The sequence below is a fragment of the Phalacrocorax aristotelis genome, chromosome 3 (genome assembly GCF_949628215.1).
Source record: "Phalacrocorax aristotelis chromosome 3, bGulAri2.1, whole genome shotgun sequence".
NCBI classification, from domain to species: Eukaryota; Metazoa; Chordata; class Aves; order Suliformes; family Phalacrocoracidae; genus Phalacrocorax; species Phalacrocorax aristotelis.
Genome location: NC_134278.1, coordinates 81,784,563 through 81,856,329, shown reverse-complemented (window position 1 = coordinate 81,856,329; position 71,767 = coordinate 81,784,563). Strand labels below are relative to the sequence as shown.

Here is a 71,767-nt window from a genome sequence, read left to right as displayed (position 1 = left end):
GGTTCCTCTGAAGATGATCCAGAGCTAGAGCCCCCAGTCCTCCACTGATGATAAAGTGAGCACAGGGACCTGAGATAAGCACCTGAGAGGCAGGGGATGCGCCCTTTTTAGGTCCAGGCTGAAAGCAAGCAATTTGTATTGGGTCTATTCCAAACTGAAATTCATTATACCACCTTTTGACAATATTTCTTTGTTTTCTAACTGATTCAGGCTTTTTAGACTGATCTCTCAATACAGAGTCTAAACAGACAGAAACGTAATCAAATGCTTGCTTTTTCAGCAGGGGGGAAAAAAATCATGAACATTGCGCTGTCTCACGCTGTAGCTTTCCTGTGCTGCTCCTGTCTTTATTTATTGTTCTTCCTTCACACCATGGGTTCTTGGATAGCAAAGAAAAACAGTCCCTGTCTTTAAGAACAAAGGTTGGCAGGGAAATCAAATTAAAAATGGCAACCACATTTGCAGCAATGTAGTCAGCTAAAATAATCAACTTTGTTATTTATACTGTGGCTTCACTTCAGGTATCAAGTAGCTCAGAGCCCTGTTATGCCAGCACCCTGTGAATGGAAAGTAAACAGCTATCACAAGCATATAGAAAGCATACCTGACCAGTACCTTCAGGTGCTGAAGCTTTAAGCATATGCACTGATTCCTTTATTACCAGCTGCTTTTAATCACCTGCCAAAAGCAGGTGCTTATATAATTCCCTGAATAACAGCTGTACTATGTGTTTCATGAATCAGGGTGCAAGAGTCAAGATGTGACAGGCAGATGGGCCAGCTTGGTGGACAAGGGAGAGAGGAAGAGAAGACAAAGTTCAAAGTCATAGGAAGATCTAGTATAAACTTGTCACGTGCAAGACTCCAGCAGATGGTTCTCAGTAGCGGCAAATCCAAACCATGACACATTTGGACATCAGTTTTCAGCAAGGGAAGTATTCCAGTCTGCACAACCTGAGCAAAGGCATTGGTATAGTCAAAACAAGAATGTGCAGCAACCTTGGTTCAAGTTTGTTCTCTGCCACAAGCTTTCATATCACTTGGGTCCAGTCACTTAGCCTCTGCCTGCTTCAGCCCCACAAAGGCAAAACCATGCTATGCTGACCTCTTGCTCACAGGCTTCCGCCAGTAAAGGCAGCGTGGATAGTACTCAGGTCACCTAGCATCTGAGGCTGTATAGCTTCCTTAGATGTAACTGGCTATCCTCACCCATCTCTAGGAAAGAGGATAATTACTCCAAAATAACATTAAAGCCTCTTCTCTGATCTGTGAGCTTTTCACTGCTTCTAGCTGAGGCACTTCAGGCCAGTCCCACAGAGCCAGGTATGCACCAAGCCCTTACACTTGGTTTAAAGAAAGATATCCTGCTTCCTATTATCCACATCATTCACATTGAAGAACCTGTGGAAGTTTTTCCACTCATTCAATAACATACAGCTCCATCACACTGGTCCTGGCTTAGGTACCTGCTCTATAATCAAATCTTGCACTTCTAGTGAAATAAAACAGAAATGCAGATTAAGAGGGCAGTAATGACGTGCGAGCTTAGCGGCCCAATTCTGGTTTCACATACAGTATTAGCAAAAGCCAGTGAGTCAGTGGATATCGCTTCAGAACAGCCGCTCCTCCCATCCATGCTTTCCTCATATACAAGGGTTTGGCTGTGCAGAAGGGAGCAAGACAACTTCAGGTGACACAAGGACCCTCCAGACAACAAGAACAGTCTTCCAGAAAGGCTTTACCCATCCTCTTCACCTGGACAAACAGTGCCTGCAGTTTGTAACTACAGAAAGGGCTTAGAAAGGGGAGCAGGGAAACTGCTGCAGCTCAGTCATTGACGTAGGTAAACCCACCACCCCTGCTGACAGAAAGAACCATTTCAGGGGCTCCTTTCCACAATATTGGGAATTCCTGCAAAACTCCCATTTCTGACGTGCTGTTTTTATGTGAAATATCCGCACTGTTTGCAAAGAAGTGATTATGAATGACTAACCAGCCATGCATATATTTCAAGTAAACTTGGAAACAACCTTGTTATTTTTGGAAACACATACACTTGTTCAGGGCAAGCTGGCAAGGAAGAATTACTGTGGAAAGTTACCTACAGAACAGAGAGTCTGTAGTGCCACCTACTGCTTTGCTCTGGATTTTAACTTGTGATTTCAAAAAAACCTCAGAGACAAAAAGTGCCAGCCCAGAGTAGACCCAAGCTCAGACAAGTCACCCAGATCTGACAACCAACCACACCAGATTCTCCACCAGAAGGTGGACGTAAGAGCTAATCCCACCTGTGAGCTTTGCAGCCCAAAGCATGACAGCCCTTCAAAAAGCACTGTTACTTTTTGTTATAATCATGCTGGGTATTCTTGTTATGCACATGAATACCAAAGCTGATTTGGACTCTTAATACCTCCTCGACTTCACCACAGATTAGCAGTAGTATGTTCCAAAGATGCTCCAAAAGATATTCCAAAGGTACATTGCATGAAAGTATGGTTCATTTATATTTCTTTTCATAATTTAACCTTTTCATGTAATTATAAGCCTTCTTGCTACACAAGACAGAGAACAATTTCCTGGCCTCCAGTCTGCTGGTCAGTCATTACTGTATAGTCTTTCACTAGGTTCACAGCTTCTCAGCGCCATTTACACAAAATTAAAAAAAAAAAATCCCAAAGTAAAGTCCAAAGTCCTTTTGTGTTTATTCTGAATTTCCCAGTCAAATATATGATGGTTCCTTGAATACGTTTCCATTTTCCTAATGACAAATTCATAAAACATGTATGATTCCACAAAGAAAACAGATACTCCTTTCGAATTATGGACCAGGAAACAACATGTGCAAAAATGCAAGTGGAAGGTTGCTTCTCTCCCTCAGCTAACACAGTATCAAAGAACCATAAATAGAATTTGCTACTCAATACAATGTGTTATCAAAATCACCAAAGAACATATCAATTTTTTCATAAATGTGGTCTGGATTATACAGGCATTGTAGTTGCTTGGTTGTACGGTGTCTGGTCTGTTTTGTGTTTGGTTTGGAATCCATTCACTTAGTCCTTAATTTGCCATTAAGGCACTGATATAGCAAGTGTGCACATTAAACATTTAAACACAGGTGACTAGAGGCATACGTAGTTAAACAACTGCAAGTGGCTTTCACTGGAAGTTTAAGCGAGTGACTTTCCTTCCCCTACAAAGATTAGGTTAAAGGTTGGACTAGGCAACCTCCGGAGATCCCTTCCAACCTAAATTGTTGTACAATTCAAGCACATGCAAGTGCAGGAATAAAAAATGGACAAGTAGGTGAAATGTAGAGTATAATGCTCTGGAACATCACTTCTCATTTATACTGGGACTGGACAGAGTTTATACTAAGACTGGTTCATACATACAGATCTTGGGAGACTTCAGTCCACAGCTTCAAAAGTATTTAGGGGAGAAACTGCCACTGGCATTCATAGGACTGGAGCTCCTACGTACCTGGGGGGAGGCAGGACCCAGGGTCTTGTACAAGCTTCCAGATTACAGACCTATTGACAAAGCTCAGAGACACCAAGTTCACCACAGTCTCAGTGTCATGAATTTAAAGAGTTATCAGTCATCTGGAGCATCAAACAACACAAACAACATAACCCTGAGATGTCTGAAAAGCCTTCCACTGCCACAGTATACTATTCACTGAAGAAGGGTTAAATCCATTGGAGGGGATTTTAATAGCTACTTTATAGAAACTCACTAGTTATGTTTGGTTATATTGTATCTATACCCTGTAAAAATTGACCTGAATCCCTCTTGCTCCAAATGCAAAAGTCCTTCTACACAGAATAAAGGGATTTAATTCCATGGCCAATAAGTTTTCCCCATTTATCTTAGCTAAAAGAAATTCTGCAGGGATCTTAATAAATGTTGAATACTATCACACTACTCAGAGTGACATTTTGGTGGAATATAGCAGTAGGAAAATATATCACCTTTTGTAGTCTGTCCTTCCAGAAACTCCTACAATTTGGCCTGTGTTAAAAAAAAGAAAAAAGAAAAAAAACCCTGCTTCAGCAATGCCAAACTTTTAACAGCACCCCAAAGTAATGCAGCTTAGAACAGAAAGTGAAGAACATAAAAGCCATACAAGAGGAGAGTTGGGACAAAAGACCTTAACTGTAATGGAAGGAAGACAGCACAAAAGGATCAAGAACATTTCCCCTCCACTCAGCACTGGTGAGGCCACATCTGGAGTATGTGCCCAGCTCTGGGCTCCCCAGTACACAAAAAACATGGGTTTACTGCTGCAAGTCCAATGAAGTGTCACAAAGATGATTAAGGGACTGGAGCATCTTTCACGTGAAAGGAGCCAGAGAGAACTGGGACTGTTCAGCCTAGAAAAGAGAACGTTTAAGGAGATCTTATCACCTGGTATAAATATCTGATGGGAGGGAATGAAGAAGGAGCCAGACTCTTCCCACTGGTGCCCACTGACAGGACAAGAGGCAACAGGCAAAAACTGAAACACAGGAAACTTCACCTAACCATAGGAAAAATACTTTTTTTACTGTGAGAGTGGTCAAACACTGACCAGGTTGCCCACAGAGGTTGTGGAGTCTCCATTCTTGAAACCAGAATTCCCAGTACTCCTCAGTTTTCCTTGGTTCTTTTTAAAAAGTGCTGATAGAGATAAAACTCTACTCAATTAGGTCATGTCAGAATCACTGAACTGCAATAAAGATCAACAAAAATTAAAAACTCCAGACCAGATGTAATACATGATGAAGTACCACGACTCTTTGTCTACTGAAGGCTGTTCTCTACCTGATCCCTTCGTACATATAGGAAAAACTTTAAGAAGAGGGGTATTCAGACTGAATAATCCCCAACTAAAAAGTTATTGCATAAACTGGACTTATTCACCCACTTCAATGGCAGGCTAAAAAGACTTGGACTTTTTAGACTAAAAAGACTTCATGGACTAAAAAGACTTGCTTTTACCTCTGTTTCTGAATCAGAAGGAATGACAACTGGTTTTTGCTTCTGAGTAGTATTGAATTTAAGGTTTAGAAATGGGTCTGATCAAATACAGATTCAAAAGAACCTGCAGATGAAAGAAACATCAAATACTGACATGAACTCCTCAGTTTAATTCCATTTGTACCAGTCTTTTGTGCAAAATGCCTAATTTAATAACAAAGCTTCCAGAATAGAACACATAAGTAAAAGTGTCTTGCTTCTACACAGGAACTAGATCTGATCCTGCATCTATTTAAGAAATTGGCAGGATATATTAATTATGTCCCCAAGAACAAGGTTTGACCAACTATCTTTAGTGCCTCTGTGTAACTCAGCTTTAAATAAGTCTGCAGTATGTAGGCAACAGCGTGCAGAAGTTGGCAAGTGGCACTTAAAAAGCACAGCATCAATTTGCAGTACTTAGCAAACATCCATGGTTTCTGTGGCGGTTATAAGGAATTTGCCTTTGAATCTGCATTAAATAGCCAAATTTTCTACATCCTGTTCAATGCATTTAGAAAACATCTGTTTTGATTAACTTGAAATCAGTGCAGCACGTTAACATCTCAGAGGAAATTAGGTTCATTTAATACAGATTTTAAGGCTGTGTTCCCCTTGCTGTAGTGATATCGGAAGGGACTTTATGTTTAGGAGTTGTGCTTCTGCAACACCTAGCAATGATGGAAACAGCACCCTCAGAATAGAGTAAGATATGTTGAGCCAAAATATGCCTTGATTTACTTCCCTGGGTGGTGGGTAATAATTCAAGGGAGAAACTGGCCAGATGAGAGTTAAATCCTGTGTGATCCAGATTCTAAATGGGATCCTAAGTGGTGTAGCTTCCCCTTTCCTGGTTTCCCTTATAAAGGCAGACAACAGCAGGAACCTTCACAAGCTGATCTTCTCATCTTCAGGCACCCAAGGAAAGGGGCAACACCAGACAATTCTGAGAAGAAAAGGAAACAAACTGAATCAAGCTGCCACCATCTTGTGGGTAAGAATCACTCCCAGAGTAAAACAGCTTACCAAATGTGTCTCTTGGGGTGCAACAAGATGAAAGACGGGCTTTCTCCACAGAAAAGGTAATTTTATTCTGGAGAAGAGAAAAAAAAAAAACCAAAGCCACCAGTAAACCCATTTGGAAATGCCACTCCTGTATGTTGTGTTGTAATTCAGTTGCCTCACATTCCAATACTCCTCTATAGGCAGCTATCACTGGTTTGATGAAAGCCCTCAGTATGTACCGCTGTCTGCTCCCAAACAAAGGAACAGCACAGGCATCTTGGGAATCTTCAAGTGTAGGTCACTGTGCACACCTGGTTAGGCAAGCCTGCTCAGTGGGACCACACAGGCACTGAAACAGGCTTTTGAGCCTACTTTATTAAGCAGGTTAGTAAAATCAAAATAATACAGAAGTACCAGTGTTAGCATCTATGGAAAACCTTCAGAAGGCTGTGACTAAAATATAATGAAAATACAGTGTTAAGAGTATTGCAGGCACAGCTTGGAAGGTAGGGTCTAAAGCAAATGCCTGAAGATGTCCATTTCTAGCTAAAGTACATTTTGATCCCCCATTTTTTCAGACCACTCTTGCTCATGTTTATCTATTGGATGTTAACAGACTCCTGCAGCTAAGATTTTCAAAGCAGCTTAAAATTATGAATGAGTTTCAATGAAGTTTGGGTAACAAAGCTCCATCAAGCTGACTTGAAAAGCTCTCCTCTGCCTGTTCAGCCTTCTGAGATGAGGACTAATCTATTGTGTATTTCCTCATATAGGGTCCAGCTCAGCAACGAAGGCTTCGACTGGGAGGCTCTACGTGTTGCTGCAGTAATGACGGCTAGTCTGAGTTCTCTGATGAAGCTTAGCAGTTGGTGAAGTTTCCAGGGTTTAAACTTCCTTACTATGGCAATCACAGTAAGGCAAATTTGCAGACCTTAGTTTCATATTTCCCCTCTCTTTTCAAAAAACCGTCTAGTTTTCAACACAGCTCTAACAAAACTGTGTGGGTTTGCTTTGTAGATTATTTAAGTATTTTGTCTCAAGTTGTTCCACAGTTCTACTGTGTCAGCTCCAAACAAATCAAAGAAATCTCACAGCAAAAGCTGTTTGAAACTGGTAATATTCTTCTGGATTCTCAGTGAAACCATGAATTTTGCCTGATGAGGTTCACTCGAGTTCTTGATTGACTTAAGCAAATCTTTCAACATGCATGGTAGGAGTTTAAAGTTTCTAATGAACCATGAAGCCAGACAAGTTTCATAGGAGCTTTTTGAGAATGCTTTTCTTAATTCTACCTCCACATCACCTAACAATTTTGCCACCAACCTCATGATGCACAAGACCCATGGGAGAGTTGTACAGGCTGTTGAAGAAAGCTATGACAACCATATTAGAATATATGGCAGGCCCAGGGAGGCCAGAAGTTATTCACTATCTTGTAAACCAGAGCTCCAAGGGCCCATCAGAGAGCAAGATAAGTACTGTTCAGAGCAATATTAATCTCCTGTTAACAAATAAGAACTATTTTTTTTTCTTTTTAAACAGGGTTTTGTCGTAAAATGCTGATTCATCAATACTATCAATGATGTACTTAGAGCCAGGATATGATTTCTGTATGGAAAGAGGGACTCCGAATTGCCATGTATTCCCTGGCATGTTCCTGAAGCGTCTTTTAAGCTTTTTTTTTTTTTTAGAAGATTAAAAGCTACAGAAAACAATTCAGCCACTGAAATCCAGGATCAGCGTTTTGCATTGTCACAGTGTTCCTACACTGTTAGTTTCTCTGTGCTCTACCTCATCATTTTCCAAGCAACTGAGACTTCCTACCTTATGGAAGTCATGTACTGATAGAAGCTTTGAAGACTTTCCGGTGTTTAGCTGTAACATAAAGTATTCATATTCCTGGTTCTTGTACCTTACCAAGAAGGTATAAAATTCAGAGTGAGTCTCAGCAACGCTATCAAAACATGCTACTGGCCACTGGTCAACACAGGCATTTTGAGTGAAGTTGGAGGCTTGACCACGTTGAAGCCAGGTTTTAGCTTTTGCCTATGCTAAGCATAAAAAGAGTGATTAATAGTTTTATGTTCCTTTTGAAATACAGAAAAAAAAATGCGTCAGCATATGGCACTTATCTCCAAGCAGTGAAAGAACAATCATTTTTATTTCTAACTGAAGAATTCACATGCAGATTCTTCCACAACAGAGCTTGGAGAGGTCTGTTTAGCAGCAGACCTGCTGAAGATCTGCTACTCAGTCACAACTGATATGGTTTAGTGGTGGACTGGCAGTGATAACTTAGCTGTTGGACTCAATGATCTTAAGGGTCTTTTCCAACCTTAACAATTCTATGATTCTATGACTGCCCTGTGTTCAAATACAAATTTGATGCAGCTCCTAACAGCAACTGCATTTATCCTTTTGATTACAGAAGTGGCAGCTCTACCAAATTCCAGTTCCTCTTCCCTAGCCAACTCTGGACCAATCTTACACTCCCTTTTACTTCAGTTTAAACATTGTAATCTGTATTTTCTTTACTTGTTTCTCAAAATTCTTCTGTATCCATATAAGAAAAGATACATGAAGAAGAGAAGCTTTATGTTCTTTTTAACATATTAACATACAGAACAGAGATTAGAAACCTCTTGGTGACACAGACTGGAGCTAATTACAACAAAATATTCCATGTGCATACTAGCTGCAGATATTGCCTTGAGGAGAGTATGTAATGCAAACCACGTTAAGCAGCTATGTCTAGCCTGATTTCTGTCCAGCTACCACGGATTCTGACTGAATTTCACCAGACAGAAATGTGCAATTTTTTTGTCATTAGAGCGCACCCAGGGAAGTAGCACAACAAAATGCTTCCTGCTGCTGTTAAATGCAGGAGGCTGTGATTTCTGCTCAGTCATCTGCTCTCACGTTGAGTAATCCACAAATATTTGAGCATTCTGGCAGCATAAACCCCCCCACAGTAGCAGAGTCTTTTTCTCTAAATGGTCTGAGACATTTCCATGTTTGCCTTCCCAGGCTATTGACAGTAAACTGCTTAATAGGAGAGGGCATCTGTGATGCTTTTCCTGATTATTGATAACATCTAGAAGGCTTAAACATAGCCTTTCCTGCTTCAGTTTTTAAAGCAGGTTAATTGAGATCAGATACTTAAAGCTGAACTTAATAGCAACAGAGTAAGTGCACAGTCTGGACTATGGAGAAAAACATGTTAAAAAATATTTGGAATAGTTAAATGTATCCAGATCCACCACACATAATAACTTCAGAGCACTTATGCAGCTAAAGGAAGGACCCTGAACCATTCCTGTTTATCCATAGAGTACTCACTGAAGACATGTATGGAACTCCAGGAGACCAGAAAGCATAATTTTACTGATTTTTAAGAGACAGGGAACAGTTTGGGAACATTTAGCCCAGTCTATATACCTGATTACAACCCCTACCACACAAATAAGACTGTAAGAAATACCTTGTATACATGCAACAGAACAAATGAAAATGTCACCCTTTACAAGATAACTGGCCTAAAGTACATAAAGAGGTTATTCAGAAGCAAGCAAGGCTTTGAGTATAGCCCTCACAACACAGCTCCTCGAAGAAAAGAGGGAAAAAACATGGTCTTTGTGAAATGATTATAAAGTGGCAAAACAAGTGGTTGAAAAGTTGCATTCAAGTGAGTCAGGGAGACTGAGAGAATGTATTCGCTAGGGTCTTCATCCTACATAGCTGTCATTGTGCAATAGTACTCAGAAGTCTTTAGAGTGCTTTTGAGAGAGACTCTTTTTATTTAAAAAAAAAAAAACACAAACCCAAAAACAACACTGGATGATACCAAGCCAGGAAGGAGTGCAAGTACTTTGGAGGACAAAATCAGAATTTGAAGTTATATTGGTCAGCTGGAGAAAAAAAAGTTCAGAGACCTGTTAGACACCTTTGGAAAACAGTAAATCAACAGATGTAACAGCCAATTTTAGCAAATCAGAAGATTCAGAGAGTAGGGAGAAGGAAAAGAAGGGGACATCTTTCAGGACACCAAATCTGGCAGGGGAAGTCAGTTATTTGTTGTCTTTCTCCCCCATGGACAGGACAAGAGTAAAGGGCTTGAGAGGTCAAAATGATTTTTAAAAGTTAAGTAATAGTTACTTGGAGAGATTGTGATATCACCTGTCACAGATTTCTAGAACATGTCAGGGTGGTTTAGGCTGTTTACTTGATTACAGGCATACCTTCCAGCCCGCAGTACCTCCCTCCTGTCCCAGCACCTCCTCTTGCCTCTCCTTGTCCCTGACACCCCATTTCATTTCTCCTTGTCTCACAATCTCTTCCTTGCACCACTTCCCCCAGGGATCGGGAGAGGGGCCAGGGTGGGGGGTGGAAATCAGTCTTTAAAGAATTCTGCCTCATATGACTAATGAATTAAGTTAGAATTAGTGTCATTAATGAGAACATTTTTCAGCATTTATTAGACCAGTGGCTACAGTGACCTCTTATGCTAGCTCTGAGCTCTTGTTCTGTGGCTTCCGTTCCAGCATCCCTAATTTCACAAATCATGAATAACTTAAAAATGCATACATTTTGGCTGAAATTTTCTAGGCATGAGGTAGATTTCGTAGGGACATCAATGGCTCCTGCATTATGCAGTTTCCAAGCTTTTTCCAGTTTGGAAAAAAATATTGTGTCACTGGAGAAATAACCCATGATCCTATAGTTAAAGTCTGTATGATAATAATGCATGTGTACAAGGCAGCAGAATTATGACCATACACTCGCCATGGCATTTCTTACCTCTGAGAGCTTAACTGTGTACCTTTAATGTTGTATTACCATCAGCTCTTTCTATGGGATCTATTTTACAATGAACTTACAAATGGCATGTGTAACAAATGATATCTATTGCATTTTATTATTCATCTTTTTCCACATATTGACATTTGAGATGTAACCAGGGACTTTGCACAGAATATGTCTGGCAGAAGTGGTGCGTACTGATTAATGTCCTTTCAGTGCTGATATGAAACACATGGGTTATATTAGTAAAGCGATGTATGAAACGATACATTGGAAATTACTTACCTATTCCATGAACATGACTTACCAAAGTCAGGAATGTTCTAGCGATTAACTCTTACGAATGCATGTGAATAAAACTACTGCTTTCTGGAAAAAGGGTAGCATTATCAACTACCAATAGGCTGCAAAGGGTCAACCCTAAAATATTCTGAAGTAAATGGCTCTGACAGTACAGTAGCAAAATTGTTTATTCAGACAACAAGTAAATTAAAACAAACAGCTATTACTATTTCTGTTCACTTTGACAATTTGAAGTTACTTCAAGTTTAGGCCACGGCTGAAAAAAGAATCCCTGTAGAAGTCCTTAGGCATATGCTTAACTCCTATTAAAATCAATATCCCACTGAAATTGTTAAAGTTGAGCATGTGCTTAAATATTTTCCTCAATCTGGCCAGTGGGTACTTACTTGCCAAATTTTTATTTTCTTTATTGATATAATATTAACTCCAAAATACTGTGGATGCATAAATATTAGCCAAAATTATTAACTTTTTCTGGATTTCTTAGCCTTTCAAAAAAAAAAAAAATCTGGTCTGGCTAGAAGACTGCCTTATCATTAAACCAACATATTAAATTTCTCTGACAGTAAAATCTATCTATAGACATACAGTAACAACAAATTAACCTCAATCTGACATGAATGAAAACAGTTTCTAAGTGGTTATAGTTCCTAAAACAGAATCTATATGCAATAAATACAATTATTTCACTGAAATTGTTAGCACATGTTTTTCTTTTGCAACAGACATGTTCGCCGTACCATCTTTGTTGTATTGATATGTTCTTTAGTAGCCCGTTCTGTGCCTTCATCCTTGATTTAAATTTATCGTGACACATTTTTAAACAATAGCAGGAAACCTCACTTATGACTTTAATTATAAAATGGTGTTATAAAATTATATCCACATTTTACTTTTGGCAGTTGGCAATCCTCATTTAACATAAATAACCCTTCTTGGCCTCAGCATTTCTCTTTGGTTGATTTCAATGCTTACTGTATGTAATTGATATAAAAACACAAGGTTTAGGAAGCAGTTATTGGAACTTGTTAAAAGAAGTAGTCAAGTTCATAAACTCAGTCATTTTGCTATGTTACATGCCAAGAGAATTAATAATGTACGTTTGGGAATAAGGGAGAAATTCTGGCTTTTTAAAGAAAGACTGATGTAACTACAGTATTCCACTCCTATGTTAATTGTTTGGCCCGCAAACCCATGGCTTTGTTTCTCTTCCACCCACAGCTGCTTCCAATAATCTTCTAAAAACTGACACATACATACACACACATCCACACTATATGCAGAGATCCATTTTTAACTACACATATGCACTAGTACCAAAATAATTCTGTTGCTCTATATTAAAGAATAAGAGTAAATATGTATAAATAAAAGGAAAAGGCAATCACATCAGAAGAGGCTGTTCTCAGAAGACTGAGCTTTAGCAATACTAGAGACGAAGCTACTTCAAGTCACTTCCCAAAGCAAATTCCCAAGCAGTTCACACCAAGGGGCCGATTTTCAAGTGAAGACCCCCAAATTTGCACAAAGTCACCTTTGCCTGTGTCACTTTTGCATACTGACAGCACTGGTACATGAACATGCAAGAAAGTTACTTGTCTCCACGAGCAATTAAGTAACTCCAAAACTGTATCCTCAGATGCACAAAGGTCACACAAGCATATGGAAAGTAACCTGTACCTGATGCAGAAATAGACCGTCATTTGAAAAACTGAAGCATAATATCAAAATGCAACACCTTCTTAACTTGTGTTTGACCATCACAGAGCATTACTCACAGGATTAAAGATGTGTGCTTAAAAGAGTTTGACAAACTGGAGACAAAAACCAGCCCAGTTCTCGACAGTGCTGGGCCCTCCAAAATCTTCACTGAGCTGATGGGAGCTACTAGTTGTCCTTCGCTTTTGAAAACAAAGCACTCAGGTTAGGGCCCACTTGAAGTTTTTCTATCTGCCATTTTAAGGACCCAGCTTCAAAAATTTCGACTTACTAATGCTAATTTATGAGAAAAAATTCAAAAACATTGAGAATGTTATTTTTAAGCTTCCTTTTGGCTGGTTTTTTCTCATACCTCAAATAAAAATCAGTTTAAGACACAAGAAGGGGGACTTTGTGCTTTTTGCATCAGGATCCACCACCTCTGATCATGAGAGGGATGTGTCCCACAAGCCAAGTCACACAACGGGATGCAGCCATAGCACAGGACTGTGTTTGTGGGCAGCCGGAGATGTGTGATGCCATAGATTGTCACTAACAAATGCCAGATGTGAATGGTTGGAAGCAGAGGCAGCTGGGGAATTCAGAGGAAAGCTGAGATGCTTAAAACGTACGTGCTGTCAGTAGTATGATGGGAGACCAGGACAGAGGGGCCAGATGTGTGAGCCTCACACAGAAAGAAAGACACTAGACAAGCCTGCAAGAAAAACCTAAATAAAATTATTAAGCAAATGAATGTTCCAATTATGGGCTATTACCTTGGGATAAAGGCTCAGCTTTAGGAACATGGACGGGACAAATACTTTTCCTGCCTCCTCTGACATATCCACCCCAGCTGTTTATATACATCCAAAATATGACACCATTGATATTTGCTTAGTTGAGGGTGTAAGTACCTGTCAGTCATATATAAACCAGTCTCCTAAGCTCGATCAGGTGCCAACGTGCCTCCTGTCCCTTTCCAGTGGGATAATAGGGAGAACACACCAATGCCAGCAAAAAGAAATGTCTCTCATCTGTAACTTGCCACTTTCAACCAGTGCTGGAAGCAAGAGCCAGCCTGTGCATTTGAGCACTCATTAAATCACTCATCCAGGAAAGCTCAAGGACACTGGGATTTCAAAAACTTCTTGTATTTTCCATTCTTAACCATGCAAGGATGGACATGACAGAGTCTCTGGGACATAATAAAAGTTCATTAAGTAAATCAATCTTAGGAGTTTTAATCCTTCTCCATCACTGAACTATAACATCCATTCCAACTTCTCAAAACTCATCCCTAACCAGCTGAGACCTACTGATTTTAACTGGGGCTCTGCCCAAGAGAGAGGGTGCCACATCAGCCCTGCTACCTGTGGACCTGTAGAACAGGTCCCAAAGCCAGTGGCTCCCACCCTACAACCAGCACAACAGCTGCCAGCTCTTTGGTTTAAGTAGTCTAGACTGCCCTCTTTCTTCCTTGGGCATTGCCAGGTTTGTGCAAGTGTTAAAAGCAAACTTGATAAAACAGCGTGAGGGAACACGTCGCTTTTTTCCCCAACTGCCAGGCCCTGAGGTTCAGCTGAGGAGGCCACGCATACTAGCATGTCTTTCTCTCTCCTACAGATGTTACACTGTTTCTGAATAAATAGGAAGCGGATTGTACCTAGCAGTGGAAGAAATTACTTCAGAGAACACTGAGACTCATGGGACTTTCACATTTCCTAACATAAACTTTGATTTTGCTATTTTTATTGAAAAGGGGGTGTTCAGCAAAGGAGGTAGTGCTTCCTCTTCACACTTCCTATTGCTATATGCAATAGTAATACTTTAACCTTATAATTAGAGATGCTCAGATTTTGTGGAACCTGAGGTTTTGCAGACCTCTTGAACTTCAGGGTGGGGGGGGTAGTAGGAAAGGGAAGCTACAAAGAATGAAGCTCACCACATCTTTCCTTACAAGCCTGTGATTTTCTTTTCCCCTGTGAAAGGAGATACAGCTTTTTTCTTTTTAGCTGTCATATTTTTCTGCTTAAAGACCTCTCTCCAACACTTGGCCTAGATATACTTTTGAGGCCAAGCCCTAAACTGCTGCAAACTGTCAGCATCCCTGATATCAGTGCTGCCAGTCTATACCAACAATCAGCCCCAGTGTGCCTGCCTCCGTGCTTGGCAGGATAAGAGGAAGATCAGTCTGCACTGATGAATTCACCCATCATTCTGCAGAGATCAACTACTACATCTTCAAAAAAAAAAAAAAAGAAAATTTAAAAAAAAGCAAACAATTGGCTTTGGCAGCATTCAGGAGGCATCTGGCCACGAAATCCCAAAAGAGAACTAATCCATCAGAACAGCAACATTCAGTCAGTTACACTCCTTATTTAAAAGCAGATTCCATGCAAATAAAAAAAAAAAAAAAGCATCACAGCTGAGAAACCTAGGTTTCCTGACTTAACCAACAACTGAAATCAAAACCCAAAGCCACATCCTCAGCTAATATAAATATGGTGCAACTGAAGCTGATAGAGCAAGGCCTGTCACACACATCCCAGTCGCGCCATAATCCTTTTTAACAGTGTTGAGGCAGAATAACTTTCCTAACGCACAAGAGAAGGGAACAGTATTGCCCTGTTTGCATGCTTGGGACAGGAGGCCAGGGTTTGGGGTTTGCAGTGGCATCAGGGCTTTTTCATTCAAGTACTCATTAGAAACAAAGTAATGGACGATGGTAGGCATTAGAAGTGCTGAAGGAGAAGCAGGACAAAGAATATGTTCATTGGCTCACTATCAAAGAGCTGGATCCTCCCTGTTGGCCCAACAGTCTCAGAAGTCAAAAAACATTTCAGCTGAAGTCAGTCAGCTTAAAACCTTCCCTCCCATCTTAACTTTAAAACTTAATAGTGAATTAAAGGATTGTTCTACTATCATGAACAACAAATATTTTTTATGCATCAAGTATTTAGCTTTCACACTACTTTTATTTAGCAAATAATTTGACAAAATTAAGGTGAATTCTCAAAAAAAATCTAAATCTCTATTTTAACCCTCAGAAGAGGGTGGGATTTTTTTCAGTTGGATTGTTTGGTTTTGGCAAACAAGATATTTATACTCTTCAAGAGTCCTCTAATTATGGGGCCCGCCTCCTACAGAAGACACTTGGCTGGACACATGCTTTCAGTTCAGGGTATGGCTAATTACACATAAACAAGGACTGATTTCCAGGTTCATCAACACCTCAGAGCACCTACCCTGTTGTGCATATAACTCAAGGCTGCTCTGTGGCTGCAGGGACTCCCATTTCTGTTGCTGGCCCAAGAAAGTTTCCTTTATATAAATAGGCTGGTTTTTCTGAATTGTTCCTCAGCTCCCACCTCCACGCCAGGTATCAGGGAATGGCTGAAGAAACACAATTCCCACCCCACCCCCCCAAACTTTCTGTGGCAGCATTAGCCCACTGCTGCCATCGAGAGTTACCCTCACACATGGCACGTACACGTTCACTTTTCTCAAAGCCATCAGTTTTAAGTCCCTCCTTGATTTTAACTTTCTGCATAACACCTGCTTATCCCTTATGTGCAGGTGAAAGTTTCGCTAATAATAGATGCATAATGTTTCCCTAGATTTCAATTCCTCCTGCTGATTGCCTATCCGACACACAGTCTCTGCAGTACTGGTGACAATCAACAGTGCTTGTATAAGCAGTGCTTTACTGGCTGAAAATTGGCATGACAAAAAGCACTCCATTTCCAGGACCTGGGAGATAGTTCAGTTGCAATTTGTTTTCTAAAGTCTCAGAAGTTTTCACTCTTCCACAAAAATAGGCTCTTTTGTAAGTGTAACAAATTGCCCAAAACTCTATAAAGCCATCAGGCTAAAGATCCACAGCAAATACCAAAAGACAGCCTCTTGGAGAAATTTATTGAGCAACGATGTCCTCTGCTGGCAGCAACTAGACTCAGCTCGTAGTGCTGAATTGCAGTACCTTCCCCATGATTCTGGAGACATCACCATGAATATATCACTCAATGGCCTGAACAGGAAGCCAAGAATAGAACAAAATCAACACTACAATAAAGTGCTATTTGGATAGTCTTATCTGGTTTACCTCAGATGAGGACAGAGATCAAGGTATATTCAATGCATAAACCTCTGATCACAGGAAATAAATTTGAATATGATTAAAGATTAGCCTGTGTGACTTCATGCTCCAGTGAACATGGGAATGGAATCCAGATTCTCCTCTCAACCTTACTGCTTGTCCTCTCCGTGTCTTCAGGCAAATCAGGTCTCTTCCATCTATTTAGATTTGAAAGCATCAGAAGAGCAAAGACATTATTTGTCCAACTAGACCTCACCACAAAAAGGAGCTGAGGTACTTTCAAGAGCACACAAATGACACAGGAGTCTGGGATTTATTTACAAGTGTTACACACACACTAAAGACTAGATTTTCAGAGTACTCAGGTTCCTAAAGGGGCATACAGGACCCTACCTGACCTGGGTACTCCCAGGAACTCCAGTAACAACCCTACTCCTGTTAATCCTCTAAATGCAGTTGAGTTGACAGCTGCTTTGTTGGTTCCTCCATGCCCCTAAGTGCTGATTCTGAAGAGCCTATGCTTTGGTAACACTTCCCTAAACACCTGCTCCAATTCTCAAAATAAAAACTATTGTGGCTGAAACCCAAGTTTAGGTCTACTGCACCAGATCGCTTCTGGAAACAGAGGTTTAAAAAAAGCAGCCAAAGGGAGATTCTCCATCTTCTTTCTCAGCAGACAGCTGACCGGTGTTCCTCATACCCTTTTTATGCCTCAAAGGGGCAGTCACACAATCATACATGAAAAAAGGCTTACGAATCCCAATTATCATCAAAACCAAGCATTGATATAGTCCTAGTTAGTTCTAGGATCTAAACATAATCCTAAACTCACATAATGAGACACTTTTCCCATCCACAGAGCTTGGCAATTCTGTTGAAATTCAGGAAGGTAAACAAGAATTATCCAACACATTTAGAAAAAACGAACAAACTTTTCAGCTCAGATTCACTTTGTCAGATCCCTTGCAGTTCTGAGTCTGCTTTTTCCAGCTATACAAGCTGATCTAAGAAAAGCCGTTACCTCTCCCAGTTAATTTCATTTCCTTGATATCCTTAGAGTACTGCAGCTATGCCACCACTACGACAAGAATTTTTCTAACTTTCTTCAGCAGCCAGTAGAAGTCATCAGTGGAAGAAACCTCCAACACCTGCAAAACTACTACACTGTTGCTTAATAAAGCAGAAACTAGGCTCAGGATATGAGGATTGTGAATCAGTGCAATGGCTCAGAACTGGCAGATTTTAAGTGTCACAATGACGGTATTTTGGCAAGGAATGGTGAAAACTGCACTGTAAGGTTCTATGAGACCAGGTGATCAAAATAATGCAGGCAGATTTAATCATGGAAAAAAGCAGAACTATTTCTAATGATCCTTTAGCTTAGTCACCAATTCTATTTATACATTTTAAGGGACCATAAATATTTTTATCTGTGCTCAGGACACAAAAAGAGTTTTCCAGTTTCTATATAAAGAAGTCATTTTGGACAGATCAAAACCGTAAAGGCGCAGGACTCCTGGATGACAGATGCCAGGATGTTAGTAACCATAAATGGTTTTCAAATATGGCCCCATCACCATCCCCCACAGTAGCCCTTTCAAGTGGGAATTACAAATTGCTTACTTGGAGAGGAAATTTCAAACAGGCCACTTATCAAAAAGTGCCAAATAAACCTGTCATTGGGATAGAAGTTACAAACCATTCCTAAACTCTGCAGACATTTCCTGAGCCTGTGAACTCTGATCTTGGCTTCTAATAAACATGACATCAGCTCCCCAATACTGCAGACACAAGACACATGACCCACCACTATGTTATCGCTTCCTCTGCAGTTTCTTCTAGGATCTGTTCTAAGGCACAACATCAATGGAAGACTTTCCGCTTATTTCAAAATTGGTTTTGGATCAGGTCCTTAAAGGGAGATCAGAACAAGCACAGCATGGTAGCAGTGTGTAAGCTACAAATATTATTGCAAGTATCCACTTAAAAGCAATGCTGAATCTGAGACCTTGAGGAGTTTTCCAGGTATTGAATTAGTAAGTGGGTTAAGACAAGACTCCTGTTCCTGTCAAAGACTTATTAACTGCTAACCTCTCATCCTAGAAAGGTAACTGAGCCTTTAAAAACTCTGATTAAACATGTATATACCAGATGGCTACTGAATAACATCTCAAAACATCTTAAGAATTATTATAATACACTAGAAGACTTCAAACACTTGAATGACAGTCACTTCAATTTCCAGAGAAATTCTAGGGAAGGATTAAGATAGCTAGAGTTCTACAGTCTACTTTTTCCATGTAGGCACTTCCTTTGTAGCTAAGTTTTTGGTTTTGAAACTGAAGTTGGAAAGTAGATTTAAAAGAAAAGTTCCTGTTTATCTCTGGGCTGGAAACTTGACTACCTGATACACCAGACAAAATGGGCCATCAACTCAACAAGCTAAGATGTCAATAAGCACAGAACTAGGGCGCTTGGGAAAAGTAAATTTAAAAACCTATTATCCAGATAAGATACTTGCAAAGACTATGGAATATTGGTCTAGAAATGGAGCCTCTAATTCTGCCTAAAGGACAGACATTTCCTCAGTATCTGGGTATTCCTAAAACAATTCCAGATCAAATATGGGTCAGAGAGGGTAGGTTATAATACACAATGAGTAAGAAATTTTGTTTAAAGGTTTCATGATTAACACATGAATCCTGCTGGAAAGAACATCTCCAAAAGCCAACATGAATCCTCACAGATGGTAAATTAGAGCAGACACAGATCTAGAAAGCTGTCCAGAGTCCTGGGAGCATGACTGCCCATTTCTCATTCCTCTGTTTTCCTCTTCCATCCTCATCAGTTCAAAGTCTGCAATTTCTAAAACTAGGGAAGTCCCATTGGTCTGTATAGGTAAGAAAGCAGAGCTAGCCGCTCCATAGTGTAAGCTGACCACCAACATCTCTAGTCAAGCAGTTGTGCATAAAAAGCATTCTAGCACAAAGCTGCTGAAACATCCTCAAGTCACAGCAGTCTTGGCATGTGTCTAGCCCACTTGCTATACTGCAAACATTTTGCCCTTCTCATGGCAGGATACCACCTGCAGTTCACTGGGACACAAAGAGGAGGTCATTCTGTGAAAGAGAGACACAGAAGATGTAAACATATCTACCACTATCACAAGATTGAGCAGGTCCTTGGGAATCTGCAAAGCTCAAAGCCCCTCCATGCCCTACTGCAGGGAAAGGGAAACTCCTCCTTGCTCCTGAAATGGACAAGAAATGCTGAATTTCACTCCAAGGACTTTTCTTAGGAAGGGAGAAGAAACTTACAGAAGGCACAAGATTCCTGGCCTGTGTATGCTGACAGTCAAAAGAAATTCTCCAGTTCACATTATCAGATTATTTAGCCTCCTAGTTTCAGAGCTGTAAAAACACATGCATCTCCCAGTACTAAAAAGGGCCAGCTATTCTATACCAACATGATGAATCTGCAGCACTCCAGCAGGAACGCAATGAGCAAATGATGAAACCAGACTGCCAGGGAGGGGATGGCAAGAGAAGGAAGCTTAATGGAGTCAGGGATTAGTCAGAACAGCCCGCAAAGCCGCGCTTTTACTAAGGGAGCCAAGTGATCTTTAATGACCAGGAAAAATTCAGTGCTTTGGATTTAATGACTCATGGAGCAGTGCAGTACCTCCTACCAATGTGCTGTGGCATTCATACCCAGAAGGAAGTGTGTCAGCTACTGAGTCATACAGCTCCGAAGGATCGGCTGCCGCCAGTCTAAATACAAACTATGCCCAGCCCTGTTCAGTTCTGACATTACCGTAGCCCAGGGTTAAGCTCATCTCCCAAGAGCTTTCTAAAATAAAAACCTTTCTGATTATAAACAAAATACAATTTCTAAACCCAGGCTACTGGGACCATGCTTGAAAGCCCAGCAATTTCTCTGCACACACCTTTAGCCTTCTAACATCAAAGCGCCTGCAAGACAACCTGCCCAAGGGACTGGAAGCAAAACTGATTGGCCACTTAGGAACAAGCTTTAATATGGGAGTGGGACTTGTGTTTTTACACTACTGACCTATATTTGCAAATCCCTGGAGGCAATTTTGTCCAGCCTATAAAAAGGAAGAGCTATAAAGCCAGCTATATTAAGTTGTTATGCAATAGAAAGCACAGCTGTGCTTAACAAAAACAGCCTACGACAAGAAGACCAAACAAAAGCCATGAAGTTCCGCATAGGAAAAACTAATACATTTCAGAGACTTTTAATTAACAGAGACAAGAGACTTTTAATTAACTTGTTATCATTGAGTGCAGAGATAATTAAATTACAGAAACAACAACATTAGCGTAATCAGTTCAGAAGAACCCACATACAGACACAAAGGATTTTTCAAGATCCGTCAATTAAAAAAAAAAATGAAGCTCCATTTAAACTGCTTTCACTCTTCATTAAATGTGTTCATGTGCTTTCTTTTAGAGGAAAAAAGATCCTAATTGATTTTAATCAAATGCTTGGAAGACTACCACAACTTCTCATCCCATTCTTCAGACATTTTGGTTTTTTATTATTATTTCTTTCTTCTATTCATGCAATTACTCAGGAATCTCACTACACACTTCATCAAGGTATATCTCCCTTCCTTTCAGCTGCACAGTAAAGACTGACAATATGACTTGCATACATCACAAGGGCTCAAAATGACAAGAGACAAATACAATAATGAAACTGGGCAGAGCTAATTTGATAAAGCCAAAATATTGGGGTGGGATTTAATTTTTGGGAAGGTGAAGCTCACAACTTGAGACCTTCAAGATGTGGTAATGGGGGCTTGCTTAATGCTTCAAAATGGGGTATATTTGTTCAGATTAGTGTATCTGTATCAAATCATGAGAGATCTGCACTGTATGAACTGCAGCATTCTTCAGCCAAAACAATAGCCCACCTTTCCAGTGTCGGCCACAGTAAAAGTCACCCATGGAGTCATCCATGAAGGCCCAGCAAAGTGTTCATACCAGGCCAAAGCACCAAAGGAACACCTTCAACAGGACTATTCATATCCTTAAATTAAGCATCTGTTGAAGTGCTTTGCAGAACTGATCCAGAATACATAATCTTACCCTTAGGAAAAAGAGCTCATGTTAAGAGGAACTCAGGCTAGGAAAAGAGACTCCACTGATGGTGTGCTCCTTGAGGCCCACCCAAATGCGTTACAGGTGCTCAGAGCAGAGTTTCCCCATGAGCAGCCACAAAACCCCTGCCCACACCTGCCTGGTAGACATGATAAGATGCGACAGGAAGGAGTCATTTTCCATCTGAAGTAAATTGGCTGGAATAGCATCTGCAAGCTTGTAATACCCCAAACAGAGATCAGTGCAACAGCCAACTCCTTTTGCCCTTAATAAATTCCACACGAAAGCACGAATGACGCAGACCCGACACCACCACATCCTCAAGTTCTCCTGCCATCTGTACGGTACAGCTGCACTGGTTCTAATCCCAGATACCCTCACCACAAGTCTCCTCCTCGCAATTTAAGACCTCTTATGGGGATATGTTTTCTATGAGCAGCAAGTTCTATACTTGGGCTTAAGAAGTACTTTTTAAATAGATAATGCTCCAGACAGACTTTATAGTCAGGTGGGTTTAAAAATATAGATTCAAATACACATAAAAATTAGAACTACAGTAGAAGCTGTGTGGCTTCCACTATTTGCTTTTCTTTAACAAAAAAAAAACCAAAAAAACCTAAACTTATGTATGTAAAGCTATTATCATAACCTATATTTTTATTAAATAGTATTTCAAGGAAAGATCTTTTCTCCCAAACACCATATTTATACTTTCTAAAAAAAGCCAAATACAGGTGGCTCACACTGTTTCATGAACATGCAACAGCCAGCGTCTATCAAATCCCAAACCTGATGACAAACACACCTATCAGGATAGAATCCTTCAGTGCTTGCTGGGCCCAAAGCTCTGGTAACCTGGGAAGAAATATAAATTGTACTCTTCGATGCAGGGACAGAGATACCATCATGGATCTCACTTTTATCATCAGGCAAGGGCAAGCTTTATGATAAAAGACAGGAAAAGCAAGCTTTCCACAGAGTCCTAAACAGGAAGTGTGTCATCTGCCCTAATAATTAATCACGCGGATGCATACAAAAGGTGGGTTTACCCCATGTCTATCTCATACACCCCTAGCATCAGGTGGTGTGGCATATGCTGTCATCAGCTACCATGACTAAGAAGGCCACCAGATGTCCCCCTCCTATGCTGCAGTTATATCCACGCTGCAGTGACCCCTATTAATAAGGCTGCAGTGGCATCTACTGGTCACAGCCCAGCTAGGCAGGTGGTATCTTTGTCAGCTTCAAAAGTTTCTCAAGTGAGAGAAAAGCTTTTCAGGCTTCTTTCACGTACTTTTTTTTCCTCTACTGCTATTCCTTACTGTTGTTATTATTGTTCCTTTGGAGATGTTACAGCAATGGATACTACAGCTGCCTGTCATCAATGAAGAGATGAGTAAAAACCTCAGGATGTGAATGTATAACTCTGACCAACCCACAGTTAGTCTGTATCCTACAAGCAGTACAACAAAAGTCATTGCCATTTTATGCCTGGATTAGCTGGGCTTCTGGGAAGGCCTACACAGCCAATTACTTCCAGCCACTGAGCTCAGACATTTGGATTTGGTATATTTCTATTTGCCACACCGTGCAATATTTTTGTTTCTTCAGGTACTCAGAAGGTCTGCATGAGTGAGAGACAGGATGTGATTCAGTTACAGGCAGAGAGAAAAAAAGCTGAACTCAGGCTGGGATGAACAATTAAATGAGACTTGTGTACATGCATATCAGAGCAAGACAGTAGTTTGCCATTCAGGAGTCTCTCTGTTATCAGTGCTCAGCTCTAAATTCAAAGCAACACTAAATGAGAGCCAAGTTTGAAGAATGCAGTTAAGCATCACACTACAGCTCTCATTCTGTGGAAATTCAAGTATCCAACACTCACTTGATCTTACAAAGAAAATAGGGCTTTCCTCTGTCACAGGGAATAAAATAATAACTAGTCCAACCGCAAGTGCAAGCACAGGCAAGAAGCCCAACATTGGGTCTGGGCCAAAAAACAAGAGAGATGCAAGTAACGCCACTATTATGACAACTGCCATTTTAGTCATCTTCAAAGATTACTCCTTTTTAAAGAAATATTTAAAGCAGTACTTCAAGGCTTGAAAGGTTTGCCAGTTTTTAAAAAGCCATGCCCTGACGAGATTTTTTTTCCCCTTAGTTTTTAAATAAGCAATACAATATTTGCTGTTCAGTTTGGAACACACCTGAATCATATTTTCAATTATTCCTTCACTTTTCTCAAAGTCTAGCCTTTCTCTCAAAGATGAAGCTCCAAGAAACACGAATTAACATGAAGGTAACAATAAAATCATAAGAGTTGGTAATCCAGTCAGAGACTGGGGGAGGAAAGGGGGGACGGGATAAAAAAGAAAAAAACCTACCCTTAAGCACATGAATCTGCAACATGATTTTTCATAGGGTTAACTATGCTACAGCTTTCACCAGTCAATCACAACCCTCTTGGGGAACTCCAGGTGCTGCTCAGCCCTTTGGAAAACACTGACACCAATGAAGTCTTACTTAAAGCTTCCTTTTTTAAAGGCTGGGTCTAACATTGAAAATAAATAAATAGTTGTATGTTTGGATGGGAGAACCAAGTTTATCAACACAGCATTCGCACAGCTTTCATGAAGAATTATTCATTCAGGAGAGTTGCACAACCCACCGTCACAGAAGCACTACACATTGCTTCATAGACAGATGCAGCCTTCTATTCCACACCAAGTTGTATGGACCAGGAAAGATCTCTTCACTTGAGATCTTCTAATGTAGGCCCACAAACCTAATCCAGCCAACAGGGCACACTTATGTGGCCCCCTCAGAGGCAGAGTTGTTACAACTCTGCTCTCTCCAGGGCTGTGGCCCAAAGGCCAGGAAAACGGTAGAAGCTGCTCACAGGGCAGGGGCTCCTTAGAAGCCAGCACAGATCCCACCACCACAAGTCCTCTGTGAGCCTCAGGCTGTATGCTCAAACCCTGCCCTGAAGCAGCAGCACTTGGCTCCTACCAGCCTGACCCAGAGCTGGGGGTCCTGCAAGACCCCCCAGACCAGAGCTGGGGAACACCTGTACAACTCTGCCTCTACCACCTGTGGCTCAGGAACACCTGATTTACAACTGAACCACTCTGCAACCTCCAGTCATTCTTCTTGTGCAAACGGAATAAGGACACTTTTACCCTGAGAGGTCCCTCCTGTTGCAGCTCCAGTCTCCTTGGGGCAAAAGGCTTGTTTTAGTCAACCTGCTCAGGCTTATAACATTCAGTTTCATTTAGATCTTGTAAGTGCAGCTATAAAATTTAAAGTGTCAAAAAATGGGTGAAGAATGACTTAGGGTAGTATTAATATGAACAATTTTAAACCGAAAAGGTCAAACAAAGGTGATTCTATTCATCTTAAAAGCTTCCATCCAAACAGCCCCAATCCAGCTTCAGATAATATCTCAGAATGTCACTCCAACTGAGAAATAGTATCCTAAAGAAAACAGTTATAATAAGAGTATGTAATCAAATAATTATTTTGAACCCAGACTTTCACATTGCAGTTTTGGAAGGAATAGCACCAAATCTATGTTTGCTTTTGGGACTTTTTCTTCACCTGTTCCTACAGCTAAGGGTACAACTGCTAGACATCCCCATCAGACACGATCCAGTGCCTTAGTAACAGACACAGTCCAGCACACCACAGGATAATACTGTGTAGTTTTCCTCATCCTGAGATCTCAGAATAAATTTTTTAAACATAAAAGAATACTATTATCAAAGTTTGCAGGACAGAAAACAGAGGCTCAGTCATTTGTTTGGTAAGCAGCAGACTCCAGATCAGCACACGTAAACCCACACATAGTTCTGCAGGATACAGCCACTTTTTATTGCTAACAACTCATGCTATTTCTGAAAGGCTGTTACAAACAAAAGATGTTCAGGTGTTAGTTTTAGGTACAAGAATTATGATGTGCATGGCCTTCCAGATAAAGCTCAAGACTAGACATCAGGATTTTAGCCTTAGTTCCACCCTCTGAGAGGCACATAACTTTGCACAGACTTGTGGCCACTCCAGACCTCCTATTTTCTACTTGCAGAATGAGAACTGCTCCTTTTCTTCTCACATCTGCAACAAAGCTGTCATGGACATATTAAAATGTGACTTGGGACCTACAAGAAACACAACACAATACAAGTGCAGACTAAATCCACTGGCCAACATGTTATATAATGCTGTATCCTGTAGCCTGTAACTTTTATGTACATAGTCAGGCATAATAACTTTTCACTTATAACTTTTACAACTCCTTGGCAGGTGTTTGGACTCTAAGGGTGGAGAAGGAAAAGGTATTTCTTTTAATTAACCACACGGATATACGTTTAATGGCAGAATTTTTGAAATTGGCCAGCATTCACTTGTTGCCACCTCCTTATAGCCCTGACTTGACAGGAACACCAAGTATTTCTGAAAGTCTTACACCATCTAGCATATTTGACAACCAAGCCACTAATTATTTTTTCAAAAAGCCAGAAAGACAGTCCAAACCACCATTTTTTTGCTCTGTGCTGCAATCACTGAACTGAAGGAAGGTAAAAGGCTGAACAGTAGCATAAGTTCATCATCGGTCATGAAAAAGCAGTTCTGCTTGTGACCTCAGATTGGCAGAACATCATTGCTTCAGCTGAAAGCAGTATGACAGTGGTCTGAGTCATTAAATCAGCTGTCTGGGGAAAATACCCATTGTTATGGTCCATTTCAGGCATTACTGTCCTCATTCTTTGCCTGTTCTACTTAGCAAGACCCCTCCCATTCACCCTCCTCTGTTCCTCATATCAAAGGGGTTTTTGATAACACTGTTAAATGACTCAGACTTTGCACTAGACACATCAGCGTTTCGTCCTGAGTTGCTTTTCAAGCATGAGACAGCCAGAGACACATGGTCAACTTTCAAAATTCTTCAGAAGCAACTGGACCCAGAGGGCAGATACGCTCTTTGCAAGCTTGAATCATTATGGATCATTGCTGTCTGCTCTGCACTGAGGGCAACGCAGTCACATCAACCTCAGACCCCAGTTCAGATATGCAACAGAAGCTTGAACTCTCCAAATCCACGAGGAAGACTGGGGATTTAGTTATTGTTCTTAATCCGAGTACCACCTACAGACTTAGCTTCAGAGCTGAGTTTTTCCAAAGTTTCAGATATTTAGACCATGACTACTGGGTTCATCAGCTGGCAGTATAGCCAAGGGATACCAAAAGATAAAGTATTACTTGGCCATTTGTTACAGAGTAGATTTTAAACATGGAGGCCTGCAGATCCACTGTGGTAAAGATCAGCTTCTCTCAACAGCTTTATCAGTATTGTCCGGTATCATTCCAGGGTTTGCATTGATTATATTTCTTTTTTTTTCCCCAGTAATGAGGGGGATACAAGAGATACATGCATTATTTCTTTGCCTAGACCAAGTGAAAAATATTTTTATTTAGCACAACAAAAATCATCTGCCTGCCTAGTGTGTCTCAAAGGCAGGCTTCAGAAATCTCATTAGAAAATAACACAAATTCTCCACGGGGAGAGAGGGCACCACTCTTTAAATCTCAACTTTTTGGTTTTGATGTCATTATGTGAAGAACAAGTCTCCGATGACCAGCTATAGGACATAGAAACATCACACTGTCATTATCTTCTCAGCTTTATCAGAGTCTTCACCTGGAATCTAAGCCAAGATACTCAGAACAGCAACAATAACTTCTTACTTTCAAGGCTTTAGTAAACTCAAAGGTGTCAGGTATTTGCAGGGATGAGGTATTTGTAAATATTTTACAAACGTCCTTATGTTCCTTCTGCCTCAAAGGCTATGCTCAGAGCTCACCTACTGCCCTCCAAACTCAGGGCACTCTGATGAGCAGTTACTTGGAAATGCTGAAGTGAGTAAGCTTCTAAAGATACTGGGGGGAAATACAGCACTTGCAGCAAGTTGATACTGTCCCCCTCCCCCCCGCGGTTCTGTTCCGTATCCGCTTTTGACACAGCCTGACACACCCCAAGTGGGAAAGTCTGCTTATGGAGAAGGAGGAAGTATCACATCTATTACATGGAAGATGTGAAGAGAATTTAAGTAAGGCAGGTTGGATAGGAATGGGAACTGGGCAAACAGAGGCACCTGTGAACAGAAGCGACCCCAACAGTACTTGAAGTTTCATACTGAGCATTTTTTTTTTTCCCATAGTTAAGGTAAAATCATAACAAATCTAGAGAGGCCTACCAAGAAAAGAGAAGACACTTTCCCTACACCTTGTCTTTGTTAATAGGAGCATAAACAGAAGAAACAATAGGGCCAGTCTTACATGCCCACTTGTTGATAGTTTAAAACACTGGCCTAGTAAAAGTACAGGGGAGCTATAAAAAGTGTATTGGAAGAAGAAATACATCTTTTATAAGAGATTGAGTATTTATTATTCTGTCTTTGTCACATTACATTCCTGTGCTCTCAAAATACACACTTGTCTACTAAGAGACTCTTAGCTATAAGCATTTAGTAGACCCTATAGGAAAAGGAATCAAACTTTAAACAGATCATGTTGAATCTTAGCTGACTAACTCCAAAAATGAAGTCACGTGTTACCTATACCTGGTAAGTCTCATTCTTGACTAGAGGAGGGTTTTAGCGCATAAACTGATTAAGAAGGTACAAATGGAGCTGTCCTTTTTCCTGTCCTTTTTCCATGGGATCTCTGGAAGAGAAAGTTGTTGCTCAATTAGTTTTCCCCACTCATCATCTCAACAGACGAGAGAATTACAGGTCTCCAAATCTGATTTCCTCAGCCTTCGTGAGATGGCTGAAAATGAGCATGCTGCCTCCAAAACATACCTTAACTTTGCAACTCTTAGAAGTAAACCATCACTGCCTTTAACGCTGTGGATATGGTCAGCGCTGACTGAAAATCAACCCATTTCCCGACACCTACACCTTGTAACAGTTTATGCTAGATACAAAGAGAACTTACCCAAACTTCTTTGTCTTCTGGCTTTTTTCCCGATCTTTTCCTCTTCATTCAGCTCCTCCAGCATACAGCAAGTGCATTTCCCTCTCAAAGGGATCTGGTGGATGGGTAACACAGAGTTTTCTCCAGCAGTCCCACAGCAGCTCAGAACGAACATGCACCATAGCCCTCCTGGCACAGCAGAACAAGGCTGACATCCAACTCCACAGTCTCTTCCCTCAAGTTAGTTATTCACAGGCAACTGGGGGGAGCGGGGGGAAGGGAGGGAATAATGCTTGCACTTAGAAGAGGTCAAGACTTAGACCAACCTGGAGATGAGAGTCAGTGTTCATTAATATTTCTGGCCTAACAACCACATCTGCTTGCATCCATTATCTCCTGAGCATCTTTTTTTGCCCCATTTAATCAAGAGCCTGCAGTTTTGCCCACCAAAGGGATGCTTTATTTGTTTAAACAAAACACAAGGGTTTGTTTCCAAGCTAAGCACCAACAGACTCAGCTGTTTACAATCCTCCCTGGGCCTCTGCATCATGTCTCTGCTTAGGCTGACTGGAGCACTGGGAAAAGCTCCTTAGTTTTGTGTGCTAGCTCCATAGGTAAGGCAAAACAAGCTCACGGAGCCAGGAAGAGCACACACCAGAATATTCTGGCCCAAGAACAACCTTTTAAGTTTTTCTAATTGCTTTTCTAACTATTGAAAACAACCCAGACCTGAATTTCATATTATCCCATTAAAAGTTATTTGCTCATCTGCACAAATACCTGTATTAAAAAGCAAACCAAAGACAAACAGGTGGCTCACCAAACTGCCCTATGAAAAAACTAAAAGTCATTGAGTTAAGGAACTGCCAAGGAGCAGCAGATGCAGAGCTGCTCCATATGGAAGGATAAGCCAGGACTGGAAGGTGACCTCCTCAGTGGTCTCACCAACCAGGACACCCACATTATTCAAGCAAGGACTGAAGACCTAGGCTGAGCTTAACTAGAGCACCTGGAACTGTTCCTACGTGAGGCTGGTTGGGGCAACTAAAGGCCTATCTGTGCCCTCAGGTGACTGAGAGCCCTGAAAAGCATGAGCCCTCAAGTTCCTACCTCAAAGGGTGCCTGATACATACATAACTGTGGTGCATGCACAGACAATCTGAAGAAATGAATGTGGCCAGAGCAGCTCAGTGACTGTGTCTAGGACATTGATAAGGGGAGCGGGTATCCTGTGATTTTTATCTCTGTCTCAGCAACTTCACATCTGCTTTGTTCTAATGAAAGTTAACTGTTTGTTGCCCATGGAGTGTCACAAGTGCATCTTTAATACCTCTACAGCCTCTGGGGGCTCTTTTTTTTCAGAATATGAGTTTAATCTGAAAGAACTTTTTCCTTTACTTTCTCTATTTCTCTTTCCTGGTTTTTTTGGGTTGGTTTTTTTCCCCACCATTTTTTATCTAGTCACTATACCACCAAGCAAGTCAAACGTTTAAGGCAAGAAAGGCTTTCTGTGTGACTCTGCCTCTTGGAGAAACACTTGCCCAGTTACAGTCAATTCAACCCACTTTTTATTCTGCACATTGTAATACACCCCTACATCGTAACTATGCCTTTCTATTTTTTGGCATTGCACCCTCAGAACTACGCTTATTTTCTCCCACTAGTTTGAAATCTCTCAACAGCTGCAGCCTAAAAGCAACAACCCCTTGTACACTCAACGTGGCTCAGTGGCCTCGGGGTTACGGTTAAACGTGAATCAGGTGGAGTCCCCCAAGAAGCCCTCCTTGCTACAGCACGCGAGTGTGGCACCAGCGGGCGTTTCACTGTCACTTCTACCGGTTTCACACCCAACATCCAGCGCCAGGCAGGAAGGCTGGCCGCCTCCAATGAGGGCAGGGGAGGACAGCGCTCCCCTCGGCTTCTCCCTCCCCACCTGCCGGCATGGCGGTGCCCGCCGAGCGGGGCGTATGAAAGGGAAGGGCAGGGAAGGGCTGGGCCGTCTTGTCTTTCCCCGCCGGGGTACCGGCGGTAGGGCCGGCCCGGGCGCTCCTCCCCTTCCTCCCTGTCTCCCAGGCGCCAGGTGGAGGAGAAGGGAGCAGGAGCCGGGCAGGGAGGCGAGGGACGGCGCTGCCGTCGGAGAACGCGAGTGAGTAAGGGCGGAGAAAGGGCTGTTGGCCGCCGGCGGGGAAGCGCTGGGCGCGTGGGGCGGGGGGGCGGGCGGGCCGCCGGAGGAGCGGGGGAGGAATAATGCGGGCAAACATATTTTATTTATTTTTAAATTCTTTTGGAGTGCTCGTGACGGCTGCGGTGTGACCCGATGCTGGCGGCCCGAGGGGGCCCGCGGCCCGAGGGGGGCTGCGTCCCCAGGCTCGCTCCGGCCTGGCGCTTCCTCAAAGGGCGGCTCAGCCCCGGGAGCTGCATAAACCCCGGGAGGGGGCACAAACCGGTGCTCCATTCACCCCTCGCCTCCCGGCAGGTACTTTCCGAAAGGTGCCAGGGCAGCGCTACCTGGCGTAGAAGTGCTCGGCGAAACGTCGTACGCTGGTTTTCCCGCCTTTACCTTAACGCGGATGTTTTCCTGCATTAGTATTTCTACCCAAATGTTGAAGTTCGGGGCTGCGAGGGGTAAGACTTGCAGAGAGCTCGATCTGTAGAGTAATCATTGCTCTTTTTTTATAGCAGTATTGGCTAAAATGCTGTGTAGAAATACTGACTAGAGTCAGCAGTAGCCTGAAGACATGTTTCTCGCCTTTTTGATCTCCCTGTGCCACGCTGTACAGCTGCAACCCTCGTGGAGCTCAGGAATTGGGGTGCGTTCCTGGAGCAGATCCAATGTTGACCTGAAGGTTTTAAGACATGGAGTGTGCACAGCCTGCCCTGGCGGTTTGTGTTTGTTTGGGGTTTTAATACACAACGGTTAGTTGTCCTTACTCCTTAGCTTGCAGCTTTTTTGAGACTAGACTTTCTTTGCGCTGCTTTCTGTGATAGATTTACTAGTGGTTGTGTTTTCTTATCATAGGACTAAAACCTTCTGGTTTGAAGAGGAAGTGGGGAAGAGAGCAGCTTTAGGGAATTATGGAGTGCCAGGATTAGCTGCACTGAAGCCATGCTTTTCTAAGCCAGCGTGAATGAAAGAAAAAGTTTCACCCACCCCTTGGGCTGCTCGTTTTCATCCATGTCAGCACAAGTATTTGTATGCAGAATTAGACTGGGAAGTTAAACCAAATTTAAAAAGAGGAAAAAAAAAAAACCAGATCAGCTCCCAAATGTTTTTGCTGGCACAAGAGGGCAGATGAGACAGCTTCTTTTCAGTAACAATACTGGCTTACAGCAGACTGTAGTGTAGGCAAAAGAGTTCCCCTGCCAGGTTTCATACCCATGCTCCTGAAATGAAAGCACATAGTTCTCATGCTTAGGCCAGTTGTAGATATATTTATTTTTAATGCTGTTATTGATGCCTAGGAGAGTGACTAGTGGCATTTTGACTTTTCTAAAGCTAGGATTTTTGTTTTGCTATGAATACAGTGCAAAAATAACTGCTCTCTACACCTTGTACTGCCCTTGTTCCAAAAGCCTCATCTGCTGGGGAGGCCATCTCAGGAGCTGTGTCTTGGACACTGTGCCTTCAGGAGAGGCACAGCCCTTCCCCTCCACCAGGTACCCCCTGGTCTAACGCATACCTAAGCCTGTACATCCATGTGGCACACTGCAGCACAAATTCAAAACCCCAGTTCTACCCCTGAGGCAGGACAGCCATAGTATTTTCCAGTGTCCAGCACAAATGTCGTTATTTACTAAAGCAAAACAAACAAACCTCTCGGATAAGAACGGACTTTTGTTTGTTTAGTAACTGTTTGGTGAAAAGGTGTAGGCTGCCACATCCAAGAACATAATTAACAACAGCATTTGTTCCTCAGCCTAAATTAGTCTCTTGGAGTTATATGATTGTGAAGCTGCAGTTTTCTGAGTTAGGGCTGTCTATAAGTCATCGTGATTTTTAGAATTTGAGGGCAGACTCCCAGGACTGTTCTAGTGAAACTCCCTGGTAAGGTGACTTTCCCCTAAAAGGATGGTTTTGAGCTGGAGAGATTGTATTGTTTATATTGTCATTCATTTGCAGGGGGATCAATCTAATCTTTAACAGATACACTTTCATTGCCTTCACCTTTGGAATCACTTTTCCTAATTAGCAGAATTTATCATTACCGCCACATTGCTATTATCCTTTTGATATCAAATTTTATATCCATAGGTTTGACACCAGCCATGGCCTAGGCCCAAAGGAGTTCAAGGAACCAAGTCTACAACTTTAGTATTCTGACAACAGATTTTAGAAGAACTTCACTGAAACAGTTAATGACTTTGATTTACATTGTACTCCATAATACAAATACTGCATGATACATCATTTAACAAAATACCAAAAGTCTTCATGATGAAATTCTTAAACCATAAGATGTTAATATACATGAATAACACCTGAAAGCCTGGGGAAGGTTAAGCTGTAATAGGCTGGCTGTAGAGTTGCAAAAGCCTCATCATGCCTCTGGAAGGGAACCTCAGAATGAACATTGAACTCTGCCCTGCAGTAGTATCCTTTGGCACTAAAACCCTCTTTTGAAGCTTTGTTATTATAAATTTGGTAAACAGATGAACTTAAATTTTCATCCTGTTTCCAGGCATGCTTTATTTAATTTTATGTCAGTGTAACCTAAACTAGTCTGGTCTTGTCCTGCAGCCAGTCCTATAAAAGGTCATTCCTTCTCTCACTCCTCACCTGTAACAACAGTTCTTGATTTTTCTGGGTTTCACCTAACTTTTAGGCTAAGGCATTTAACTTATTAAATACTTATTTTAAAAAAATCTATTTAGAGAAATCTGTTAATACTGTTACATCCCCTCTAGCCTTCTTTGTAAACAAATCTTAGTTATTTTTTATGTTAGAAGCAGTCTGTGTACGGCACCTTTTACAGAATCTCTGTTTTTGCTGAAGGCCTGCAATAAATGGAAGTCATCCACTTTACTGCCTAAGCTTCAACTGCAAAGGCTTCTTTCTTAGGGTTCAGTTTAAAGGCACACTGCTACTCTGGTATCTTCTCTCACTGGTTAAATATCCAAAATCCTTCCTGCAGCATCACCTTATACCTACAAGATCTTTCTGCAGTAATTAGCAGAACTCTGATGATGATAACCACAGCTTCTACTTTGAGCATCTTCTCTAGTTTGGCTTGGTGTGATTACTGTTTACCTGTCCTGGCAGGAGCCTGGTGGGATCTCAGACAATTCACCCTGCTGAGACAGGATACTTGCCTACATCTCTGTGCAAGCAGACAATCAGCAGAAACTGCAGTTAATATGCCTAGATATTGCTGGCAGAGAGACATTAAAGTTATTTGTCTCCCCTCGCATCTACCCAAAGGTAAAACTACTCTCTGGTTTTGGTCCTGTGGGGCCAAGCTGGCAGAACTGCAAGTGTCAACTTTCATTTGCAGTGAAAATTACAGCTCTACATGTACAAGTCAACGAAATTCTTTTGTTCACTGGACAGATTGCCAAAACAGATCCCACCCACAGGCTTTATGGTGTCCAGACTGGTAGATTAGCATTGTATAGCGGGGAAACCCAGGTAAAACTGGGCTATCTCTACCCAGCTGCAGACACTTGAGTTGTGAGGGACACCAAAAGCAGAATAAAACAAAAAAATCCCACATGCGTATGTCACACCAGTAATCACAAGAGCAGAGTCTAGTTCAGAGGTAACAAGATAACACATCGGAAGTTCCAGCCAAGGTCCCTGCGAAGGGAGACTGTGGAGAGATACATTTGTTGCAGAGAGTGGAAGAAGAATATCCCTCTTGCTTGTTCGTTTTGTTTTTGCAGAACTTACATAGACCTTTCCAAAATGATTTCCTCAAGTGAATATGGGTCTCATTCCTGGGAGCTCTTTGTGACAGTAGATCATGAGTGTGAAAAGACACAAAAGGAATTTTTACTACGGGTCACGGGGGACCTTCATATTGGAGGAGTGATGCTGAAATTAGTAGAACAAATTGGTGAGTAAAGACCCGTTTAATTTACGTGGTGTTATTAAAATAATACATGTCGCTTTCCTTCTGCAAAAAGAGGCTCCTGTGCATTTTGAAACAGCACTGCCTCACTTCTTTGTAACGGCACACCGAGCACATAGGTGCTGCAGACTCAGGGTTTTTGTGTTTCCAGAACCCTTCCCTGTCTGTGACTAAAGCCCTATACTATCACAGTGCAAACAAAACTTTTGTTTTCATCTTCCACCTAGACAAACATAGTTGGACTAGACTAGCTGTTCAACTCCCTTTCCAGGTAGGCTTTATAGGTGGCTAGTTTGAGGGGCAGTAAAGGTAGCTGATAGCCTATTTATCTATTTGTAGTAGGGAGACATGAGTAGTTGTTACAAAGGTGTTTCAGAAGTTCCTGTTTCCTCTGCTATCATAGCATTCTGGTCAGAATCCATTGCACCTATCCAGTAGGGAGAAGCTGTGAAGAGCAGAGACTGGCTGAGTCAAAAGTTAGGAGATGAAAGGTAAAATACCCTGTGTTCAATCGCAGCAAGTCAGCACTACAAGCAATGAGAGAAATTAGGTTTCTTTAACTGAAAGCCATCAAAGGGAGCTGCCTCCCCAAATCATCATCTGGACTCTGAGGCTGCAGAATGATAGATACAGACAAGATAGTATATTTGATTATTACATCAATGCCACATGGGTTTCCTATGCAACTCATTCTTCAAGTATTGTTCTTTTTCCTGGAATTCTTAAATTTACAAGTCTTCAGTTGACAACTTCACACAGAAAGGAGCCTGTTTGCTAGGTTAGACCTGCCAAGTAGGAACACTGAGCTTTGCATTTCTAGATTTCTAGAAATATAAGATTTGTGGCAACAAAAAAAAAAAGTCAAAACCCCTCCTTGAAACTTTAGTCTTTTTTACGTAGCTTGACTTCAGGCAAACAAGAAGAGGAAAACTGAACTATACCAAAACCCTTCAGCAAAATATAGTGTTAAGAAATTTAAAACCGGCAACTTAATTTCTGAGTTCTTACTGCCAAATGAATGGCTTTGTTTTCAAACGCTAATATATCCTTTGCATAGGATATGCAAAAGGAGCAAAAAGGCTCCCATTCAATGGAAGGACATCTTTAAATGACAACCCTTTGTGATGAAAAAGCTCTGCTTGGAGATAGTGATTTTAGCAGGGAATCCCTTTTCCAGCATTAAAGCAGGTCGCATACCTGTGATACATTTCTACAAACTTCTCTGCACACTTATACACACACAATTCAGTCAGCAAGCCAATGGTAGCTGGAGTTCTCACTGGGTCAGAAGGCTCATTTTTCACAGCATTTTTATAACTAGTACTCAACTAGTGCAAAAAGCTTTCTATATTAAATCATATTTAAAGCAAATCTGTAACTAAGTGATTTATGTTAGCAGCTCTGTTGAGACACAATTTTTTACCAATACTCCAAAATAGGTCAGGGTTCTACTGTGGTATAGACATGCTGAGGAATCACCTCTACCTGGCAGAGCTGGTGAGGAAGAACGAGACATGACGCAGAAGACCAAAACAACTTGACCAAGATCATGCAGAAACTTCACCCGCTACTACCCTGCGCTGGCATCTGGGAAGTCATTTAATCTTGGAATTCCCCATGGAACCGAGAGCAGCAATACTTTATCTCTTTCCTTACGCATGTGCTTCTCATGCTGATCTAGTCAAGGTTTTGACACCTTTCAGATCAGGATAGCTTTCTGCTCAAGAGTTATCAGACAAAAGCCACTGTTCTCCCCCTCCAAAACTCTTTATATAAGTCATGAACAAAGTCGTCTATCTGTTCGTGATTCAGCAAGCCTTACCTCATCTGTATGTTTTCACAGTACGAAATAAGCATTCTTTACTTAAGCAAAACAAAGGCAAGTCTGTATTAGTGAAACAAGACAGTCGTCTCTTGGCAGGCCTGTCTTCTCTGAGAAGTTTTTGCAGGCAACCCTTGTCAGTCCCTGGTCAGTCACACCAGCCTGCCCTCCTGCACAGACTAATATCTAACTGTACCATATTGCATCACGCCCATTCTACCTCCCTTACAAGTTTCTACCTCTTTTACATGTTTCTGATCCTGTGTGGTAGAGAAGGTCATCTTCTTTGCTAGAGAGCTTGTTAACTCTTCCCTGATTGTCACAGGGCTTACTTCAAAAAAAGTAATTCTTTTTGTTCAGTATTTAAAGAATGTTGCTACTGCAAAATTGTAAGCAGGCTGCACTCCGGTGAGCATCCTTGTTAGTCTAACTGTGCAGCCACAAAGAAGAGCTGAGAACAGCCCTTAGCTGTGTGTCACCAAGACTTCAAGGGTTGTTTATTGCTGGTTCTTAACACTCTAGAGATGAGCTGTTCAGTGGTGATTCCCAGGAGACTGTGGAAGAACTTGTGCCCATCTGGGCATGCACAAGGTTTGTGGGAGGATTTTCAGCTTGCACTATCAAGTTGTGAAGTGGGTGCCCTTGTTATTAGTCTGTATCCCAGCACAATCCAAGCAGCATTAGACCATGTATAGCACCAGATTCAGGAGATGCCGTTTCCCTGTGGATATCTGCAAGGTTAAGGCAGTGCCACAGTCAGCACCTAGGTTAACTCTTCAGGGAAAACAAAGTTCCCAGTGACTGCCACAAGTATTTAGCAAATCGGGTCTAGGTCTCCAGAACTGTAGTTGCTATTTTAACATAAATAAATTCTCCTGTTTGCAGAGCACCATTTTTCAAATGAATTTTTTTTAGTATATTTGCTCCATAGTTTATTAATAACCATTTTGTATTTTCCTAGAAACACAACAAGATTGGTCAGACTATGCTCTTTGGTGGGAACAAAAAAAATGTTGGCTTCTGAAAACCCACTGGACACTCGATAAATGTGGGGTACAGGCAGATGCTAAGCTGCTCTTTACTACTCAGCACAAAATCCTGCGGCTCCGCTTGCCAAACATGAAGACTGTGAGACTGAAAGTCAGCTTCTCTTCTGTGGTATTCAAAGCTGTCAGTGACATCTGCAAAACTCTCAGTAAGTAAAGCTAAATCCCATCTGGCAGTGAAGTTGGAGCATCTTATTAGGTGACTTTGTTTTGATGTGAAGTCCTTACTCACAAAACTGTTTAGCTCCAGGAGAAATTTGGTTGAGTTGACCCAAGATCAAAAGACAGATTTTTGGGGGTTTTAGTATCCAGTGAATGTCAATGGTTCTCAGTCTTTGTGATAACTGATGCAAACAGTGTCAGAAATGCATCCCATGTACTTCAGGAGTACTGAATAGTCAAAGCCCTGTTGATGGTTTTGTTGGGATCCTTGTCCTCCTTGAGGGCTCAGTCCTGCTTATTCCATGCCGTTGACTAAGAGCCTGAGCTTATCAATCTCCTAAACCAGCTTCCACCGTAGGCAGTTTTACTGCTGTCAACTGATTTATCACCTACTTGCACTAGCATTAATGACATTCAACCTGCTGTATTGGTTTTATGTATTTACTTCAGAAGGAGCATGTTTTTAACAACCAGAACTTTTATATGTCCCAACCTCTTCAGGTCAGGCCATACCCAACTACCCCACACAAGCTTATCAGTGTGTTGCAGCACTGAGTCCCTGTGCCTCTGCTCTTTCCAGTAATGGAGCACCTCCAAGCAGAGATGAGGTTTTGGAGCATGCCAGACCTGTGTGTCTGTGATCCACAGGGATAAGTCCAGCCTGTAATCAGTCTTCAGAATCCCTTAGTTCTAGGGATTTTTTTTTAACTTAGATCTTCAAAGTTTAGGCCAATAACACATGCATCTTCAGAAGGAATTTACCACCTAATATTGACCACAGTGTAGCTTTCAATTTCATCTTCTAGCACTGGATTGTGAAAGGGATAGTATGTCTTTATCACATTTAACAGCTCTGATTAAACGGTGCCACAATTCTTCAACTGACATTTGGCCGAATTAAGTATTTCTACCCACATTTTTCTTCGAGACTGAGTCAGTACAGGAACCCTGTAACTTTTCTCATGAGTGAATACTGTCAAAAATGTCTTTTGTTACCCCAGGATAAAAGTATTTTTCAGAAACAAAGTGTCAGGTTTGCAACTGCTAATACATGTCTGAATCAGTAGTGCATTAGGGAATGGTGTATAGCTAAGACAGAATCATGTATGTGAAATATTCTTAAAGTGAATAATAGAAGGCATGAACTTCAAATACAGTGGTTCCATTTCTGGTTTTGCTTGTTCATAAGTCAGACATTTCACTGAGGTTGTTATGCTGAAAGGTGATCGCAGAGCCATTAGGGAGAAAGAGTTTTTCTCTGGTGTTCTAAAATGCAGTTATGCTTGCTACAAAAGCAGGGTTAAATTCTGTCAAAACTCACTCTCACCACCCAAAGCCTTTGGCCTTGTTATTGAATTACTGGGTTTTCCAAGGCTACTGCTTTCAACCTGCTAAAAATAAAATTCAGATTGCAACATGGAGCTTCCCCAAATGCTATTACGAATCATGGGCTTTTTTAGATGTAAGCTGCTAAGTTTCAAATGCTTCGTCTTGCTTCAGTTCCCAAATTGCCGTTGTAGATATTAGACGGTCAGAAGAACTCTCTTTGTTGAAGCCATCAGAAGATGCACCCAAAAAGAAAAAGAAAAAAGACAAGAACAGCAAAGAACCAGTTACAGAAGATATTTTAAACCTGTGCAATTCTCCAGCAAGTTCTGGATTACCAGGTAATGAAAAACCAATATGATTTTGTTCTTCTGACTGAGAGTCAAAAAGAGGAAGAAGTTCTTTGCTACGCAATTAAAACCAGGAAGGCCAGTTTAATGTAGAATGGTGGTCAGAGACAGACAGTTGGCCTGAAACTAGTGGCTTCAAAAAGTTACTGAAATCTCCAGAATCTCAGTATGCGAAAGGCTATACCAGAAAACAGGTGATCACTGTGGCCCTGCACACAGGATGTGCTGCTGCTCTTTGAAAATGCAAGACTGCTCTTAAAATATTCAACAATTTTGGCAAACTCCAAGGAAAAGGAGAAATAAAGGCTTGAAAGTATGTGTTTCTTATCTCCAGCACAACGGAGATATCTCTCAGAACAGGGAAGAGTACTTCTGTCCCTGAGGTCATTTCACCTGTGAAAGGACAAGGCCTGCTGTAAAGAACAGAGATAGAAGACTGTCTTGAAAGAAAAGGGCTAGTCTTTCATGATGGAAAGTGGTAGACTACCTAAGTCTGAACGCAGTTTTCCCTGGAATAATACATTATTCTCTTAACTTGCAGGAAGTCCAGGTTTGTATAGTAAAACCATGACACCCACTTATGATCCCATCAGTGGGACACCAGCTTCTTCTACAATGACTTGGTTCAGTGACAGTCCCTTGACCGAGCAGAACTGCAGCACCCTCGCCTTCAGTCATGCCAACTGTTCTCCAGAAGCACTAGCAGAGATGTACCAGCCTCGGACTTTAGCTGACAAAGCCAAACTCAATGCAGGGTAAGATGCCTCTCTTTGAGATCTGTATTAGCTGGCTTAACGAGGGTAGCATTAATCCAGCTTTTTTAAGTGTAAAGCAGAATTTAAAAATAAACCCCTGCTATACGGCTATATCGATACTTAAACATATGCTTCGATCTAGGTTTTGGTTCAGAAAAACTTACTACTCTTAATCTTTTTTCCTTACTCAACATTCTTGGTTAGGCAATTTTGTTTTAAAGTGATGAATGCTGTAATTGTGCTGGCTCTGGACTGAATTCTGTTGTTAGATGAAGGCAAATCCAGTTTAGGACTGTGGGCACAGCTAAAGGACAGTTTGGATAGCAAACTCTAAAGGCTTTACATGGAGAGTGGAAATACACATGTGGATAAATGCAGTAAAGCTCTAATGCATTACAGATAGGTGACTTACTGATTTATGCACAAGCAAACATTGTTTATTGTACACCACAGGAGAATACAGAACACTAGAGGGTTTAGTGGTGTGAGTGTTTGAGAGGATTGTCTCTCTAGCATTAAAATATGGATTGTCATTTTTAGATCTGTAGAGCATTTAACAGTGACTTTGATGTTTTCATTGGATTTCACTGGAGAACAGAAGTAGCTAGAATTATAAACCAGCAAATAGTGAAATGAAAAGTGGGAGGTCTAAATATTACAGACAGACTTTTGGCCTGGCTGCAATGAACCTCCCATTTCTGGAGATCAAGAAGAAAGAATCTTATTGGCTTAGGTCACCCCATACCTAGTTACTGCTCAGTTTCTGGCATCTAGTCCTGATATTTTGAACAGTGCTGGAGAAAAAAATAGGAAGACTGTAGGTATTGTGTTTACACAATGAAACCTGGAACTCCACATGAACATTCCACCTTCTCAAGTTATGTGAATTTTCCGCAGACTTGCAGGAATTACAGCTGTTTAGTTCCCACTGTTGTTTCACAAGTACATTGGAGCTCTGCAGGTGTGATAGTTTTTCCTGTACAGATGAATCTGTGGGTTGTTTTCTTCTGCAGCTGGCTAGATTCATCTCGATCACTTATGGAACAAGGCATTCTGGAGGACGATCAACTACTTTTACGCTTTAAATATTACACTTTCTTTGATTTGAATCCAAAAGTAAGAGCTTTGTTTTTATTGCTATTCATTGTTTGCCTGCTTTCATGTCAAGGAGCTATAGCACAAGGATACTGAATTTTAGCTAGGATTTGTTACAGGCCCTTCAGAGATCAAATCCTACTTCTTCCCCCCAGCTAAGGCTGCACTTTTCCCCTCTGGACACTAAATCACTGTTCCTTAGCTGAAATATGATCTTAAGTACAAAGGTGAGATCTTAAGAGCACCAGAAACAGTATCCAGATTTCCAGAGGGGCTGGTTTACTTTCTGCCTCTCTCTTAACAAGAAGAATTAAGGGGAAAACTAACCCAACGATATCCTAAATGATGTAAAGGTATAAGCCCTATTTTTGAAAATGGACTTAAAAATGACATCTATGTTCCACTGCTCTTCACTGAATATTCAGCTTTTCAGGGCTGAAGCCCTCAGAAGCACTCAGGCACTTAAATTTGTTTCAATGTGACCGGGTGATTAAATACCTTTGAAAAGTTCAGGAAAAGCATTTAAGTCTCATTTGGAAACAAGATTTAGTCTTCAAAAATCACTTAAATATTTTTCTCAAGTTGCCTCTCAATTGCCTTTATTTTGACTAAGTCACAGTGGTTGCGTCAAGCCAGCATTTTTAAGGCTTGTGTAGTACATTTAGGAAAATTAAAGTGCGATCGTTGACCAGTGTAAATGAACAAGAGTTCAAATGTGAATTTCAGAGGATTTGCCTTTCATGTTGCTATTTTCTGTAAATTCTGTAGAACTCTTCCATTTCAGGCGTCTCATAAACATCCCCACTAAAATTCAAGTACGTGTCTCAATGTCAGCAGCCCAAACACTTCCCTTCTTTGCCCCAGCCAGCCATGGAGCTGTAGGATGAAATAACCTAAAACAGGTTCAGGCAACTTAATAGCTCACCACTGTTGGGAGGGGTCACACTCCAGGGTTTACCCTCCCATCACCTACCTTTCACCAGCTCTGGGGCTTGAATATTTCTGCGAGTCACTTCAGCTTATTAACCAAGTAGATAATAAGAAACAATCACTATCCAAAAAACGGATAGTGAATTAAAGCAGTTCACAGCAGGACCTGTCAAACGTCAAGCCAGTGCAAAGACACAGCCAACACCGAAAAAGCCAAGAGCAGAAGAGGGGAAGTGAGGAATAAGAGTTTCTGTCTTTTGGCAGTAGCAAGCTGTCGAATGTCACATTCGTATCAGCTGTGTCATGTTATTTTCACGCTCATAGTGTGCTTTCACATTTCTGTTAAGCCAGTCCAAGGCCTACTATCCCAAAAGGGGATGTCTTAATCTCCTCTTCTGCTTCAGCCAGGGACTCCTGATTAATTTTCTGCTGGATCAGCAAGCCACCGTGACCCTACACACACTCACACAAGCTAGTACAAGAAAAAGCAGAAAGATGGAGAACATACAGCAGGGGAGAGGTGGGGGGAGGAAGGAAACAACCTTTGTGGCTTCAGCCCAATGGTAGATCAGCTGCAGCTGAACAGGAGTCTGTATCGTGACAGTCATTGATAACCAATGTTTTTCTTTTTTGCTACAGTACGATGCAGTGCGAATAAACCAAATATATGAACAAGCCCGTTGGGCCATCCTGTTAGAAGAAATTGACTGCACAGAGGAAGAAATGCTGATCTTTGCTGCACTACAGGCATGTACTTGATCCAAGTTGCAAAACCTGTTTCCTCAAGAGGCAGGCGCAAGCTGGGACAAGACCAGGGTAGAGCCCAAGCCAATAACTCTGTTTGGACTGGGGGTCTGCTATCTGAGTGAGAAACAATAAGCAGCATCCATCAGATAAACCAACTAAATTCAGTTGCACCACACCATTATTCAAACTCATGCATACGATTATGGAACCATTTACTAAAATTATCTAAAGGATGTAATTTTGATCCCAGGCTATTCTGAGGGGGATTACTATGAAGTGTTGTTTCCCATACCAGCTACCACCCTTTCACATATTCCTGAAAATTTCTCAAATACATCAATACATATGTTCAGAGCGGACTGAAAAAAAAGCTATAGCACAATGTGAAGGTAGGGATGCTATGGAGTACATAGAAATTTAACATGACTTAGCGTGACTTAGTCCCTGACTGTAGGAAATAAGGCACAAATGTTTATTAATAATAAATTATTTCCTTAGAAATGTAAACAGAGCTGCCAAAACATTCACAGCCTGCCACTGCAGAACAGCACAGAACCTTGTTGCCAAGTGGTTGCAACCTGGTGTGGATGGCACTTACAGCTGGCAGGACTAGAGATGGAAACGTTAGCATTCAGTCAGCCTCACAGAACGGGATGGCTATACAGTGAAGGAATACAAATGCTGGCAATTAAAATAGGAAACTGTTATCAGTACTTGCACCAGAGATCATAGTGGACATACCTGTTTCCTTATGAAACACCTCACAGTTCTGTGCTGCAGAACTTTACACAGTTGTCCAAGGCCCAGAAGACCAAGTGGCCTATTTTGATATGCTGTGATTGTGTGTTGCTAATTGATATATTGACTATTTGAACTTTGATGTTCTATTTTAGTATCATGTAAGCAAGTTATCGTTATCATCAGAGGCACATGATTTCACCCATGAGTCAGAAGTAGATGAAGTAGAAGCTGCACTTTCTAACCTGGAAGTGACACTGGAAGGTGGAAACGCAAGTAACGTTTTGGTATGTCCTTTTGGATCCCAGAATTGTTTTCACTGTGCCAAATGCATTGGCTCTGATGAGCCCACCTGGTTCCTGACTTTTTTTAACAGGGTTAACAGGCGATTACAAAGTGCGTTGTACTAAAATTGTTCCTAATTATTCCTGATAGGAGGACATCACAGACATCCCGAAACTTGCTGATAATCTCAGGCTAGTTAGGTGAGTTATTAAAACTAATAATAAAACACACAAAACAAGAAGCTTAACAATACAAGAGATTTCTTGAGTTTTCATCCTAATCTAATGGTAGATCCTAAGGTTATAAATCAACAAATACACCAGATAGATAGGTCTAAGCAGCCTAATATCATCCTCTTCAAATCTTTCTCTTACTGCTTCTGAGCAAGATGCTTAGCAAATCTTTCTATCTTTTGGGCTGCTGGGGTAGCTATACTTACACTTGTTAAAAGACCAGGCTCTTTATATTTCCTCGTGCTCGTCAACCATCATCTGTAAACAAGAGAGTCTACAATTTTGGTTTCAATCACTCTTTACTGGGTTTTGCCAATGAAAACTAGAAAAAAACTTTCAGCTCCCCCTGAGAAGAATTTCTAAAAGCAACCCTGGGGGTATATTTTTAATAAAAAACAAAAGAAATTACCCCTTTCTAACCAAACGTGGAGTCTGTTTCTAATATCGAAATGAGGTTCAAGCTGGACTAGCAGTATGGTACACCAGATCAGTAATACCTCACCTAAATAAGTAAACTGAGGAAAGTACAATTCTGTGATCCCACTGATACCTTGATTTATGGGTTATTTAAATGACTGCAGTGACCTCAAGTCTGTAATGCCTTGCTTCACAAAACAGTCTTAATGTTTTAGAAAGATAAAGATTTCTGTTGCACAAATATTTATCATTCATTCTGTTGACAAATCATATTTGTAGTCAGCAAACTGAAAACAGTTAACTGTTGTTAACTCTTAAGAATTGTTAATTATTAATTCCCAATTAAGACATTTTATTTGACATTCAAATTGCTTGGGTGGCTAGGGTTACTAGATAAAAGGAAATTTAAGCCTTTTAAGTTCTATCGGTTACTTGCCTCTAACAATGCATTGTTTATTTTTCCCTGGCAGTAGAGCAGTTTGCTTTTAAAAGTATTCGGCAGTTATTTTTCATCATGAAAAATTTCCTATATCCATGATAAATCACTTACTAAGGCCAAGACATTGTAGAAACTAGGTAAGGTGTAAAACATTTCTTCAAAGGAACAACAGCGTTTTGTTACCATAATTACTTGCTTAACTGTAAAGGTAAATGCAAAGCACTGCACATCATACTGCTGGGTCTGTTCATATAGTGAACGTCTATTTCACATTTATTCACAGTATGCACCACATTAGCACACTAGTAAATACTGCTTTCAGGTGGGTGACAGTATAGTGGAGAATTACTTTTTTTTTTTTCAAAAACAACGAAAAAAGTTTTCAGCAATTTTCTTTTGATAGAAAAATAATTTTGTTGGTCTAAAAAACTCAGAGTCCCTTATTTTTGAAGAACGTCACTGTATTGGAAAACTAAAAGTCAAAACATTTGGCAGTTTTGAAGATCCAAGTTATTTTTTTCATTTAAACATTAAAATCATCTCTTTCTAGAAAGGATTCAAAATAAGGATTTCTAGAAAGGCTCTGGTAGAAGGCAAGAGTGGGTATAATAAACCACTGTTTTCCAGATAGCTGTATATTCTTTGTACCATCATCTTAGATTTAAAGGGAAGCACTAAATAGACAGTGGAATTTTTTTTTTCTTCTTTTTAACTTCATTGTTGACCTTTGTAGCTATTTGTGAAGTATATCTCTATTAAAATAGTACTAATACCTCTGGTTTTCTCTCCTGGAATACACTTAACCTGGGACTTTATTCCCCCCTCCCACCCCTTGTGGTTGTGTTAGTGTATTCTCAGTAGAATTTATTATGATTTTTATTTCTTACTGAAGAGAGGTGGGGTGAGCACAATGATTATGTTTGACCAGTAGTATCTATCAATGAATTCTCAATTCCAAAGTAGGTATTTTTAAATTTATCTATGAAAGAAATCAGTTCGCATTAGCAAAGTCTTGAAATTAAGTAAAATAATTAAAATTATGATTACGTCCATCTATATACACATGTGAGGAGCTGGAATAACACTGCCCTAGTGGAAGAAGATGGTTTAAACTATTACCTTTTCTTGGAGCGCCACAGAACCTAATAACCTAATAACCTAACACAGAACCTAATAACCTAAGCTTATAGAAGTATAAGCTTAGTGAAGGAATAGTATTTTTTTGTGCTAAATACTACTCAGATAAAGCCAAAAGGATGGTCTCTACTCCCTTAAAGTTTAATGAATACAAGTTATTTTTATGGGTGCAAATATTCTAGATAAGGAGCTATGAAAAACTGAAGCTAATTCTAGTGTGTGAGAACAAACAAGTGAGTTATGTTAGCGTTACTGAGTTCATGTAAAAAACAGAATTAGTCTTTGTTAGAAGGGAATGGTTTTGATTAAGAGTGGAAGGAAAAAAATAGCAAGAAAAACCACATAGAAGAAAAAGAAAAAAATGGAGAGGAATCATAGATGGGGTTCAGCTAGAAGCTGGGGTAAAAACACAACCTTACCTGGGGTAACTTGAGTGCAGTGTTGGTCCCAGGCGTTTGTCACCCCACCTCGTTGACCCAAGTATGAGTAACCCAACAGGTCATGTCATGACCTCAGCAATTTGAGATCCAGAGTAATATTTGTGAGTGACTTAGCAATTGGTACATTTCAATATAAACAAATGTGATTTCCTTTTTTCTTTCAGGCCAAGGAAGCTGTCACTCAAAGCTATCAAGCCATATTGGTTTGTCTTTAAAGACACTTCAGTATCTTATTTTAAAAACCAGGAATCCGCACAGGGAGAACCTATTGAGAAACTAAACCTAAAAGGCAGGAATTTTCTTTTCCTTTCTTTCCTTTTTCTACTGCATTTGTGAAGTGAATAGATCAAGGAATCCCTGCAAGACTCAGGAAGGCAAGCACAGTAGCATTTAGTCTTGGAAATTTTTCGGTTACCAACACTCCTAAGCAGGCAGACCGCATCTGCAGAAGAGGCCTAAACAAAAAGGATTCAATAGCTTAGTCAAAACCAAGATTATCTGGACCTGGCTTGTAAAATGCCATGTACTGCTGAATTCACTAAAGATGAGTCAGATAGAGAATGTGATCTGTGTGACATTTTCATTTCCAAACATTTTACTCTGTGTTAAATGGCAGTACTCACATCTGTCTTTGGCAAATGCACACTGGCAGCAGAGGATTACAGATGATGCAGCGGACAAGAATGCCATAGGTTGCACCAACAGCTCCAAGACCTTCTCTGGGCCTTGTTTGTTTGATGCATGGGCATTTCCATAGCTACAGCCAGCTTTAGGTACTTCTGGAGGAGAAACCCTGGGCGTACACATGGCAAACACCAGCACCATACATAGCCTCCATCTACATCTACTCCTGCAGGGACATCATTTGTTCAGCGTCAGGGAACCAGTGATACCCAGGATTCATCCTAGAAGAAACCTTTGAAATAAAAAGAAGATTGACCCCTGTGAACAAATGGCTCTGCATACCAATCTGCATATCCTCAGCGGGTCAGATAAATGGGTGGTAAAACTAGCCAAGGTGACTGGAACCTCACCAAGTACCCCACCGCCTTGGTGTCCCGTAACACAAAAGCGAACTGTAGGCATCCACGACTCCAGCTGAATCCAGAAGGCCTGTAATAGCACCATCAACGTGAAATACCAGGTCCCCAGAGTTCTCTGGGACCTCTGAACTGGCCATGGCCAGCCCGGTTGTAGATGTCACCTACATCCCACTGCCAGTGCTAAGTTGCTTCTGAAAATATAGTCCAGGCTTTCAAGACAGTTAGGCTAAAATTTCCCCAAATGCCCATCTCATGAGCTCCTCTATATTTGAAGTGTTGAGCATTTCTGAAGATCAGGCTGAGGTTTTGAGAACACCACTCACATCTTTTCTGTTTCACATTGACTATCATGCTCTTTGAGCTCAGAGCGTTGGCATCACCCTGGCAAGACAAACCAGGCAGTGGACTAGAACAGAAGGCTTGAACAGGCCTAATCCTCTAATATCTTGGCCCTTGATCTCAAAGAAAAACAACCAATTAGGTATAGTTCTTCAGTTTTGATCAGGACTTAAAGTTAGTGATGTAGTAATTAAATAAATTCATTTTTTTCTTATTCTCTATGATCTAGGATGTGAAGTTTTACCAGATGTAAATGTTGCTGCGAAGAAGTTTGGAATCAAACTACTAATTCCTGTTGCTGATGGCATGAATGAAGTATATTTAAGATGTGAAAATGTGAGTAATAAGACAAGGGAAAGTTTGTATTCCAGATTTATTGGCAGATTGTGTAGAAATCCCATTATTCTGTTCTAGAATTTGTATAGAAAAATAAGGATGCTACAGAGAGTTTATTATCTACATGTTCAGTAAAATTTAAGAATGGTGTGTTGGTCTAACAAGTACTTTATGGTTGAGGAGACAAAAGGACAGTAATTCTATGTTACTGTCAGTTTCCAAGTGGAGCTGCTGGAAAGAAAAAAAGAACATCCTACCAAAGAAGTAAACAGAAATCATAATATTTTGCTTCAGTGTTTTCAGAGGACTGGGGTTTGGGTTTTGTTCTCTTCTTTTTTCTTAATTAGAACTCCCCCATTCAGATTAGGGTTGTGTGATGAGGTTTTTACATTTGTTTTCAATTTCAGTTTATTTCATTTTTGTTGACATGTATCAATCCAAATTGTGTAAAAATATTCATTAGGTAGAAAATAGTCATGCAATAACATTTCCAAGAGAACCTATTCCAAAGTACTGGATTTCTTTGAAAATTTAAAACCTAGCTGTCCTGCAAAGGCAGTCCTGTAGGTGGAACTAGCCCAGTCAGGGAAGAACAACGGTGCTGTGGTAACTACACATCCATGCAAATTAAGCAGAATAACTCCAGGGTGATTTTGTTGCACAGTGAAAGATGTGTGAGCAGTAGCCATCTTCATAAATGGTTTGTCCAAAAATACCAAACCATTGTCTTTGTTGCAGGAGAATCAATATGCTCGGTGGATGGCTGCTTGTGTTTTAGCCTCAAAAGGCAAAACAATGGCCGATAGCTCTTATCATCCTGAGGTCCAAAAGATCCTTTCATTTCTAAAGATGAAGAACTGGACCATGTCTCCCCACGCTGTATCTGATCCAGAAAGCATAAATATGAAACCTGAATGCTTCGTCTCACTACGTTATACCAAAAAATACAAGTCCAAGCAGGTATCCTGAGCGTGGCTTGACGGTTGGGGATGGGTGGTTCCAGTGGTTGCTTAGGAGTGAGGCTGCATTGACGCAGCATTTGGAAACCATACAGTAGAATCATCTTGCAATCCTCGTTTGTCCCTTTGCTATTTAGCAAGAGGCCTTTGCTACAAGATGAACACAAGGACAGGTCTCTTGACACTTCTTCCAAGTACACCTCCTACATCCACACAGCCTCCTAAGTCACTCATGTTCTCCTGACAACGCTGTCCCTGAAAGTCTTTTCAGAGTAAGAAAGGAAGGTTTTAAGGACAGGAAGTTATTGTCTTCATAGAATCATAGAGTGGTATGGGTTGGAAGGGACCTTTAGAGGCCATCTAGTACAACCCTCCTGCCATGAGCAGGGACATCTTTAACTAGATCACGTTGCTGCTCAGAGCCCCGTCCAACCTGACCTTGAATGTCTTCAGGGATGGAGCCTCCACAACCTCTCTGGGCAACCCGTTTCAGTGCTTCACCACCCTCACTGTAAAAAAATGTCCTCCTTAAATCTAGTCTAAATCTACCCTCCTTTAGTTTAAAGCCATTGCCCCTTGTCCTGTCACAACAGGCCTTGCTAAAGAGGTTGCCCTTATCTTTCCTATTGTCCCCCTTTAAGTACTGAAAAGCCACAATAAGGTCTCACCGCAGCCTTCTCTTCTCCAGGCTGAATAACCCCAACTCTCTCAGCCTGTCCTTGTAAGAGAGGTGCTCCAGCCCTTGTATCATTTTTGTGGCCCTCCTCTGGACCCGTTCCAACAGCTCTGTGTCCTTCTTGTTTTGAGGGCTCCAGAGCTGGACGCAGTACATCTTTAATAATGGTGTCTTCCTGTCCTTACCTGGGTGCCTCTCCTTCCTCTCCACCTAATTCCTTGTCCACTGCTATTGCTGAGAAAGAGTTCAGCCTACCCATCCTTAGGACCCAGTCTCCAGCGCAGTGTGCTGGAGCTAGACGCAGCACAGCACAAACCCAGACCCTAAGACCTTCCTGCATTGTTCTGCCCTTGTAGCAGAGGATCTGACCCCAAGTGCTCTCTCTGCAGTACATCTGCAGGAACAGTGACGACTAAGTGTCTGAACATGGCATCAGAGCTAATGCTGTTTGATTTAGTGAAAGCAAGGGTATTTTTGTTCTCCAGTCAACTGAAACCTTTCTCTCTCCCTGTGTTTCCCAGTTGGCTGCTCGTATTCTGGAAGCCCACCAAAATGTATCCCAGATGCCCCTAGTGGAGGCCAAGCTGCGTTTTATTCAAGCATGGCAGTCTCTCCCCGAGTTTGGCTTATCCTACTACATTGTAAGGTAATCACACTGTTACAGTGATGTCAAGCTGTCATAACGTGTTCATGGTCAGTGATTTGTAGGAAGTGCTTTGACTCCCTGTTCTAGAAACATTCTCTATTTTTTCCCCCACAAAGCTTTTTTAATTCTAGTAACTTCCATATTGCTGTTTTTTTCTATAGCAGTAGCACTCAGTAGCTCCATTCCTGCCACGAGACTCTGTTATGTCTGCCTTCATACAGACCTGTCGCATTTTCCCTGAAGTAACATCACTAGGGTTAAACCCTTCTTGACATAAACTCAGTAAATGTAACAAAAATGCATGTCATGTTGGCGTTCTCAGGTTTGCAATACATTTGTTCGCTCCAACTCTTGCTTATTGGAATATGATAAAATGCTAATTTCATTGGCATTTCATTAAGAAAAGAGCAAATGATCCCTTTTTTTGGTTAATCTGGAAAAGCAGTCAGCACAAGAAAGGTCCTGTTGTGTTCACAGCAGTTCCCCTGGAATCTTACCTTGAATATAGCAGGGTTCTGACCTGCATTCTTTTCTCTTGACAAACCACCAAAAAACTGAAAAGTACTGACACAACCATACTTGAAGGTACCTTCCTTAATTTGTGCTTAACACCTCTTCCAGGGCTACTTAGGAATCACCTGCAGTATAAATTGAACCAGCTGGGAGCCCACGTCTGTACTACGAAACATTCTGACTTCCCAAAACCCAGTAGCCTCATGTGAACTACCAGATCATGTTGGTCCCTGGATGTACCAGCTCCTGAGCCGTACCTGGCGGTCATCTGAGACAGCGCTGCTTGGTTAGCGCCAGGATTCTGCCTAGGACTCTTGTAGTAATTGAACAGAACATGAGTCCAGTGCCTGGAAATGTTCCCTGTCACTATTTAATTTACTAACATTGGTACAGATATTTTGCCGCATCTGTCAGCGCTAATTCTGTTAAGTAAACAAACCAACACCTAAACTGCATTTTGTAGCATGAGCAAAACACCTCGTAGTGAATTTCTGCAAACCTCTGGGCAGTATCTTAGTTGGGGGCATTAAGTAAGGCACAAACTGTGGTCCAGGTCACATTCTTTCCCTGTGAGCCATCTTCATCTAAGCAGAGAGGTTCAGAAACAGGATCAAAAATATTGAAAATATTAACAGCAGACAGGTGAGATTTCTTTCAGCTTTCATCATGAGGGTAGAGGAAGGTAGTTTCTTTACCAGAGTAACCTTTCCCTAGCTACTCCTATTATATGCTTATGTAATTTAGGTGACTGTAACTAGAAAAACATGTTTCAACATTAGTGAAATGAAGCAAGGACAATTATTGTTGACACTTTTCCAGTAAAAGTATAATCAAATTCATGCATTTTGGCAGAACAGTATTTTTTAGCAGAAAACAACTTGGAAAGATTTCAGCTGGATCTACCTGCCTAATTATTTTCCATCTTATACCATGGTTCACCAGCCTACATTTTTGCTTTATAACAAATACCATTCTAAAGAAGGGTCCAAGCTCTTCTCAGTCACAGGCTGTTGTGACTTTTCCCACATTTTTTGTGCTCTCAGAGGAGGGTGCATGTCTCTAGACAGAAATCACTGCAAACTAGATCGTCTCAAAGGCTTTGTTGGGTTTGGGGTTTTTTTCAGGTTTAAAGGAAGCAAAAAGGATGATGTGCTTGGGGTGTCCTATAACAGACTGATACGAATAGATATAGCCACAGGAGATCCTATCACAACGTGGAGGTTCTCCAACATGAAGCAGTGGAATGTGAACTGGGAAATACGCCAGGTAAAACTGGAACAGCTCTCTGCATTCAGTCATTACATTTCAGACACTGGAGGATGCTTTCAGGAAATCTTTTTAAACGTCAGGCTTAAAAGATTTTGAATGTGTTGTGACATGTTATTGAATAATCTGTCTAAATTTTTTTCTTAATGGAGTCTGTAGTCAAAATTCAGAAAGTAAAAGGTCTCCAGTTTAAAAGGTTTGTACCAAGCTTATTCTTTATAAGTTGCCCTTGATTTTGATGGGATGAAATACAGACACTCAAAGGTAAATTCAAATCCATTATGTTTACCTCTCTGTCAGTAAAAATCTCATTTTAACACTCTGTATAGTCTATCTCATGCATCATTCTCTAAATTGTGATGATTCAGTCTCCAATACAGGCTGAGGATACAGGAAACCAGTTTGTCTTTCAGAGCCCAGACTGAGATTGCAAGACCAGGGCGCAAGCTCCTCTGTGTCAGTATATGGTCCTGAGAAAGAAGCTCCGTTGTGTGATTTACACCAGGGCGCTCCTGACCCTGATGAAGGCTGCTCAGTGGGGCCGGCTGTTGCCCAGCAGTCTACTGGAGAGCTTAGGTTTGAAAGCTTGAAGCCAGCTTTGTACCTTGTATATTTCTGGGGTAGAACTAGCATGACCTGAGGTAAATTCAAGGAGCCTGGAAAATGCTCCTGCTTACACAGTTTTCCGCATCCACCTGTAGGAGCCAGGAGAGATCAGATACAACCCCTACTACTCCCCTGCAGTACTCCCTCTGCCAGAGCCTCTAATGCTGGATAAAACTGTTGGGTTTGCTTTATATCTCTTACAAAAAAAGGCAAAATCCACAGCTAGCAACTAACTTGTTTGCTGGATTTTAGAACTGACAGTAGTTGGAAATCAAAACCTGGACCACAAAAGCAGATTTAAGGTCAGCATGTAACAATGGAGAGTATTAAACATTAATGGTTAAGTGTACAAAGAGTCAGGAGCACCATTCCTGATTTTCTCAGTGTTCACTTTATACACCATTAGAAAAACTAGTTAAAAGCATGGTTTTGTAGCCTGCCTAAACAAGCAACAAGATTTTGACCACAAGAGGGCCCTGCCACAGCAGAAAATTAAGAAACACGCAGCCAAACACTCTGGACATCCTGCAGACCCAAACATCTTTATAGCTCTTGGTTAGCAGAGACAGGTACTGCTTTGTCACAGTACTTGTGGTCCAGCTGTGCTCTGATATTTGCTCTTTTTTCCCAGATGCAGCTTATCTCTGTTCCTGATTTTACCCTATGTATTTTTTTTAGGTTGCAATTGAGTTTGATCAGAACGTATCTATCGCTTTCACGTGCCTGAGCGCAGACTGCAAAATCATCCATGAGTATATTGGGGGCTACATCTTCTTGTCAACCCGCTCCAAGGACCAGAACGAAACACTGGATGAGGATCTGTTCCATAAATTAACTGGAGGTCAGGAATGAGGTGAAGTAAACTCTCTTCCCTCTGCCTGCTTCTCCCCACAGCTAAGACGACCAGAGGATTGTCAATTGTTGACTAATAAATCTTGTACATGTCAATCCACCTTGTGATATGACTGCATTATTTACAGTTTTTGTTAAATATTGAAGCCAAGGTCACTGGATGCATTACAGCAACTCCATCATCAACACTAGGAAAATTACATCGTCTTTGTTTTCCTGTTGTACAGCTAGAAGTTTTTAAATAAACACTGTCTAGCCACTGGGCATTTTTTAATCTAGTGTTTTTAATTGGATCCAGAACAAGTAACTCCAGGGTATCGTACAGCAAATTTTCTTCTCTGTTACAGCAGTGGAACTCCCACTGTTGAACTGACCATTGTTAAAAAAGCCAGCGTTTAACAGAACTAAAGCTGAATAAATACGTATTTTAAAGCTACATTAGCTGTCTAACACTTGTGCTGGGAACAGAAAACATTCCACCAGTGTTCCAAAGTCCTGCAGACTGAGCCATCACAACCCAAGTAGTCATTACACAATTGTTCAAAAATGTAGCACCTGTGCCCACCTTCATCCACTTAAATAGTTCCCTTAAAGCTCGAGGAGCTACCAGACACCTAAACCAAAGCATTAATCTTGGCAAAACTGGATTCAAAACGTTGATCTTTTGAGGAACTTTGTTAATTTCCAGGTTGAAAAAAATACTTAAGCTACTATTTGAAATTATTTGCTTCTTAACAAAGCCCCTGAGTGTGGGCCTTTCTACTTTCTGTCCCGTTGCTCTGTTTCACTGTGACATCTAACTCTAAACTCAACTGGTTCATGAGTTGAGTAAAGAGCTGACATGCCTGTATCTGATGTATTTAATGCAGAATACAAGGAGATTATTCAGTGACGCTGTGCCGGAGGAACCATATCTGTAGCAGCCAGCTCTGTCTGCTGGAAAAAGCCACACATGTCCACCAAGTTGAAAGAAATTTAGTTCTGCCCTGCAATGCGCAGTGATCAGTAAAGCAAGCAGAGAATGGAGCTGGGAGGATTTGTGAAACTGCTGGACAAACCAAAACTGGTTTCACATAGAATGGACAGGTGTTGTCGTATCACCAAGATAGGTTGCAGAAATCCTAACTGGGACTGGATAGCCCTCATTTTTCTGTCATGCCCTCTGCTTTTCTCTAGTGCTGCGGTGGAATCGCTCCAATTTGTCCCAGTTTAAACACACTATAGCTTTACATTTTTCAAAGGAAAGAGCCGATACAGCCTGCTTCCCAGCCCTCTGTACTTCCCTCTCCTCAGCCCTTTGTACACAGGCTGAGGGACCATCCACTTTTCCTTCAGCAGAGGACTGACTTACCCACTTCTTACTTGCTTGATGCAGGCCAAATTTCTTCCTCAGAGTGTGAGAACCACCTATAATGGATAGTCCAAGTCCAAATACACTTGCAATATTTAAAACCTGCCCAAGGGTGCTGTGGGAGAGCTGAATGCGCATCTCAGTGCCAGCACTTTTTCCACAGGCAGCCCTTTTCCAGACTCATCCTCTGCTTTGGCTACTGATTGCAGTCAGGATCGTGACTGTGCCTGCATTAAAGCCCCTCATTTAGCACAGCCCCATGCTTGCCACTCTCAGAGCAGAGCTTGTCACAATGGTCACAGGGAAGCCCTGTGGTTGCCACCTGTTTCTAAACTATCTGAACACACAAATGCAGAGATATGGGAACTTTGAATGTAGTTCTCACTAGCAGAGCGTATGGCTCATTTTACTGCTAAGCAAACGCACCTACTTGCATCCCAGTTGTCTGTGCTGGGATTTCAGAGAAATTATCAAATATTTCCGTTTCTTTTCCTGCCCCTCCCCATGTGTCACTGCCTTTCGAGAAAAGACTTGCTGCTGCTCTGCAAAGAGCTCTGCCAGCTCATCCAGGCTGGCTGTAAGCCCCACCCTTGTAATTTTAGCTTGAAGGGAATGATCCCTTGCTTCTGTCCTGTCTCCATGTTTCTCTAAATCATCACCTGTCTTTCTTCCTGCTCCACTCACCCTGCAAGGCTTTTCCATGACAAGTAAGGAACACTTAGGAAAGGAATCTGGTTTTATCCAGCTGTCTTCAGTACTGCATGGGGGCAGTGACTGCAGCTCCGCTTTCTACAAGCAGCCCCTGAAGAGCTGGGAGTGGGAAGGCATGACCCAGGGCACTCCTGCACCTCTGTAATTCCAGGCTGGACACAGTTGGCAGCTCCTGAGAGGAGGCCTGCACCAGCGTGCTCTGCCTTGTACCTGCACCAGCCCAGCTCAGGGCAGGCCATAGCATCGAGTAATCTTTATCCCTCCTCACATCACTGAGGGTCCCTCTTAATGCTTACGGAGTACCACACCCTCCTCCTCACGCAATAATCTGATGGGACTTGCCTTTCACGTGTATGTACCACCTGATTTATACATAGGGTTAAAGACCATAGGCTCAGTGGTCTATGGTAACTGAGTTAGTAATTGCACGGTGCCAAATGCGTGAGACATTTTACAGAGAGAATGAAAGCAGGACAAGGGCGTCTGCCCTGAAATTTCGCAATGCAGAGACCAAAAACCCTGGACAGAAACGTTGTTTAGATGAAAACAAAAACCTTTAGGAAACTAATACCTCAGCTCAGCTGCAACCCTATCCTCCACATCGTGCTTAATTAAACCAAAGTCAGGTCAGGGTAAAACACCACAGATGTCAGATGGCTGCTGTCTGTTCTTACAACAAATTCCGTAGGGGATTTCACTGCTGCCTTCAGCATGGGTTACTGCAGCAGACAACACACACACCATGGTCTTCTGAAACCTCAGACTAAATAATCCCATTCTTGCATTCTCTTCCTGTTGTCTGTAGGAAAATGTCTTGCTTGTGCTTGCTCTGTGAACTGACCTGCAAAATTCTTTTTTTTTTTTTTTTGTTGGCCTTAAAAGCCATTCCCCAGATTTTTTCAGGATCGTTTCATTCTTAACCATTACTTGGATCACAGCCAGTGAGAAACATTCATCTCTTAAACTTCACAGCCTGGTACCATCCTCACCTTTTCCAGCTCTCCCTGTGCTTGTGCTTATCTCGGTGTCACTAAGGAATGCAGCGCTCATCCCCAGCATCCCTGCAGGCAGAGGGGTTTTGTACAGTACTGAATCAGCCCCGGAGAGGGGGCATCTGGTTCAGCTCTTTGTGCATCATCCATGTGAAAAGGCTGACAAAAATGCCTGCCTTTACTGAACATTCCCCCAGGTTGCCACTGAAACTCTTAGAAAAGTAGAAAAAAAGGAGAAGAATAAGCCCAAGAAACAAAGTGACGTGAGAACAAGACAAAGTGATTCACAAAGGGGAAATGCCTGCCTGCTTCTACCAAATGATTTCATAGAAACTGGTGAGAGAGGGTTGATGTATGTTCCTGGGAAATCTTCACCAATACCTGGGCAGCTGTTTGAGACGTAGTACCATAGCAGGAATATTACAGATGATTAAAGTTTGCAGCTAGGCAAAGAGCTGGGAAAATACAATGCCTGCCTCAAAAACTAGGCATCCAAAAAGCAGAAACAAAGGTGGAAAATAAAAATAACAGAGCTTATTTTCCAAGGGCGCTCTGCTTCTCGCAAGAGGTTCCCCGTATCACTCAGAAATAAAGCACCTCTGGGCACAGTCTCCATTTCCCTTCCACCTTCACTGCAATGAGCAGCCCACTTGCTAACTTAACAGCTGGGCTGCTTTTCCAGTCTTAAAAGGCTGCTTGTCTCATTCTCCAAAATTTAGTCAGCACGGTTGAACACATTAAAAGTGAGGCCACATTTGGTTCTCCAGGTTTCATGGAGTAGTTTTTAAAGAGATTAAAAACAATACAACAACCAACAAGAATACACTGTCTGTAAATACTGAGCTAAGGGCAGCAATCACAATATGGATACTTAATAGCCCAAGGCAAAGCAAGGCCATCTCCCTGCTCCCTGGCTTCTCTCAAAGAGGAGTTTGCAGCCAGCAGGTCTGCAAAGCCAAAGGGAAGGCAGGGTTTCCACGAGCCTAGCCAGGGCTAGGCTCTCCTCCTATTATAGCAAATTCTTCAGATTTTTTTGACCTGCTCCAATGTGCCCTTTGAACCTGAGAGAGCGCAGATCTCCAAAGGTACCTGTTAGTGCCCACGTGCCTGGCCTGCACGCTGCCCTAAGTGCAGGCCTGCCAAACTGCTCCACCAGGGTTAATCTGTGGGATTAGCCCCTCGTTCAGGAAGCTGTTTGTCTTGCCTTAGAGTCATCCCACAGGGGAAAAACATGTACATCTTGCCCAGCCTCCAAGGAACGGCAATGGCTCCCTAGAGTCCTACTAAAAAGACGGTATCTTGTTCTGTGGATGTTCTGGTGTTTTTCAAGGCTCTCTCCCCCCACAGATAATGAATGACAGGGTCAACAGATAAGGCCTGCGTACATGCAGACTCAAGGTTTTTAGGAAAGCAAGACCTTTATCTGCACTTTAGCACCAAAGCATACGGGTCTGTGTTGCCTTTGTGTCACAGATCTGTTTTGTTGTCCTGTCAAATGAAAAGCACTGACTACTGTTCTCCCTGGAAATTTTAATCATTAATTGTCTTATAGTAGCAACGGAACAACCACCCTTTTGCTTTTACTTTGGAACAATCTCTCTCAATTCATCCCTTTCCAGTTCCTGGCTTTATTCTCAGCCCTTGACCAGCCTAATTATTATTTGAATTGTGGGAATGCTGAGAAACCCAGCTCAGGGCAAGTCCCTTGGTGGGAGATGTTTCACATTGTTAGACTTAACTTATCCAGTGAAGGATGAGAGTAGGAGCTGAATGGGAATTCTCCCAAGCCACGCGGTATGGCAGATGCAGAACAGAGAACACAACCCACACACAGCGGGACTGGGAGAGGCCTCCCAAATCTGTCATGTGCAGCGTGAGATGCCACAGGCCCTATCCATCGGCCAGGAGAATTCCACTCCACAGGAGTGGCAGGTGAGAGCATTGCGTTTGACATTTCCCAAGGGCCTCCTTAGAAAAGTCATTTGTCCTGTGTGAATATTTCCAGGACTTACTCCCAAGTGCAAGAGTCTTAAAGAGAAATAAAAACACTTGAAGCCTTTTACTGTTGCCTAGAGAGCGACCAAAACCCATGTCAGCAGACAGAGCTTTACATCATCATGACCTGTCAGCAAAGAAACTCGGTAATTTCTCTCCCTTCCATCCCATCAGTGGAAGACGTGAGAGTAGGAACTACAGACACTGATCTCCCCCCTTTACCTCGCTCCCTGCTTAGACAAAGACAGACGGAGTAGCCCTGCTTGAGCGCTAGGAAATCAGAGCCCTCCCACCCACCTCCTGCTAGGGCCAAGGGAGCGGGGAAAGCTGCCTGGAGCCACCCCCTCTCCAGGCAGGGGAAAGCTGAATGCGGGGGAGCAAGCCTGGAACAAACCTCGCCTGCGTTTGTGGGCAGAGCTGCGAGCAGGGAAAGCTGGGAACAGAAAAGAAGCATTTCACGCTCTCGGCTGAGTCACCGAAGTGTATAAAATCAAGGCCCAGCAATCGGAGCCACACAGAGGGAAGGCACGAGGCATCAGGACTTCTGGACAGGTATGTACAAGCGGATGCGGTTTAAAGCCAGGGACTAAGATTAAATCTAAGGCCAGGATCCAGCAGTCCCATTTCTCCCATCCTCTCCCTGCCATGTGCTTGGAATCCAGCAGCTCCAGTGACCAGAAAGCCCTGAGGCTCCTCAGCTCTTGCCCGGTTCCAGATGACAAGAAGGACATGGGCAACTGAATTTTACTATTTTGCTGGTCCCTACTTAAAACCTGGGATGGCAGCAACAGATGACGGTCTGGACAAGACCTGGCACCATTCAGGGAACAGTAAATAGCTATAAAGGTTTGCAGTAAATCCAAGCTATTTCATACTACTTGGAGTTTCTGTGTCCCCGTGTCCCCGTCCCCCCCCCGTAATATATTTTTGGATGAGGAATGATCATTATGATGCCTGGCAACACAAACGACAGCTCAGTAAGAAAAGCACTAGTTTGGGGCTGTGGTTAATTCCCTCTTCTGACACAGATTTCCTGTGCAGCCTTGGACCAGTCATTTAGGACTTTTTTTCTTTTTTTTGGTTTTTTTTTTTTTTAATGGCAAAAGACAAAGCTGTGGTGGGACAAGGAGAGAGCACAGAGGGAACCATAACACTGAATAACATGCTTCTTGGTACCCAGGCCTTTGGGGCCCTGATCCAGGAGCACACTCTCCGTTTCCTGACCACTTTGACCTAAATGTGGTTCAGGAGCTGCATTTTCAGCATGTCCTTTCCCCAGCAGCTGGAGCGCACGCCACGCCTGCGGCACCCACCTGCAACAGGGTCCCAGCCCTGCCACAGCCTGGCAGCCAGGCTCTGGGGCTCTGCCAGCAGTTCAGGGCAGAGAGCAGAGGAGGGGGGCGAGTCCCAAAGCACCTTTGGGGTCCCCACCATGGCTGTTGCTCAGAACAGGGCAGAACTGCCCTGGCAGAGCCCACGCGAGCCCCGGGCTTCTGCTGTTCCAAATTCTGCTAAGGGAAGGAAAGCCCTTCATAACATAGGAAAGGCACTTTTACCTACCCACCCCATTGCAGCTCAGCCCAGTTAGGTCTCTTATGTCCTTCAACATTCAACAACCCTCTTCTGCCTTTGGATCTATGCATTTGCTTTGTACAGACAACCTCACAGAAATAAAAATCCCCTGCCAGTCACACCCAACCCACCCCTGTTGCTTGGGTACCATCCCATTAGATAACTCTTCCTGGTGGGCTGGCCAAGCTGGTCACTATGCAGCAGGGCAGCCCTGTGGAGAGCAATACACAATCAGGTATAAAAGTCAAGTCCCATAACATGGCAGCTTGTCCAGTATAGTACCAACTGGTATTTTTATACTGGAGTAGCAGTGGCAGTCCCTCACACCCCCATCCTGCCCAGAGGCAGCTAAGCAGGGCAACGGAGGAGCCCACCTTCTGCACTGTTGCTGTTCTGTGTACCAGGCTGGTACTGAGGGCGCTGGCGTGGGAACCAGACACACGATGATGATGATACAACTTGGTTGTTTTCTGCATGAAAAACTGTAGGTATGCTTAGACTAAGATGGCATGATACTTCTGTCCCCAAGGGCTCATGTTTACTTAGGCTGAATTACAGAAAAGACATTAATTTACACTTCCTCTGGATGCAGTAGGAAACAACTTACCAATGTTTCACTTTTAAATAGCTGTAGCTGCCTGGAGGGATTTAATTTAGCTCTTAATGCTGATGTTTTGTTTTCCCCTCCCTGAAACAAAAACCAAACAGATCTTGCAAGTTAATTGCAAGCCACTTAGGAAAAGGATGTTTTCACGCTTGCTCGTCCTCTCTCTGCTGGTGGGGAACGCAGCCTTGGGCTCGGTGAGCAGAGCAGAGCCTGCAGCATCCAGGGACATCACCACCTTTTTCCAGCTGGCTCAGGAAGACTCCTGGGAGACCGTTAATCTCACCAGCATGTCCTGTGAGAATCGGAAGAACAGGACCTGGATCACCCTGCAGCTGACCAACAGCAGCCTGACAGCTTTCCCCGTCTGCCTTCCGGAGGCCCTGGAGACCTTGGATCTCAGCAACAACCTCTTAGAAGAGGTGAACGGCACGGAGATAGCAAACCTCCCATGGCTGCGCACCCTCTCGCTGAGGCAGAACCATCTCCAAGCAGTTAGGTGGGGATCTGAAGCCCTCAGCAGTCTCCTCTTCCTGGACTTAAGCTTTAATAAACTGTTGTCTGTGCCATCATGCCACAGCTCTGCCTTGCCTAACTTACGGTGGTTGTCCCTGGCTGGAAACCCACTGATTGAAATCCAGCCACTGGCTTTTTCCTGTTACCCTCAGCTACAGTTTCTGAACCTCTCTGCCACACTGCTCGGGCAGGATGACAGCAGAGGAATTAGGGAATCTGCTTTTGCCATCAGCACATCTCCCAGTGAGGCCATGAACATGCCTGGAAACACCATCACCATGCTTGATCTGAGCGGGACCTTTCTTGAGAAAAGTAAGTTTCTGGATTTCCCACTATAAACATGGGGCTTGGTCAGGCCGGGGGGAGCAGAAGCCTTGCTGGGATGATGGCTTCCATCCTGGCTGAGCCCCGGGGTGGAGGGGGAACACCCTGTTCTGACAGCTGCAAACAGCTGGTCCAAGTGTGCGATGCACCCTCCAGCTGTGATGCAACTGCTGAGTGGAAACCCTCACAAAGACCAGCTTCCTGAAGGAAGGGCAGAGAACAGACACCATCAAACAGGGCTATTTGTCCCACTGTCGTCCCCCACCTCTATCCTAATTCCACTGTTAGCCCTGAGATCAGCTGTGGGACACGCAGGAGGAAATTAATTTCCCTTTCCAGACTGACTACTGAAATCTTTCTTTGTCTATTGCCACAGTTAAGCTCTGCTTTATACTGCTGTATTATACCACACAGAGAGAGGCTTTTTGTGTCAACCACAACAAGCCAAATACTTCCGCACAATCCCTGCCCTAAGTGATTCACAGCATCATTTTTTCCTTTCCTCTGCCTCCCCTGCCAGCCTCTGTTTATAACTGAGGTGCTGAGCTGGACAGATGTTATATGCATTGCCCAGCTGCTTTCAGCCTGGGGCAGAGCCAGGACCTCAGGGACCCCTCAAACAAGAGGTTTCACCTCAGCTCACATTTAAGAGACCCCCCCACCAAATTTCCTCCATGAATTTGCCTAATCCCTCTTGTGATAGTGAGTTACACAACTCAGTCATGGGATGGAAAAGCACTGTTGGATAAGACCTATTCTTTCAGTTTCATGCCTCTCGGCTCTTTTTCCTGTGCTAGGAGAAATAAATTATTTGCCATTCTCACACCAGTCAGGACTTTGTAGACCTCTCTAACCTCCCCCCACCTACCACTTTTCTGGGCAGAGAAATCCTTGTTCATTTAATCTCACATAATAGGAAAGCTATTCCATATCTCTTATCAGCTTTATTGCCCTTCTATCTTCCCTTCTTTCCCTCTGCCCTACGACAGCATGACCTGCAGGTAATCTTACAAAAATGTGATTGCATGCATGTTTATACACTGCTGCATTGATTTTTGTTCTATTCCTTTCCCAGAAAGGATAGCTGCAGAAGACTGCAGAGGTATTTTATATGTATGAATCCAAACCTTTTTTCTAAGCAGAAATCCACAGGAACAGTCTATTTGGGCAACAGGTATAAACCCTTTTTTTCTGCTCCAGTTCAACCAGAGTGGACCAGAGACTTGCCCAACCTCAGATCACTTCACCTGACAAAGATGACACGATTAAGAAACCTCGATACTGACTTCTTCAAGTCCATGCCTGGTCTCCGAGAGCTGAATTGTCAAGACTCCCGCTCACTGGGTTTTGTGAAGACAGAGATGTTTGACAGTGCTCCTCATCTGAGCCATCTCTCATTTGAGAAGTGAGTTGTTTTCTTTTTTGTTCTTCCTCACTTAACATTCCCCTTTGCCTCACAGCACCGAGGTGCCTGGGAACCGATTTTTATGCAGTTTGCTTGTTATCAAATATTCAGGAGGGAGGTATGGGCTTGCATGCCATGAAGAAACACGCTGTCGTGTACTCAGATATGCCATGCAAAGCGTGTGATGTAGACCTCATACAGCAGAAGAGCTGATACAGCCCAAAGAGGTGGCATGAGACTCAGCACAGTTACTGGTTGCTTGAGATCACATCCAGTGATTCATCCAGCAGTGTTAAGATTAGCATAGACCCACTGAAGCCCACTTGCGATACAGACCATGCTTCCAACACCTGCAACGGCAATGTCTCACCAGAGGAGAAGCAGGTCACTGAAGATGCCTTCCTCTACAAAGGATGAATGCTGACAGTGTCCTAAAATCTGCACCTTGGAAGCAGTCAAGAATCCTGTCCCTCCCACTTCTAGTATGAGAGTTTAATATAGTTCCTGGTTTAGCATTAGTAAAAGCAATGGTGTAGTCTTTATTCTAGAGGTAACACCTCAGTGTGATTTACTTGCTATGTCACGCTCCTGTTGAGATACTAAGGGAAACAAAAGTCTGAAAGTGATTTATAAGAGTAGGTGAACTGCACACAGAACGGTCAGCACAAAGGAAAATATTTGGAGAGCACCTTAAAAGATTTCTATAATATAGGCCCAGATTATAAACATATCAGAAAACAAACACTGGAGCACTGACTGTGCTCTAGGAAACAGTTTCAGGAAAATAAATCCTGAATAATATAAACAGCGAAAAAACCCCAATGGATTCCATCCCCCACTAGACTGCCACACTGAATTTACACAGCACTTTACCTGCAGGAATATCAGTGCTAAAGTGCTGAAAACAATCATGACCCAAACTTAAAAACCAAAGGAGTAGCAGTTAAAGCCATAGGCAAAAGGCGGCATCTTCTGAGCACTCAGACTGCAGCTGGGATCACGTTATCACACTCTTTCTGCAGCTGGGACATCTTAACAGTAAAGACAAGCAAGGTCTTCCGGTATTAGTCATATGACTTTAGTAGGTGAGAGTCTATATTATGAAACAGGCAATTAACGTGACGAGGATGATTGGCATAGACAAAGTCAAGCCATTACAAGCAGACTGAGAAAGAAGCTAGAGAAACGGTATAGTATAAAAGTGCAGCTGAATGCACGACGGCAGAGAGATCATCTTTCACAGAAGACCCTTACCAAACGCTAGCTCATTTCCCTTCCAGTTCCCATCTCTACAGGTGTTACCCCCTTAACGATGCTTTTGTTATGCTTTAACACACAGCAGCTACGCTCTGCAAATTAGAGAGGTGGGCAGGTATTAGCCTGGACTTAAAGTGCAGAATGGTGGTGTTGATAACCAGCTGCTTCCAAGGGAACAGGGAATAGTGCTTTGTGTCTTACACAGTCTGGGACACTAAGCACACTCTGGCCCTTGGAAGGTAGCTGAGCGTTTGCTAAGTATTACATTTCTCATCTTGTAGCTGTAACCTGAGTTCCTTTAATCCTTGGAATACCAATTCATCGGGTAACATCATCATCAACTTGTACGGAAATCCCCTGTTATGCGACTGCCAGCTCTCCTGGCTGCTCTCCAAGCCCAAGAAAGTTGTGCTGCAAAAGTAAGTGAGTTCAAGGAGATAAAGTAATGCTCTTCAGACACGACTTAAATGTGTAAGTTATTTGGGGAGCAAACATTTGCTACCATCTAAGTTATTCAAATTCCTTGTGTGCTCTTCACTTCCACAAGAGGTCGAAATGCAAAATAAAGTCCCTTTCAGGGGCAAAGCATGGCTGAATTATACTTGAATGTGGACAAATGCGATGGGCACATGCAGAACAGTTGAAAGTGTTATTAGCTGTAGATTCTACTTTAAAGTGAGAAGAGCTTATTTTCTCTGTTTTGGTTCGTATTTCTCTATTAGCTGGAGATAAAAAATGAGCTGGCTTGGTAGCTTTGATGGGCCACCACTGGGAGCAGAAGCTGGAAGACTTTGCATGAACTTTAGCAAATTATTTACTCTCTGCCTTTGAATTCCCAAGCCTAGATCAGCACAAGCAGTCAGCAAACCCCCTTGCAAATAGCCCCATTTGTCACCTATTGTTTCCATGCTCTCCTACAGTTTTACAGACTAATTATAATAAGCTGTACTTAAAAGAAGTGCTTTGCATGTGTATGATCTCTCTTACTTTTAAAGGCCACCAAGAAGATTTGTCATCCGTAGAGGAGAGAGTGTAGAGGAGAGAACGGGAAGTAGACTGTTAAAATTAGATTGTTTCTCATCAGGATGGGCTTAGCAGTTGCATTCTTTACAAAAACATGCAATGTCTCAGTAAAGAAAGAACGCTTAGTCATTTAAAAGCACATTTAAAAGCACAGCTTCAGCTGCCTAAACCAACTAGCTTAAGGATCCTGGGGACCCTGTTACATCTCTCTGTGTATGTTTTCCTCCTAGGGCATTAAAGTCTGACCCTTTACAACAAGGTGTCTTCAACCCCAACACTCTTGCTAAGGTCCTTGTAGCAAGGGATGCTTCCCCTCAGGCAAAAGATAGTCCTGCACTTTACAAAACCAAAAAGCCAGTCAGCTAAGTTCCCAGTGCTGTATAAAGCCATCTGTCAAGCACAGGACTATCGTTAAGACAAGCTAGCTTTGGTTTAGGTTTCATGTCTTCTTCAATATAAAGACTTGTTTTGGGACAGCAGGTTGCCAATTCCTATCCAAGCAGCCTTACAGGAGCCTGTAATGTTCTCGTGGAACTTCTCTATTCTAACGTGTCCCCTCTGCAGGGCTTGGGAGACCTTTTGCAACACATCCCAGGAAGATTGGGGCAGACCTTCAACATCTCTTTCACTGCCAGAGCTCTACGATAAATGCCAGTCTGAGAGAAACGTTATGCTGCCTGATTCAAACACACCCTCTCCTGAACACCATGCTTTCAGCCTTACCAGTTACGATGCTGCTACTGAAGTAGCAACAACAGACTCTGCTCTGCTAACCAAAGATATTTATACCAGCTCTCTAATTCAGAGGAATGTAATGAGCACAACTGCAGCCAACCCAACTGAGCTGATGTTCACAAACACTAACGGTTCCTCCCAAAAGGAAGAGGCAGTTTCCGAATCCATGAGCCACCCCCCTTCCTTGGCATCCATAACCACCTCCCCAGGTTTTCTCATAGAGCTCTACAGTGACTCCTTGGATTATGGCTCCACAAGTCCAACTGAAACGGAGCAGCTAAAGAGAGAGCTCAGAACGACCGATGCGACCGTTCCCCAGGAAGGCCCATTCAGCCAGCCCACTAGTGATTATTCTACTAGAGCAACAGGAACCCCCGATGCCACTGACCATTATATCCACTCCTTTGCCACTCACACTGGGGAAAGTACACTGCAAACGAGCCTACCACGGCTGAACTCCACGGGGACCAGTGCTCGGCCAGAGCCTGCATCCACCAGATCACTGATACAGTATATAGATGACTATGATTACGATGAACAGTCGACTAAAACCCCAGTGCAACTGGCTTACATCCCCTGTGACTACAACCCTTGCAGACACCTGCAGAAGCCATGCAGTGAACTTCAGAGTGCATCCCTATGTTTATGTCCCGGCGTGTCAAGGGAAGATGAGGTTCCAGATCCACCAAGGCTCAGAGAGGTGTCTGAAGTGACAGACAGCTCTGCACAGGTACACTGGTGTGCCCCAAATTCCATTGTCCACACCTATGAGCTGATGCTTCGCGCCCAAGGCAATGAAGACAGACAGGTTATCCTGGACAATATTTATTCCACAGCAAGGCAGTATACTCTGTATAATCTATTGCCATACACCACCTACCACATTTGTGTGACTGCTTCGAACAAAGCAGGGTCAAGCCAGACAGCAAATCAGAACACTCCAGGTAATTCATGCACTAGATTTAAAACAAAACCCAGCTACAAGTCTGTCTTTGCTGCTCTGTCTGCAGCAAGTGGACTCTTTCTCATTTCCACAATTATTTTGTCCATATGTCTGTGTAAGGCATGTAAAAAGCCTCAGAGTGAACAATATGGTACACATTTAGTGTCTTATAAGAACCCAGCATTTGATTATCCGTTAAAACTACAAACCACTAATTAGCTCTAGGTGATTGTTCTACACATTCAAAGCTCACTGTCTCTATCACCTTGGTATGTTTTCATGAGACTCTCAAAATGTCCTTCAGCAAAACAATGAAACATCAGACTTCATAGTTTCTATAGCTTCTATGTTTCTAAGGGAGAGAAAAATACAAAAAACTAATAATGAAGGTAGCCAAACAGAAAAAAGCCTTTGGGCTCTTGTTCATGTGCTAAGCATCAGCAAACCTGGACACCAACCCTGAAAAGTTGTTTTTATAATCACCTACAAATATACTAGCATCCATTTCACACACTGAGCGGCTGCCTTGCCAGCTGTCTGCCTTCAGTATCTCTCATGGATACAGTCTGCTGAAAGCCATGATCCAAGATGCATCTAGCTAAGGCAGATAGACTCTGCTTTTATTCATGTAAGTGAAGCTGGATGTTCAATTTGTTCTAATGTCCATATAAGGTACTATCCAAAAAGAGAATATTACTGGAAGGAGTGAGATGAAGGTCTCCTTGGGCTCAGCGGCAAGGTGCTATGCAGATTTAACTACATTAAATAACTCTGGTGACTGCAACTGCTCAGCACAAGTTCAGTTCAGAAACAAGAAACATGAAGATTAATTGTAAAAAAGAACAGTGCAGGATCCCTAGGGCAGGGGTAATTGTTTTCTTCGGTTTTCCGAAAAATGTTTTCCACAACTGAGGCTTCCAAGCACTACCACAGTACCAATTTACAGGCAGTACATTTTACAGTACAATTTATAGTTTGCAGTACAGCCATAACCCACAGAAGATGGGAGCACATTACTATTTGCTTCACAACTGATTTTAAGCAGAGATGATTGCTCAGTCCCATCTACAGATTTAGCAGGCTGATGATTTACCTCATACAGAGGCAAAGAGCCAAGTAATGAAAGAATTTAATGTGTATGTTGCTGAGACTTGAAAAACTGAAATCCCATCCACAGCAGCAGACAATTATGCAGGCGTTTTTCAAATGTACTTTTGGGTGCTGATTTCTGCAACAAAAATAATCAGAGATGCTGAGAATCCCAGTTCTTCAGCAGCTTTGAGCTTGCCATTAAAATTCAAAGCGATGTTTGTGTAAGGGGTAGCTTTTGTCCCAATTGAATACTTCTTATTCAGAGACCCATAGGTTTATGTTCCAGTAGCTGTGTTTCTGCTGCTGTATACTGCTGTATAGATACAACATGCAAAATCCCCCCAGATCTCAGAGAGTGAAAGATGCTATACAGTATAAGAGAGTCTCTATTCTGTTAATTTTTTAATACTTCCAGTATTAATGGAAATAAAAGCTACAGATCTTTGTTAAAGACCTAGATCTTTGTGTTGTCTTTACCATCTAGAACATTTAGCCTGATAAATTTACTGAAACATTTTGTTGTTTCGGTACAAACTTTCAGCATGTAGTAAAATAATGGTTTTATTATGGTAAATTTGTGTTATCTGATGTCGTAAGAGCTTTAATTTTGTATGTGCATAAGGTGGCCTGTGCCATCCTCACCACTACGGGCTTGCGGTCCTTTCATGCAAGTTTGTCCTTTCCCCTACCCCAGTACTGGGAATGACACCATCATTGGACAGATGTCGGTTGCAAATTCCCGCCGTGCCCATCCTGAGCTGCTGAGCTTGGCTGAGCCTGGGGACTCAAACTCACAATAGAAGTGAAATGCAAATGGAGAGGCCAGGATGGCATCACCTGTCACATTGAAAATCTCTTTTGTTTTCACATGCTGGTAGTTCAGACCTTTCTTTGTTTGGACTTAGTTTTTCATATTTATTTCCAGCCTGGTTTTTCCCTGCATTTTCTGGAAGGTCTAGTGAACAGGCACAGATGATACTTTAACTTCATTTGAAGTGAGCAGGAACCTTCAGTCTTTGACTCATTATTCTAAACTGGGGCAGAGATCATATACTCCCTTGTGGTTGCACAACAAACCTCTAAGCAACCTTGACTGGGGTCTTTGATATTACCAGAAGCAGAAACAAAAAGATTTGTGAATAGCAATTTATATAGTCTTGAAGATTAGCTCTAGACGGGCAGGACAAAAAAAGATACTGCAACTGAAAATTAAGATTGTTCCAGCTTAACTACAAGTTAGTCCAAAGCTCTCTTAAAATAAGATTTTGAGAGGATACATCCAACTACCCTTTACAACATTGCAACTCATAATCACGGCAACACCTAACTAGAAAACCACAAAGCTCAACAGAAGATCTGCCAGTAACAGGATTTGACTTCCTCAAGGGTCAGTGATCAGGTTCACTGTGTACCCAGAAGCACAACCTTGTTTCAACCTCAGTCTCCTGAATCTTTTCCCACCATGAGGTGCAGGTTTATCACAACTGATTCCTCCAACCAATTCTCACTCCAGCCTCTCCTGACTTTTCACAGGTCTTCACTGCCTTCAAGCCAAGGCAACATGTCAGACCCTCCTGTTCTTTAGAAGTGCCCTTCCTGGGAGCCAAACAAATATATAAGTCCCACTCCCACATCCCCCACTTGCTCCAACTTAAAGTAACCCTCAACAGCCCAGTTTCATCTGGGCTGATAAACCGTCCTGAAGCCCAGATCCCCTGGCCAGGGGTAGTGCCACTTCCTCGCCTGATCACCCTCCACCCTTTTACAAGTGGGATTTAGCAGCAGGATTCAAAACAGAGGATTTTTATTTATCTACACCTATGGTAAGTATGAGTGCTCAGGCGCAGAAGTTCTTTTTTCCCCCCCCCCACTACCACTTTATAGTTTCACCAGAGTTAATTTTAGTAATGACCAACTTTACTCTGTTGTCTTATTTTCCTCTCTTTGAATCAGTGCTTCTCTTACTTCACTTTTTCCTGATGTCTGTGCTAAGCTACATCCAGTCTTCCTTAGATATATTATATACATATATATATATACACACACACTCTGAAATAATTTTCAAGTTATGAAAGCTAATGGCTTTATTCTGCCATCTTTCAAAAATTCCAGCTTGGATTAAAAAGTCCTCCCCTATATTCCCACCCAGAACTCACATGTCTTGTAAATAGCTGCTGCAGCCCAACAACAGGTAAAGTGACAATTATTCAATTTCACTTTCATTTAAGTAAGTCACAATATTTTCAAAATAAGTATTCAAGTATAAAACCTTTCTTTGAAAGCACTGCCTACTGCTAGTTCTTAATACCAATGTATACTTCTAGAAAAATTGGATCACCACATTATCACCTACCAATTTAGAAAGTAAACCCTAAAAAGCAAGCAAGATTTTAATCAATAGGGTAAAAATATCTTTAAGCCCATTTTCTGGTTTCTACATAATCCAAGTATAACTGCCGAGAAAAATTAATGTCATCCCCATTCCCCAACCTCAAAACCCAGAGCTGTCATTCTTGTAAACACAACTAACAACCAGTTTGGACATTTCCTATATTTTCATTACTGTGGATTAACACAAGCAACGGATCTGGCTCTCACAGTGCTGCTTGGGACTGGGGCAGTGAGGACAGCAACCAGGGCGCTAAACAGAAACTTTCCCACCCATGGTAAAGCTGTGTGAGAAAGTTGCCCAGCTTTGCTCCACCTGGTTGTTCCTCCCCCTCTTCCTGTTAGTACTTAACAGCAAATCCTGTTTGTACCTCCAACTCCAAAGACATAGACCTTTAGCAGCGTGGCTGGGATATCCACACATCTCTGAAACAATTTTAAATGCTAGCAAAAGCCAACCCATTAGAAAAAGAAAAAAGTACTTGTAATCCACTTACTGTTTCACAGTTCAACTTGCCATGTTTCTCTGTGAGAGGAAGATCACTTGGGGGAAGTGCAGAGAGCAGTAAAATATGTTTTTTAAAGAGCTTCTGTTATTTTTTTCCTGACTTTTCTTCCCAAGAAGAAGTTGTT

The 71,767-nt window shown here is 42.1% G+C and overlaps 2 protein-coding genes across 5 annotated transcripts; both read left to right on the top strand.

Annotated features, from left to right (window-relative positions):
• The first annotated feature begins 30,867 nt into the window (after positions 1-30,867).
• On the top strand, positions 30,868-54,500 carry FERMT1 (FERM domain containing kindlin 1). 4 transcript variants are annotated; one of them, XM_075088198.1, is made up of 16 exons: positions 31,075-31,146; positions 31,680-31,810; positions 34,881-35,053; positions 37,852-38,085; positions 39,619-39,765; positions 40,316-40,529; positions 41,543-41,645; positions 43,194-43,301; positions 44,195-44,326; positions 44,475-44,524; positions 47,155-47,279; positions 48,602-48,708; positions 49,447-49,668; positions 50,865-50,989; positions 52,627-52,768; positions 54,053-54,500. In XM_075088198.1, the coding sequence occupies exons 3-16, from the start codon at positions 34,903-34,905 to the stop codon at positions 54,224-54,226; spliced, it is 2,034 nt and encodes a 677-aa protein (XP_074944299.1). In that variant the 5' UTR covers positions 31,075-31,146; positions 31,680-31,810; positions 34,881-34,902; the 3' UTR covers positions 54,227-54,500. The 4 variants fall into 4 exon arrangements, with proteins under 4 accessions (XP_074944298.1, XP_074944299.1, XP_074944301.1 ...); XM_075088200.1 differs by lacking the exon at positions 31,680-31,810 and adding an exon at positions 31,477-31,625 and having other exon boundaries at positions 31,088-31,146; XM_075088197.1 differs by lacking the exon at positions 31,680-31,810 and having other exon boundaries at positions 30,868-31,146.
• Positions 54,501-59,696: 5,196 nt separating this feature from the next.
• LRRN4 (leucine rich repeat neuronal 4) lies at positions 59,697-69,203 on the top strand. Its single transcript, XM_075088196.1, has 5 exons — positions 59,697-59,827; positions 61,556-62,279; positions 63,492-63,696; positions 65,235-65,372; positions 66,541-69,203. The coding sequence occupies exons 2-5, from the start codon at positions 61,592-61,594 to the stop codon at positions 67,871-67,873; spliced, it is 2,364 nt and encodes a 787-aa protein (XP_074944297.1). The 5' UTR covers positions 59,697-59,827; positions 61,556-61,591; the 3' UTR covers positions 67,874-69,203.
• The last annotated feature ends 2,564 nt before the right edge of the window (positions 69,204-71,767 follow it).

What these genes read in the sequence shown, in the direction of transcription:
- LRRN4 (XM_075088196.1), top strand. Translation starts at nt 61,592, where the DNA reads ATGTTTTCACGCTTGCTCGTCCTCTCTCTGCTGGTGGGGAACGCAGCC. An exon ending in CGGGACCTTTCTTGAGAAAA is followed by an intron (nt 62,280 to 63,491) that starts GTAAGTTTCTGG and finishes TTTCTGCTCCAG; the next exon opens with TTCAACCAGAGTGGACCAGA. An exon ending in AGCCATCTCTCATTTGAGAA is followed by an intron (nt 63,697 to 65,234) that starts GTGAGTTGTTTT and finishes CTCATCTTGTAG; the next exon opens with CTGTAACCTGAGTTCCTTTA.
- FERMT1 (XM_075088197.1), top strand. Translation starts at nt 30,887, where the DNA reads ATGAGGGCAGGGGAGGACAGCGCTCCCCTCGGCTTCTCCCTCCCCACC. An exon ending in TGACATCTGCAAAACTCTCA is followed by an intron (nt 38,086 to 39,618) that starts GTAAGTAAAGCT and finishes TTGCCGTTGTAG; the next exon opens with ATATTAGACGGTCAGAAGAA. An exon ending in TTATCCTACTACATTGTAAG is followed by an intron (nt 50,990 to 52,626) that starts GTAATCACACTG and finishes GGTTTTTTTCAG; the next exon opens with GTTTAAAGGAAGCAAAAAGG.